Source organism: Lepidothrix coronata, unplaced genomic scaffold (genome assembly GCF_001604755.1).
Source record: "Lepidothrix coronata isolate B3197 unplaced genomic scaffold, Lepidothrix_coronata-1.0 Scaffold44, whole genome shotgun sequence".
NCBI classification, from domain to species: domain Eukaryota; kingdom Metazoa; phylum Chordata; class Aves; order Passeriformes; family Pipridae; genus Lepidothrix; species Lepidothrix coronata.
In genome coordinates this window covers 4,966,827-5,036,689 of record NW_016690224.1, presented here as the reverse complement: position 1 = coordinate 5,036,689, position 69,863 = coordinate 4,966,827, and the positions used below count along the sequence as shown (strand labels likewise).

General features: G+C 46.2%; 3 protein-coding genes across 18 annotated transcripts in view; 1 reads left to right on the top strand and 2 right to left on the bottom strand.

Annotated features, from left to right (window-relative positions):
- LIMK2 (LIM domain kinase 2) overlaps window positions 1-27,482 on the top strand; it is a 31,372-nt gene extending 3,890 nt beyond the window's left edge. For 2 of the 6 annotated variants that reach the window (XM_017813995.1, XM_017813994.1), the window contains 14 exons: window positions 12,192-12,327; window positions 13,582-13,691; window positions 13,898-14,086; window positions 14,493-14,598; window positions 15,824-16,020; window positions 16,726-16,912; window positions 19,313-19,399; window positions 20,101-20,232; window positions 20,472-20,528; window positions 20,715-20,780; window positions 21,605-21,779; window positions 23,164-23,219; window positions 24,751-24,908; window positions 25,457-27,482. In XM_017813995.1, coding sequence (XP_017669484.1) covers window positions 12,192-12,327; window positions 13,582-13,691; window positions 13,898-14,086; window positions 14,493-14,598; window positions 15,824-16,020; window positions 16,726-16,912; window positions 19,313-19,399; window positions 20,101-20,232; window positions 20,472-20,528; window positions 20,715-20,780; window positions 21,605-21,779; window positions 23,164-23,219; window positions 24,751-24,908; window positions 25,457-25,613 — 1,813 coding nt within the window. In that variant the 3' untranslated portion in view covers window positions 25,614-27,482. Of the gene's footprint in view, window positions 1-4,928; window positions 5,658-6,683; window positions 7,292-11,044; window positions 11,247-12,191; window positions 12,328-13,581; window positions 13,692-13,897; window positions 14,087-14,492; window positions 14,599-15,823; window positions 16,021-16,725; window positions 16,913-19,312; window positions 19,400-20,100; window positions 20,233-20,471; window positions 20,529-20,714; window positions 20,781-21,604; window positions 21,780-23,163; window positions 23,220-24,750; window positions 24,909-25,456 lie in introns of those variants that run through there. The other 4 variants (XM_017813996.1, XM_017813998.1, XM_017813997.1 and 1 more) reach the window with 4 other exon arrangements.
- Window positions 27,483-29,251: 1,769 nt separating this feature from the next.
- On the bottom strand, window positions 29,252-37,376 carry PIK3IP1 (phosphoinositide-3-kinase interacting protein 1). Its single transcript, XM_017813946.1, has 6 exons — window positions 37,361-37,376; window positions 34,275-35,027; window positions 34,076-34,195; window positions 31,962-32,147; window positions 31,767-31,845; window positions 29,252-29,800 (listed from the first exon to the last, which is right to left on the bottom strand). Exons 1-6 carry the CDS (start codon window positions 37,374-37,376, stop codon window positions 29,599-29,601), a joined length of 1,356 nt encoding a protein of 451 aa, XP_017669435.1. The 3' UTR covers window positions 29,252-29,598.
- A 3,499-nt stretch (window positions 37,377-40,875) lies between these two features.
- Window positions 40,876-65,261, bottom strand: PATZ1 (POZ/BTB and AT hook containing zinc finger 1). Of its 11 annotated transcripts, none has more exons than XR_001874618.1 (9): window positions 63,973-65,261; window positions 61,526-61,589; window positions 58,206-58,277; window positions 55,673-55,844; window positions 49,859-49,996; window positions 47,203-48,052; window positions 46,853-46,932; window positions 45,267-45,482; window positions 40,876-43,146 (listed from the first exon to the last, which is right to left on the bottom strand). XR_001874618.1 is itself a non-coding variant. In XM_017813989.1 (7 exons), exons 1-7 carry the CDS (start codon window positions 65,259-65,261, stop codon window positions 46,921-46,923), a joined length of 2,130 nt encoding a protein of 709 aa, XP_017669478.1. In that variant the 3' UTR covers window positions 46,538-46,920. The 11 variants fall into 11 exon arrangements, 6 of the variants coding, with proteins under 6 accessions (XP_017669478.1, XP_017669482.1, XP_017669477.1 ...); XR_001874619.1 differs by having other exon boundaries at window positions 47,670-48,052; XR_001874616.1 differs by having other exon boundaries at window positions 46,853-48,052.
- Window positions 65,262-69,863: the final 4,602 nt, after the last annotated feature.

Sequence of the window (69,863 nt, the reverse complement as noted above, 5' to 3'; positions counted from 1 at the left end):
TTTGGTGGTTGGTTCTGGGTTGGTTTGTTTCCTGCAAGTGAAGACACCAACTTTCCTCCTGAGCTGTGTAATAACCGTTTGCATTTTCTGAGGCACCTCTTGTGCTCTGTGCTTTTGCTGAGCTCTGGCACCCGGCTCGGCTGCTGTGCTGAAAGAACAGCTGGAATCTGCAGCAAAGGAAGCTGCCCTTCCCTTTTTCCTACTTCCAGGAGAGGACTGTGAGCAAAAAGAAGTTTCCAGTTTGCCCTGTGTTCCTCCTTTTCTTCTCTTGTCCCCAGACCATGCTGAGCAGCAGTCTCGTGCTTGATATCCCAAAGCCAAACTTTAGAAAGGCTCTGAGGGAAGGAGCCTTTGGCAGCTGGGAGCTGTGAGTTCCGGCAGCCCTTGTGGAGTGTTTTTTACAGTCTTCCTGTGGATTAGCTGACTCCCTGGCCTGGCACATAATTTCTCTAATGCTGATTGGCACCGCTCCAGGCTCGTTAGCTCTGTTTATTCTTGGTCAGGCTTGGCTCTGGTAGGAGCTGACGTACATCCATGTCTCTGAGGATTTAAGTTTTTGTCACTTCCCTCCTTCCTCCAACTGCCTGTGCAGGAGCTTTGTCTCTGGAACCTGCGTTTTCTCTGCTGTGGCTTGAGGGACGAGCAAATCCCTGTTCGTGTATCTGGGATATTTTAAACTGTTCCTTGGCCAGCTGGTCCTTAGGCTTGGATCCGCTGGGTTGGATCTGGCTGAGGACGTTTCTTAGACGTTTGTGTCACGATGTCTGTTGTGAATTAACTCTGAATGTACTTTTGTGCCTCTGAACTCTGTTGAGACAGCTCACACTTTCAGAGGTCACTGCTTTTCACGGTTCAACTGGATTTGGAAATTGCATTGCATTGCACAGAACTTCAAACATTACAGCAAGAAAGGGAAGGAGAGAAGTGGCAAAGTACCTTTTTCCTAGGGCTGGATCACTGTTACCTCAGGGGATTATTGGAAGAGCTTTTTTTGGCCCAGAGCTTGCTGGTTTTATTGTTTTCAGTCCCAACTTTTTTCCATATTACGAAATAGAAGGTAATACCCTGAATTATACCTTTGAATAAAGTGTTATTACCAGTTTTTATTTTTGGTGGTTTGTGTTGTTTTTGTTTTCCCACTGTCAATGACAAATGAAATTAAAGACAATTCCCACTTTCTGTAGGGATATTGCATATTTGAATTGGAGTAGGATGGGATGAGAAGACCCAGGTGTGGCTGCGTGGCTTTATCTTTAAGGATACAGTATTTGTTAAAAATCCAGTTTTGATTATTTGAAAACCACAGATTCAGATCCAACCTGTAGACTACATGCAGATGGAAAATGCTTTTGAATACATATGAAGAAAATAATTGGAAATGGTGGTTAGAATTCCTACTGTAGCAGGGTGCTTAAGAACTTTTTTAGGAAGGAAGAGAGCTGAGGTTCAGTTCCTTCCTAACCATGAAATAACAGAGGATGTATATTACCGTGGTCTATAAAATAAATCTAATTTAAGTAGCCAAGCAACACAGACTTGCAGCAGAAATCTCAACCAAAAGCCAAACCCTGAAAAACTGTTCACAGTATATATATCTTCAACAAAAGTAACAGAAGGTGATGAATTAATGATGATTTTACAGTTACAGATTTAAAAATATACCAGTTAGTTTATACCAAAACCAGCTAATTAAAAGCTGAAACATCATCAGGAGTTTGAAGAGCAGAAAAGCTCATCTTCCTTTTTTTTTTTTTTTTTCCCCAGAAGAGGAAAGGAAAGTAGAAAAATTTGTATGAATCCAAAATTTTTCAGTACTAGCTCTAAAGCACTGGAGATGATGGTGAGCAGAAATTAGTAATCTAGTTTGAACAAATATTTCCTTTTTGCTTAATACATCAGATTTTTATGGATATGCAATGCAATGTGACTTCAGGAAAAATTCTCATGGCTTTCTGTTTCCTTATGACATAATTTGTGACTACCTTAAAAGTATAAACAACTGTGTGGCCAAAAGGTGTAAGTTTTTGGTATCTGACTAAATATATATTAAGTATTTTTATGCTGGTCACATTTAAGTGATTGTAAGCAGTAAATTGACTTTGCTGTAGAAGATTTTGGCTGAAATGAAATAGCCTTGAAATAGTTAAGAAATTGTTTTAAGTTTAAATTATTGTTTAAATGAAATCTAAAGTAATAAACCAAAATTTGTTTAAGTCACAACAAAAACTACCTTATTACCTGGAGTTAAATTAGTTCCCTGACAGGCTGTTTAGGGTTCAGGTGCTTGCACTCTTTTTGGATGTGTTGCTCCATTTCAGTCCCTGTTAACCTTTATTGGGGCAGGAGACTAAAACACAAGGACTGTTGTAACCACCAGAGGGTTGTTCTCTCTGAATGGATACTTTGAAAAAATGGAGCAGTGTTGGCAGAGTGCAGGAGAACTCCTGGCTCTGTCTCCTGCTGGTATTCTTTAGTGAATTTGAAACCAATCCTCCTTTTGACCATTTCTCGGTAGTGGAACAAGGTTAAAAGTAGATTCTTCCCAGAATCCCTCGTCTCTGCAGTGTGACAATTGTCCATGGTCGGAAAACAGCCCTGGATTAGCTCCCTGTGCATCCAGGGGATGCCCTAAACTCCAGGCTGCTGAGCAGAAAGAGAATCACTATTAATGTGCCAGCTCTGGTGATTTGATTGTCTTACACAGATGCAGTTCTCCTATACTGAATGCCATTTTTTTCTATACTAACTACTATGTTTTGTGTGTTACAGAAATATTTGTTTGCTCAGCAAAACTTAGTAAACCACTTTGATTCTTTTTACTTTTGGGGGCAGGGGAAGGTAAGCCAGGCAAACTTGTGTTAAGACTGTATATAGTTAAACCTGGTTTAGGGGTGCAGGATAAACTAGATGACTTCTGAGGGTATTTTTCTAAATCTGTGTTCTGTTTTAGTATATCCTCTAACCATGAACTTACATTGAAGCAAGTAATTTCTGTGGCTTAGGAATGATCAAGAAATTGGTCAGTTAATCTCCAGTCACTGTAGGGTCTGGTCTCCCATACTGTTTACTAGCACTTAATTATCCTCAGTATTAAAACCTTTGGCACAATCTTCAGAAATTCCCTGTGTTGCAATTTAAATCAATTTTTTTCTAGACATGGTCACAGAAAACAAGCTTTTCCCCCTGCTTCTGTTATCCACATAACCTTTTCCAGAAAGCAGCAATCGTGTCTCCCATCAGTCCCTCCCAGACAGAAGAAACCCCGGACTTACTTTTTTCTCCAGACTGTATTTTCTGGACTTTAGATCACTTCTCTTGGTTCAAATTGGCACAGGCCTTCATTTTCCAAAAGCAGCTTCCTGCCCTAAAGACAAATGGATGGACATGAATGCACAAATGTAGAAATGTGGACACGTGAAGATGTAAGCAAAGGTATATATTAAATTAATTTAAATTATGGGGATGTTTGGGGCTTTGAATCTTCCTTTAACCTTTCAGCTGTAAGCACAGGACAGGTTTGTACACAGAGCAGCTGAATTTGAGAGCAGGGCAAAGATCAGTAGTAACAAAGGCAGCTGAATTAAGGTAGAAGCAGGAAGAAAAGAATCTCCTCCTCTTCCCTGTCTTCTCCAGTTTCTGGCAGTTACAGAAAGCTAATGACAGGGCCTCAGAGGTGAGAGCTCTCCACTAATCCTGCAGACTCCTGGGAATGCTGCTTTGGTGGTGTCTTCATCAGCATTGAAATTCGCCAGCTCACTATCAGATTCAGGGAGAAATAGTTGCCTCTTAGTGCACAAATCACCAGGACTGTTGAAGAGTTCACAGATTCAAAAGAACAATGAAGCACTTTGCAGGTGGCCTCATTCCTCAGGGGAATCTATCAGCTGCGGGACATTGATGACCACCCTTTATGTTTAAGGAGGAATGGGGCATTCCAATCCAAACTTTCTTTTAGTTTTCTCGGCAGCTTGTCCTTTAGGGCACTGTTATCAGAGCATTATCACATCAAGGTAACTGGAATTACTCACACAGCCCAGACTGTGGTAGGCTTTCCACAGGAGTGAGAGGGGATCCTTCCCCCAGGAGTTCAGCATTCTGCACGGACCCAGGAGTGAGGATGCAGTGGTGGAAGTGCTGGTGTTACTGCCATTTGTGCAGAAGTCACCGCTCCCCAAGCCATATATAACCTATGAGGTACCAGTAGGTTGAATTTCTTTGGTTTGCTTCTCAGCCCACACACATTCAGGAGATCTGCAGCCATTGGGTGAGTGTGGTGCAGGTAAAAATCCTGTCTCCACCCTAATGTTGTGTTTAGTGATGTGAGGCACCCAGAAGCCTCACTGTGTTGTTCTGAAGTGGTGCTGGTGCTTAGAAGTAACGCAGCGATGGAGGTGGGCTTCGCTTCGCTGTTTGTTTAATTTACTCAGGATCCCTGGGCAGGAGCTCTGGGAGGTACGTGCAGATCCAAACGAGATTGGTTTCAGGAGCTGACTCTGTCTTTCAACACCAGCAAAGCACGTGTTACATGTAAGTGCCTTGGAATTGCAGTGAGGTGTTGGGATTGTACTGAAGTATTTGGAATGCCTCCAAACTGCGCCCATGCTGAGAGAAAGGCTGGCTGCAGACTGCTCTTCCCCGGTCCCACACATATCCAAGTGCCTGTCTGTGCCAGGATAAATTTGTGTGTCTTAGGGCTGGTGGATGTGCTGAGCAATACATCTGTTTGCAGACATGCAGGAGCTGTGTGGTAAAGAGGGTGTTGAGAGCTTCAGCCCAACCCCAGCTCAGTTAAGATATACCTGCTGTATCACAGTAGCTGTGTGATGCACTTCCGTGGGGATAAATCTAATGCCTGCGACTCAGTTGATGATAAATATCGTGTAAGTCATTGTCGAGGTTTTTCATGTGTTCTTTTTTATTTATTACAGCCCTTCTGGCAAAAGTTACTGCACAATTCTAAACCATAATGAGGAAAACAACTCCCTCCCGTGATTGCAACCTGTTTGTAGTGGAAATGCTGTCAGCGTTTGCGAGAGAGAAAATGCTGATATCTGACTTCACCTGGTGAAAAAGAAATTTGCTTCGGTGCATTGTGGCCCCCCAGAAATGACATAGAAAAAGTCCTCCCTCCTCACCACCTGTTTATCAGCATTTTTGAAGTACAGTCATTCTGGCAGGAATTCAGATCTAGAATGTAGGAACACATTAACACCTTTTCCAGAGCCCTTTTATCAGAGACATTGTGTTCTCAAATAGGTCATAGAGACAACAGAAAAGGCAAGAAGTAACAAGAGAATTCTGTGTAGCCAAAAGTAACTTACTGGCTGCTGCTGCTGGGGCTTGCTGCAAAAGTAAAATCATTTTGATAAGATGTTTCCTGTTTAAATAGACATTTGACTATGTGTCCTTTGGCTTTAAGGAAGTCTTAAACAAAATCCTTTCCTAGTTGCTTAGCTGTCTGGGTGGTTTTTATCACTTTGAAGTTGGCTTTATCTGCTGGCTTCATTCACAGACTAGCTGGCTGCTTATCACATCTGTGGATCAAATCTTCAAAGGTTTTGTCTGAAGAGTTGGGATTTATGAGGTCACGTGGAATCCCCCTTGGAGGGCGTTCAGCCCATGGCAGCAGAATTGCGGGGCAAAGCTTTTGTCTGTAGGTGAGGCGGGCGGGGAGGGCTCGGCAGGCGCTGGGGGTCTGTGCGCGGTGGGGAGGTGCCGGTGGCCGGGGAAGCGCTGGATTGCGAGCGCTGGCCCCTTTTCAGCACGCAACATATAGAGAATGTGGGAGACCAGAGCGCATTCCTAGACACAGACTCACCGTGTTGCTGCTTCCAGTCGAGCTGTGTGAAATGTCAGAAGGAATTAGACCCGTGCTGGAACTGCCGAGCACATCGGGCTCTGCAGCACTAGGCTTCACTGCGCTTTTACAGCCGGGCTTACAAACTGCACTCGGGGGGGGAAATGGGGACGCTTTTTTCCCTTCCGAAAGGTGCCTGCTTATTAAAAGTTAAAAAAAAGGGGGGGAGGGGGGAATAAAAAAATAATAATAATAAAAAAAAAGCTGCCTGGCTTTCTGCTTACTTCAACAGTGAGCAGCAGCTGTCAAATCTGCAGCCAAGCCTGCCTTGTTCCAGCCCCAAGCGTCCCTGGAACAATGTGCCAGCTGAAACGAGCATCTCCAGGAAAAGCACATTGGAGTGCTCTTGCCGCTGGAACTGAGCACGGTTTGCAGGCTCTGTTCAGGCATGCCAGGCTTTGCTGACTGTACAGAAAGGGGCAGGCTCGGTGCAGCAGCACATGTTTGGTGCATTTCTGAGTGTCTTGCGAGCAGCTTTAGCTGATTAGGTCACTAGAGATCATGCTTGGCTTCAGACGAGCACAATGATACAACTGTATGTGCTGCGAGCGGGAGAGAGTGCTCTGTGCTGATTTATACCTCAGCTTCCAGTCAGGAGACGAAGATTAGGTTAAAGGATTGGGATGATTTCTGCTAAAACAGTGTTGGAAAGGAAGCTATTTTTCTTTGGCTGCAGCACACTGTGAGTTACCTCCTGCAGGAGGGTGAAGGCATTGTAGGTGCTGTGAAGGCAGTACAACCCCACTCACTGTGCGGGGTTTTAGAATGTTTATAGTAAACGTTAATTTGATGTGTTTGGAGATGCGGCTCGTTGTCTTCCTTGACTTCTCCGTCAGAATGTGCCGCTGCTGCAAAGAGAAGCTTCACGTGTTTGTGCTTGTATCCTGTGGCCAAAGCCGCTCTCTTTCAGCACTGAATACGCAGCCCCTCTTTGGGTCAGAGCTCCACCCCTGTGAAGGAGCAGAGCCTGTTGAGGCTCTGGAGCCGCCGCTGTCCGCCTGCCATGGCTCCTCCTCCCCTCCCACCCTTGGGTGGAACCAGGGAAGGGAAAACTTGACAATAGTTAGCAGGCAGCAGAGCTCGCAGGAACCACTGCAGCAGCATGTCCAACTAGCCCGGTTAGCAGGGATTCTGTCCTTCCCGAGGTGCTGCTGCTGTGGAGCGCGGGAGGAGATGGTTATAGCCATGGGAGCCAGGAAAAGTCTGAAAAGGAATGAGCAGCCGAGAGACCTGGCATTCCTTGGGCAGCTTCAAAGAGAGGTGAAGTATCTGAATCAGCGCAAGAGTAAATGAGCCCTGGCTGCTGCCATGTTGGCAGAACAGAGCTGTTCAGAGGCAGTTGGACGAGTTTGTGGCTGAGCCGGTTTATCCAGTGTTGAAGATGGGAAGTTACTTGTCTGCCCCAGCTTACTTCGCTCCCAAGGATCCCTTTCGGTAAGTGTTGCCCAGGATTAGCGCTGGACCCTCCAGAGTGTTGTTTTCCCTCCTGTGATGGAATCCTAAAGCGTCAGTGTGTGAAGAACGAGGTCAGTGCTTGTGTGCCGGGAGCAGCGGCCTCAAACTGGGATCCTGTGTGGCTTTGAGGAGGCAACAGGGGAGATTCTTGCTGCCAACCCCTTCCCAGCTCTCGGCTGGAGGGAGCGGCTCCAGAGTGTGTGCAGCCCAGGCAGGCTCCCCCCCAGGGAGCACGAGATGTGCCACTGTGCCCAGTGCCCCGTGCTTTGCTCACTGGCACAGGAATGAGATTACTGTGGCTGCTGCTGCTTCTCTTCCAAAGCTCCTTGTGCCTGGGCACAGCACAGGGTGAGCTGAGGTGCTGCTGTGGGAGTGCAGGAAGGTGATGTAACCTGCAGCGAGGCAGCACATAATCCTGTTTGAGAAAAGAAATCAGGTACTTCTCGGGTAACTAGGGATGAGCAGCATACTTCCCTTAGGTGGAAAGGGTTCTTCTGGGATATTTTGGTTTATTCAATTTTTATTTGTTCTAGGTCCAGTTGAACAAATGAGGCTCAAGAAAGGTGATAGCTCCAGAATAAGGCTTTGATTGCGTTGCATCTCCGTGGTGAGAACAGTTAGTGGGGCTGAACGCAGCCGGGCTGGTGACTGATGTGCTGATGAGGTGGATGGATGAGGAAAAGCACAGCTTGCACTTTCATTGTGTTCCTCCTATCCCCTCTGCTCGGATTTGCTTGTTATTGATCCTGTTCTGCAAACACTTTTGTGCTGATTTGGGAGTAAGGAGCCTTTTGTTGAAGCGGTCTAGGACAGGAGTAAATATTGGTGTGCGTTTGCTGAGCTTCTTTAGGCAACTTTCTGAAACAGCATCTGCTTTCAGAAGAGGGAAAGTGAGCAGACATTCATTATTTGTAATATGTGTAGGGTATTGTGCTAAGCCATAGATACACCTTCTCCTAAGTGTGTGGAAATGGTTTTGCATAGTCAGAGCTTAAACACTCTGTCTTCTAGTATTCTGTTTTCTAGTATCCGTTCTTCCCTGTCTGGTGTCTCTTACGTGGGCAGTGTACACACTCCTGCTGAGCCCGGGTGAGCCTTTGGGTCAGCTGCAGGCTGGGGCTGTGCTTTATCCTGCAGCTTTCTGTCTGTGTGACTGTGCTCCCCCAGCTCTGCTGGCAGGATTGGAACCAGGGCTCTCCCGAGCCTGTGTAGCGTTAACTGATCCGGCCTGACAGTGAGTGTGAGGGGGGCATTTTGTTAATGAGCCCTTCTCAAAGGGATCTGTCTCTTCAGTGCCAGGGAAGTCTTTGCTTCCATGAGGGTATTGGCTTTCATCTAGCTGTAAAAGAGATGCCACATCAGTTGAAACCAGGCTGGTTACCTGTTGTGACCTGATCCTCCTGCCACCCCCCCAAAACCGAGAGTCCGTCCAGCAGCGATTTGTGAACTCTTTCTGCACCTGCTGTGCTGCAGATCACCACGACTCAGCACTGCACCCAAATGCTCCCTGGGGTTCCTGGGGGATGGCTGTGGGAGGCAGATTAATTTATTTTGTATAGCCAAGGCTGGGAAGTGAAGAATCATAATGTCTGGTCTGTATAATGAGAGCAGGGTTCTGTGGCTCTGAAAATGGTGGCTGGGCAACAAGAGGAAACACGTCAGGTATGGCTGGTACCAGTCCTCCATGAAACTTGATTGCCATGGTTTGTTACTCTGTAATGAGAATAGCAAATCATCGAGGAAAAGATTAGTGGTTTCTAATCTATAAAAGATTAGCATGGAGGAGCATGAAATCTTCCTTTCTTTTGGTCATGGTGACTGGCAAAGGGTAGCTTGCTAAATACTTGCAGCAGTAGTTGTGTTCCTGTCTCAGCTGATGTGACCCCTGCTGCAATGCCACAGCTCTAGTGAGGAGGGAAAGGAAGAAGTTGTATCTCCTGTGATAAAATTCTGACATGATAACATTCAACAATCTCTTCAGTGAGAACTGTGTGGAACAACCATGTGATGCTTTTATCATTTGGGCCGAGGCACTGAAACCATACCTGTGCTGTCAGCCAGTGTCCCACACCTGTCAAACCTAAAGCCTGTCCTAGGTTCCAGAATGCATGGTAAGTAACAAAGGTGCTGCTTGGCATTGGGGGCTGCAGCCTTGTCCTGTTGCTGGCAGAGATTAAGGAAGCAGCCAGTTAGGCCCATTCCCAGCATCCAGCCTCTCTGGGACTCTGTTCCTCTTGCCTCATTGCCCAGGGTGGGGTTCTGAGCCTTAAGCTGCAAACTTGTCCTGCCCAGATTTGTTTAATTACATAGCAAAGAACTGACTGCTTGTTGGCTCCACCTCCTCACCTTCGTTTTGCTATGGGTGTGTTTCACATTAGATACCAGTGCTTATTTCCGGATGGAAGCAAAAAAACCCAAGTGCTGTGAGGTTGAATCAAACCATGGAGAAGTAGAAGAGAGGTAAAGGAAAGACAAACGCACATAATCCCCTGGAGCCCACCTAAACAGAGTTGAAGTTGTGTTGCTTTTGCAGAAATTTTAGATTTTCTTAGGGAGAAAAAGGGGTGGTTGAAGGTGAAATTGAAGAGGGGCAAGGAAGGGAAAGTGTTGTGCCTAAAAACAAATAAATAACTAACCCACCTGGTTGGAGAGAACTTAGACAGAAAGCCAGGTGTTGAAGTCCTGGTGGAGCAGTCTCCAGCATTGCTGTCTGCATCCTAAGTGCAGGTCTGGTCACAGCTCCCTGTTGGAAGATGTAATCACTCGTGGAGCACACACTGGTACAGGCATGCATGCAGAAGTTGGATAAGTCTGAGGGATCCGATTTGCCAGTGCTGAGCCAGATGTTCCTGCCACAAGACGATAGAAATCTTTGCTGTTAGTCTCCACTTGCTCTTTTCTCCCTCCCACTCACCCCCTTGCTCATTCAGCGAAGGGTATTTACTGCAGCTGAAGCCAAAGGCCGGTGGTTGGAGGCAGAATGCACTGCCATGCCCTCTGGGTGTCCTGCATACCATGAGCAGGGTGTAACCACGGCAGTGCCCCCAGGCTGGGGCTGCAGTGATGGATGTACCACCTACAGCAGCCTTGACTTACTGCTCCCTCTGCTCCAGACAAAATTGGCAGGGCCTGTTGCACGTGCTGGAGTTCTTTCCCATCACTTGGAGGGGGGTCAGGATTTGATGCTCCTCAGCTGGGAGAACAAACACTGTATAAGCCAAATATGTTAGAAGGAGCAATCTTCCTGAGGGTAGGGTACGGCACTAAGTACTTCATGAGGTGTTTTCCCCTAAAACCAAAGGCTGCTTATGAGCAGCCTTACCCAGTTGCTTTGCAGTCTCTTGAGATGGAGCAAATAACTCTCTCAGTGTTGGAGCACAACCAGCTTCACATATCATCACGCTCATTACAACTGGTGGAGTTTACAAGGAATGTCTTTGGCACAAATAAGCTTTTGGGAAGCTTGTGAGAGGTGAAGTCAACAGTAGCTCTCATCTTAGCCTGGGAGCATGTAAAAAGTGCACCTCCAGTGCCACCAGTGACTCGAGTGCACTGGGTGCTGAGGGAGGATCCCCACCGACCCAAACCCCCACCCCAGGGTAGTAACTTACCCCAACAGGTGTTGGGGTAAGAGGCAAAAGAAACTCTTCCACCTTTGGGGAAATGACGACATTGATCCTCGAGGTGTTTCTCTGAACTGGTTATTGGTGACTAACCCGCCTGGGATCCGGCTCATGAATGGCCAACACCAGACTTATTTTCCTTTTAAAGTCTGAGAACGTGCTGCCCAGGGCTAATGAATAATCTTTGGTGATGCAACTGCTGTCTGTGCCTTATCTCTGCATTGTGTCACACCTCCCTGCTGCTGAAGAGGCAGGATTACTGTGTGTTCAGGAAGCCTGAACATCTGAGTTCTGCTTGTGATTGCTAAAGGGTATCTGCAGTAGAATTGCTGCATCTTTTTCCTTGTTTCTTTTTTTCTTTTTTTTGCTTTTTTTTGTGGGGGGAGGGAGAGTTGTTTGTTTGTTTGTTGAGGAAAAGTAGATAGAGGATTAATAATGGTTGCTTGGAAATAGGAGCTGACACTGATATGTGAAGGATTTTGAGACTCCGTGAAATTAGAGAAACAGTTTTGTTTAGGATTTTTTTCCATTGATTGCCTGTGGTGTTTATTTTCTCATGCACTATGATCAGAAGGGAGCAGTTGGTGGGGAGAGGTGGAGGACTTTTCTCAGAGTTAACTGGTGGGTGCAGTGAGTGTGTGGAGCTCAAGGGACAAAGTGCTTTGAAAACTCTCCCTCAAATGCAGAGTGCTGCAGTTTACCTTTTGGGAGAGGTCTGCTTACAGAAGAATGGAAAAGCTTTCGACAAAGGTTGGTGCAAAACTGGCTTTGTGTTGCGTAGGGAAGTGGATCCTGCCTCTCTGTGCCCCTTCCTAAACTGGCTGAGGAGACAAGTGCTCTGGCACAAGATTGTTGATGCTACAGAAACACCAAGTAGGAACACAGCAAAGCTGTCTCTGTGCTGGGCAACGCTGTGGCTGGAAACTTGCATCCAGGGAAAGAGAGATCAGAGGAGCAAAATATAAAGCAGAATTTATAAACTTACTGGTGTGTTTTAATGTGTGGGATTTGTTTTACACTTTGGAAGCTTCTTTTCCTTTGTACTGGTGGATTCCACCTCTCCTTACAAACTTCAGGTTTGGGTGTAATTTTCAGCTGAAAGAGCATTGAGAAACAGTAGAGTTTAGTGCATCCATAGCTAGAAGAGCTGCTGGTGAGCTGCTGCTGAATGTCTGTGTTCTCCACCAGGACAGGACCTCTTTTGTTGATTTGTGACTCATTGCCAAGTGGAACTTTGTTCCTTTGTTTTCTTCAAGGTGCTCTGAATGTCAGGATCCCCTCACTAACTGGTACTACGAGAAGGATGGGAAGCTGTACTGTCACAAAGACTACTGGGGGAAGTTTGGGGAATCTTGCCATGGCTGCTCTCTGCTGATGACTGGACCTGTGATGGTAAGGACAGAAGGATTCCTGCCTGAACTCCTCAAACTTAGTTAGGTGTTGTCCTAGGTATAAAGATAACCAAATAAACTGAAGGTAACAGTCTCCTTGCTTCTCTAATCAAAGAATAGCAATGGAGCCTGTGTGTGCATCTTCTAGATAAAGATTAATTTTGAATGGGGGAGCTGTGAGGATCTGAAGCATATGAACAAAGAAAGTAAAGTGCTGAAATGCACAGGCCTGAGAAGCAGAAAAGTGATTTGGGGGACATGTGTTCAGTTGCTGTAGCACAGTGAATACCTCAGTGTTTGCACAGGGTGATTTTCCACTGCACTGTGGAATCAAACCTCTCAGCTCAGGATAAGCAGCAGGTTCTGGTTTTGGGGAATGTTGCAATCCAAGTCCCACCTGGGCTGCAGCCAGAGTGGTTTTTCAGGCTGATGGTGTCTTGAAATAGTGTTAGCCCCAATTACTTTGGGGCTTGAAGTTGCTTTTGAAGCATTGAACTCTGCCTGCACAATAGGGGGCTCACCTAAATGTTCCCCTCCTGCCACAACCTTGCAAATATTTAACCTATAAAACTGTCAGGAATGAAACATGACCGTTATTTTTCTAGGGCCTAAATAAAAGCAATGTGGTACTTAGTGATACCATTGCTACCTCAAAGGGAAGCACTGAGGAATGTGCAGACAATTTCTCATTGCCTGCAGAAGTCTTTGCAGAATACTGTCAATAAGGGAACTTCTCATAAGGAAAACAGAAAAACAGATCAATGAGTAAAAATATTCTTTAAAGGTATTTTTTGTCTCAGTCTCAGTTTGCTCTTTCTCTGTCAGCTGGCTGGTAAAGCATCTGAATTTGTGCATTGCCTGTCTGCCAAAAAAAAAAGCCCTTTCAGCTTTATTAATTCAGGCGTAACATTAGTTATCTTGCCAAGAGCAACTGAACAGGAAGGTTTAATACCTTGTTTACTAGTCTCCAGCAGACTATCAACTATTTTTGATAGCTGAGCAGCTGCCAAATATAGCAGAGGTCCCTGGGACACAAGCTTTGCTCTGCTTGCTGACATGTTTGTTTTGGAGTTCTGCAAACAAGGTGCCAAAGATGAGGTTCAGGAAAGACAGAATGGACTAATAAAACTCTCCAGTAAAAACCTGCTACTTGACTTTGAGCTGTGAATGATCTTGTTAATTAGAGAGGAAAGCAGGAGCTGCATCTGCTGATGGATTTTGGCCGTGCTTAAGTTACTCCCTCTTCTGTCTGTAGGTGGCTGGCGAATACAAGTATCACCCCGAGTGCTTCGCTTGTATGAGCTGCAAAGTGATCATCGAGGATGGGGACACTTATGCACTGGTGCAACATTCCACTCTCTACTGGTAAGAGGAGCTGCTCCCCGCTGTGTGTAAGCCCTGTTCAGCCAAATGCTACTCTAAGGAATGCCAGGAAGCTGCCTTTTGAGGGAGGGAAGAAGGAATGGTGTAAGCACTAAAAGCTGTGGCTTGTGGTCAGTGAGAGGACTTAGGTGTGAGTTTGGCAGGGAGGGACAGGACACTGCCATGATGACTTTCTTTGCTTTTTTCAGTGGAAAATGCCATAACCAGATCGTGCTGACACCCATGATAGAAAAGCACTCCACGGAGTCCCTGCGGGAGCAGCTGCCCTACACGCTGACCCTCATCTCCATGCCCGCGGCCACGGATGGCAAGAGGGGCTTCTCCGTGTCTGTAGAGGGGGGCTGCTCCAGCTATGCCACTGGTGTCCAGGTGAAAGAGTGAGTATGCCCAGGCTGTGTGCAATGTACGTGCAGGGGGAGCTGGTACAGATCCTGCAGCACTGCTGTCCTGAGGGGATCTCGGCGTCGCAGGGACGTCTGTCACCTGTGTTCAGTCTCCATTTCAGTCTCTTTCATCCACCTTAACTGATAATTTTATCTCTCAGTGCTGTCTCCTTCACTGGATACAAGACATTTGGAGGATTGTAATGGACTAACAATTTTGCCATTGGTCATGGAGAGCTCTCTCCAAACCAGTTCAGACCTAAGCACTCGGTCTCGTGGGAGCTCCCTGTGCTGGTAGATTAGCATTGTTTTATTGCAAAACGCCAATATGAAGGGAAGCTTTTTTTTTATAATTTTGGCTAACCTGAGTTCTCACACACACTGTAATTCCCCTGTTTAGAGTTAACAGGATGCACATCAGCCCAGATGTCCGAAATGCCATCCACCCTGCTGATCGTATCCTGGAGATCAACGGAGCTCCCATTCGCACCTTACAGGTGGAGGAGGTGGGTGGAGTTCTGTCCTGAAGCCTCCTTCTCCTCTGCCTTCCTACACCTTCTCTGTTTCCTGACACTGTTCTCCCGCCCTACACACAGTGTGTACAGCCCTACCACTCATGCTGACAGTAGGAATAAACATGAGGATAAGCTTTGCCTTCCAGCTGGAGAGGAAAATGTAACAGATGGAAACGCAATTAGGATGCAGGAATGATTTTGTGGGATTCAAATGTAAAGGGAGGCAGTAAGAAAAGTCCAGGGCTGTGAGAGAGGACAGAGAGGCTGTCAAGACTTTCCCATGTACTGCTAGTGAAGTGCACTCTTCTGAGCCTTTGAGAGGCAACTGCTAATTGACAAGGGCCCAGCAGATCATAGGGGGAAGTTTTTGTTGGTGCTGAAGAGAACACAAGGAGCACAAAACATCTCACAGATAAATCTCTGTGTAGCTTTTTCAAAGCTGTTTTTTACAGCACTGTTCGAGGTGGAAACCTGTGTGGTTTTTGAACACTTATCAGAAAAAGAAAATCATTTGATAGAGTCATAGAATACCAGGTTGGAAGAGACCTCGAGGATCATCTGGTCCAATCTTTCTTGGCAAAAGGACAGTCTAGAGAGGATGGCTCAGCACCCTGTCCAGCTGAAACATAAAAGTGTCCAATGTTGTGGAATTCACCACTTCCCTGGGGAGATTATTCCAAGGGCTGATTGTTCTCTTTGGGAAAAACTGTCCTTTTGTGTCTAATTGGAATCTCCCCAGGATTAACTTGTACCAGTTACCCCTTGTATTTTCCACGTAACTCCTTGTAAAAAGGGAGTCTCCATCTTCTTTGTAGCCACTCTTTAAATACTGGAACATGGCGATAAGGTCTCCCCTCAGCCTTCTTTTCTCAAGGCTGAACAAACCCCATTCTCTCAGCCTTTTCTCACGTGGCAGCGTCACAGCCCTTTGATTATCTTTGTGGCCCTTCTTTGGACCCTTTCCAGCCTGTCCACATCTTTTCTGTGTAGGTTACTTGTAGCTGACCAGAAAGAATTGGGCAGCATAAGGAGCTTCTGTGCTGCTGGTCTGATTTGTCTGGCAGACAGCTGTGGTGCACACAACTAAACCACAACTATGGAGTGACCTCACTGAACTCGCTCCTGATTCCTGAGGGGCACTCTCTGTGTCTCCTCTGTCTCCTGTTGTTTGTGTTCCTCCTGTCTGCTGCAGTGCTGTCCTTTGGTTTGACTTCAGGTGGAGGAACTGATTCGCAAGACCAGCCAGACCCTTCAGCTGCTGATCGAGCACGACCCCGTCTCGCAGCGCCTGGACAGGCTTCGCCTGGACTCCCGCCTGCCCACCCACATAAAGCCACCCATCTCCCCACGCTCCCTCTCTCCACTGGACATCAAGGAGAACCTGGAAGGAACGCTCCGACGGCGCTCCCTCAGGTGAAGACTTGGAAGCACTGCCTCTGGCCTGGCTTGGATTTGCCCTGTGCTCCCTGGCTGGGCACCTCTGTGCCCAGGCCCTGGGACTGCCATGACTGTGGGGACATGGCTTATCTCTGTTGGACAGTGGGATAAATCATTGGAGAAGCCATGGGGAGCTTTGGATTCTGCTGTTGATGTGTACTCTCTCCATTCCCTTTCAGGATGACAAACTTTCCTTCATAGAAGTAAGGAGCTCTACTGTTAACAGAGAAAAGCTACTAAGTTTCACAGTTAGAAAACGTCAAGTTCAGATTTTTACCAGCCTTAAATGGCTGGGGAAGGATATGTCCTTAAGGGGAATCTGACTGAGACCTTGTCTTCCTTGAGTAGGGCACTCAGATGCTCATTTAGTCATTTACAAGTGTTTTAATCTTTGTTTAGAGATAGCAAGTGCTGTATCTTCACAGCTTCCTTCCTCTTTTCCCAGAGCTCCATCTCTGACTGCCAGTGCAGGAGGTGTGTTGTTGTCAGGCAGCTCTGACTCGGAGTCTGCTCTGGGTTCATAAAGACCTTCCACAGTGCTGGGAGAGCACCTGGCTTTGGGGATATTAAGAGCACTGAAGAACACGTAGAAACTGGTCCCTTAGGAGCGAATGATGGGATGTGTTGGACCAGACATTCCCCAGCAGCTTCCCTGATCCTTCTGTCTTCTTTGTTTTCTAGGCGAAGTAACAGCATCTCCAAGTCTCCTGGCCCCAGCTCTCCAAAGGAGCCGCTCCTGCTGAGCCGTGACATCAGTCGTTCTGAATCCCTGCGCTCCTCTTCCAGCTGCTCCCAGCAAATCTTCCGGCCCTGTGACCTGATTCATGGCGAAGTTCTAGGAAAAGGATTTTTTGGACAGGCTATCAAGGTGAGGAGGTCCCCAGACATTCATCATTTACTTTGATTACGCCAATGCCTGCCTGTCTCAGGATCCTTCACCACTGTCTCAGTGTGTTTGCCTTGCTGAGAGTGATTGGTCTTGGATCTTCCCTAGTTTGCTCTGAGACCCATTTCTGTTTCATTCCCTGAGTGTCTCTGGCTGCAGATGGTTTTGACTGTCTCCTCTGAGTGTCAACCTTGGCCACATATGCTCATCTCCTGAGTTAGATTTAGTTCTCCAGAGTGCCTGTGTCACAGCAGCTGCCTGGGTGAGGGGGACAGAATGGGTGACAGGCTACACCTCTTCTTACAAGCATCTTCCTTATGCAGAGGTGCATTCAGCTCCCCTGAGCATTTCTTACCCACCCTCAGTGTGGCAGGCTTGGGCTTTGCCAGGCTGATGTCATGACCATCTCTGAACTCACAGCAGAGCCTACATATCTTGTCAGTGTGAGAGTAGTGGTCAGGTCTTGCATGACTCTCACAGCTAAATTCTCCATCAATAGCAGTTCTCTTGCATTTAAGCTCTGGGGTCTTGACAGGGGGTGCTCCAGCAATTCCTGTCCCAACATGCCTGGCACCAGGGGGCAGCTTCCTCTGCCTTGTTAAGGTGCTGTGAGCTCCTCAGGACTGAGACTGCACACACCATGATATGGGACTTCTCTCCTTACATGCACAAGGGTATAACCTTGAGGTGTCCAGCCACCATGTGCATCTCATGCTTCCACGGGAGGTGATGTGCCAGTTCTACAATCCCACTGCTTTTGATCCATACTAATGAGCATATTTCTCTTCTCCTCTGCTCATAGAGAAATAACAGGTGCGGGTAAGTGGAACCTTTGCTCTGTCGCATGTTTTTGTCACCTGTGTCCCCACAGTTACTGGCACAAAGGCATTTCTTTTCTGCTCAAATTGCCCCATGGCCATCCTGTTCAGGTGCATGCTCTGGGAGTTAAAACTGCCCCCCTGGAGGTTCGTGATGACACTTGTTTCAGTTTTGCTGGTATGTCAGCTTAAGAATTCCACTTAGCCTTGTCTTTGTCTCTTCACTGCCCTTTTTCTTTGGGTTTTAGATGTCTCTGGCTTTTGTGTCCCTGGCTGAAATGTGTGGTGTTCCCTGGCTCGCTGCCTGTGTATGGATGCTTGATTTCAGATGGGAGCAGAAGAATATTGTACTCTTGCTTCTGTTGTGTTATTCTATGTTATTCCACACTCACATTCCACCTATACCAGCCTTGTTATATTCCATGGTTCCAAACAGAATTAGTGTTTGCAAGAGCTCATAAGCTTCCTAAATGCTGCAACAGGGTCTTGTGTTCTGGATTGCAGTTCTGGAGGTTTTCTGAAAGGCTTTTTATTTTAAAGGGTAGGAGGCAAAAAAAAGTGACACTTTTCTTAAGCTTCAGATTGGCTGGGTTTGATGCAGCAAGTACTGTAGCTGGTCAAATAGGTCCCTCCTGTTCCAGAAACAAGGTGGTTGTTTAGTTCCCTGGAGATCTTAGGGAGACAGAGCTGTCCAAGTTAAGCAACTGAAGGGGAGAGGATGTCCAGGAGAATGTGCTCATTGGAATTTGGACCCTTTCTACTCACTCAGGCACCTCATGCAAGCAAGGCTGAGCTGGTTAAAAACCCTCTAGAACACAGCAACATGCCAGGAACTAACTGGAGACAGGCAAACGGTTCTCGAGGAACTGGAAATGCTTTCCATGTCAAGAACCAGGAAACTTTTTACCTTATTAGTATGGTGGATCTTCTTGTGTTTGCCACCATCTGGGGACATTCCTTGTAGGCAGCAGGACACTGCTCCCGAGGAGCAAGGTAAAATAACTGCTTCCTGCCTGAACAGCCTGTGCATCCCAGTTCTGCTTGCACTTGGATGAGTTTGAGATTCCCCATAAAACCAAAGCATGTGTAAGGTAGTTTTGGGTTCTTTGGTTTGGTATCTGATGCAAGCGAACGTTGATTCCTGTGCTGATACAGAATGGAGTTGTTGGGGTCTGTGTACAAGACGTGAGCACCACGGTGGGCAAATGCTTCCCAAAGGGAACTTGAGGATTGCACCAGTGTGGAACTGGTGCCTCCAGAGGCTTTGGCAGCCTGTGTGCATGCTCAGCACTGTGCTACCCAGAAGAGGCTTCAGCTCTGGTTCTTGGCATGATCCTCTGCCAGCTTTAGGTAGTTTCTCTTTCACAAACAGAATCTGCTGAATTCCAAAAGGAGAAATTTCATGCAGGTTTGAGCAGATCCCTGGCCTCTGAATTTTCTCCCACCTGTGTTCCTCCTCTCTGGATGGAGGGGAATGTTACCTTCTCTTTCAGAAGAGTTGCAGGAGCATTGGAATTGTGTATGCTTGAACCTTGCCTGTAGTTGTGGGTTTTCTTTCCACCAGGTGACTCACAAAGCAACGGGAAAGGTGATGGTGATGAAGGAGCTGATTCGCTGTGATGAGGAAACGCAGAAGACTTTCTTGACAGAGGTAGGAGCAAGACTTCAAAAAGGCTTCTGAGCCTGTAGTGTGGTGGAACTCTCTTCCATCTTCTTCTGAGAGAGAGAATCAAGGTGCTGAGGTGGGAGACACTGCAGGGGGAAAAGCTGCCATGAGCTGAATGTTTGCTGCAGTGAAGTGACTCACACTGAGCAATAGACGTGGCTTCAGCTCCCAGTTCATTAATTTTTCAGTGATAAAAAGCAGCTGAAGTCTGAGGCAAATTGAGCTGTGCAGTACATAAAGGATTTATCCCTTGAGCCTTGTGCATAAATAAAAGCATCAGGGCCAATATCTATAAGATATTTAAGACTCTCACTGTATTTAAGCTAAACTATCTTCTTGGTGGTGCCTATGATGTTTTTCAAAGTCAGATTTATCTTAAAGGCAGCTCCCTAAGCACCTGACACTGCCCTGACACCTGCAGTACAGAGCTGAGAGCTGCCCTGGAGAGCTCCTGGCTCTGAAAAGTTAGCCCAACTCAAGGGTGGTCTCCTTAATGATTAAGATCAGGTTAAATGCACAGTGTGAAAATGAAGAGGCAACACTTAACTGACTGCCTTGAGGTTGGGGTTTGAGTGTTCTCTGTGATCTCTGGAGGGGACCTTCAGCACTGGAGAGCTTGTCACCACAGAACAACCTGTTGGGACTTGTTCCATTCACTCTTTGGGGTGGGATGTCTCTGCCTCCAGGTGAAAGTGATGCGCAGCCTGGACCATCCCAACGTGCTCAAGTTCATTGGGGTGCTGTACAAGGACAAGAAGCTGAACCTGCTCACCGAGTACATCGAGGGGGGCACACTGAAGGACTTCCTCCGCAGTGCAGTGAGTTGGGATTCCTGGGAGAGCTGTACTCCGTGAGCCTGACTGGGGGGTTGGTTATACTGGGCTGATCTGCTTGTGGTAAAACTGCTTCTTAGCTGTGGGTGGGCCTGAGGCAGGAAAGCTGTTCTTTCCGGGGCTGTATGGTGTCTGTGACTGCTGTAAGAGCCCCTGGTGTGGAGGCATTGCTGTCACCAGCTGGCTGGTAAGATAGTACTGACCACTGAGGACTTATCTTTCAGGACCCATTTCCCTGGCAGCAGAAGGTCAGCTTTGCCAAAGGGATTGCCTCTGGAATGGTGAGTTGGGCTGTTCCTTTGTCACAGAGCAAACCTCCGGGGTCAGGGTGAGCAGCTTCAGCAGGGTGGTGTATGAGGGGCTGTGGACCTTGCCTGACCACTAGCATCAGGTTCTTGAGTCTGTAAAGGTGAGGGGACGTGCCAACCTGGGAACCCCTAACACCAGCTTTTCTCCCTCTGTTCCAGGCTTACTTGCACTCCATGTGCATCATTCACAGAGACCTGAATTCACACAATTGCCTGATCAAGTTGGTGAGCTACACCTCTGTTCCCACAGCTTGCTGCTCCTCTCCTTGGCATCTTCCTCCCTTAGTTTTCTCTGCTTGATGCTTCCTCTTTTGTCAGGGTGGAACTGGTTTCAGAGAGGCTTCTAGTGCCCTAAACAAGGGAGCTTCATCTTGACACAGGGTTCTCCAGACTGATCTGGATTTCACTGTTTCTGTGTTCTGTTCTCTTACCCCCTTTCCCCTGGTAGCAGCTCCTGTAACAGTCATCAGAGATAGTACAGCTCTGTTCCTTATCTCCACTATGAGATGTTCTCTACAGCTGCTTCTGTTCTTTTAACCACTTGATGACTTTTTTATTGGCACTCAGGATTCAGACAAGTGGGGGGGTGTGCACATGTGTGTGCTCTCTCTTTTTGAAATGCTGGGTCACAGGAGTTTTATGTGGCTTCATTCCCTCAAACCTTGCCCTTGTTCACTTGGCTGGGATAGGAGATTAGCATGTGGGTGAAAAAAACAACCGAAGGTGAAAGCCAAAGTTAATTCTTGGCCAGGTAGAAGAGGAAGCTCTGAAAGGAAAGGTCCAGGTTTGCCCTGGCAAGTGTAGCCAAATTGAAGGGATAAGTGTTAATGACTACAGGGGAAATAAAGCAATGAAGGGGGGAAATGATGGGTTGGGATCGTGAATTGGGTATCTTACACCTGTCTACACATCTTGTATGTTCATCTGGCTGCAGGAGAGCTGGAATAGCTGCCCTTACAGTGTAGTTGGAAGCGAACAGGAATTGCAGCCTCTTTGCTCCCGATAGGAGCTGAGTGTAATCAGTGGGCTGTACTCAATCCCTTGTGCAGGATAAGACGGTGGTGGTGGCCGACTTCGGTCTGTCTCGGCTGATTGTGGAGGAAAGGAAAAAGCCCACTCTGGAGAAACCCTCGGCCAAGAAGCGAACCCTGCGCAAGAGCGACAGGAAGAAGCGCTACACGGTGGTGGGGAACCCGTACTGGATGGCCCCAGAGATGCTCAATGGTAAGATCCCAGAGCAGGAGCAGGTGAGGAGACAGCTGTGACAGGGTACAGGGATGACAGGATTACTGAAAGCTTCCGGCCCCAGTAACAATCAAACCTATTAGAGCCTGTGATTTTAGGCCTGCTAATGTGGAAGCTTATTTATACACACAGGTGCTGTAGCTGCAGTACCTGACCTGGTAAACCTTTGTGCCAGCCCAGGTAATGTTTCTGGCTTGACAACAGGATTCTTCAGGAGGGCAACGGATGTAAGCTTCCTATAATCCAGATAACAGAGAAAACAAAAGAGGCCTGAGATAAGACTGAACCTGAGATCAGTTGCTGTTACAGCCTCATGTTTTGGAACTGCCCTGGAAACAGGGCATCGTTAAACTCCAGGATGAGGCTGTTGTGTAGATCCAGGGAGAAACCATCTGCTGTCAGGTTTGCAGAAGCCTCAGGATTGAGGTGGGAGTTGTCCAAGTGCAGGGAAATCAGGGGTTTAGCACACAGCCCTCAGCTGCATTAAAGTTGAGCAGTGACCCTTAGGAAAAGCTGCTCCTGCAGGAGTGGAGGTGAGGGAATGCAATGGACACAATTTCCTCCTGACGAGCAGGTCTGTCTGATCAGGCTGGGCAGTTTGGCTGGCTGGGGTATCAGCACTGTCCAGCATAGTCCAGCAGGGAAGGGACGACTGGGCTCTTCTCCCTCAGCTCAGTTCTTTTCCCTGTTGCTTTGTTCTGCGCTGTTCTGTTCACCTTCTCTCAAGGCCTGAGAGCCTTGGAGAGCCCGGGAGTCTGGGGCTGTTTCTCAGAGCCTGTCTCAGTCCTGGCATTTGTCAGGAGAACAGCAAGAGCATAGTCTGACATCACCTCTGTTTACCAGATACTGGCTTGGGCGGGGTGTGTCTGTAAGCAGAGCATGGCAGGCTGGAGCCTGCCTGCTTTCCCGGGATCAAAGTGCTGCCGGTGTGTAATTTATTATCCCTGCAGTCACTGCAGAGGCACTCGCTGCCTGCTGCGGAAGCTGAGCACTGACTGTGCACTGTGGAGATGCATTAGAACAGCAGTCAAGGGGAATGGACAAAAGCTTCCCACAGTTATCCTTAGCATTTGCTCAGAGCTGATACACAGGTCTGTACAACACACTTCCCCCTGTTGTCCTGTAATTCCCCAGGATAAGAAAGAAGCAGGGTTAAAATCTGCGATGGCAGTGTATGGGAAGGTGCAGTTGGTATGTACATATCTTGGGGTGACTCACCCTGCTCAGAGTTAAGCCTTTGCTTTGTCACCTATTTTAGGGCCCTCCAGGGAATAGGCTTAGATAAACTTTGCACTGGCAGCTCCTGGAATAGCTGGATGGGCAACTGTCTCTTACAGAGCTGACTGTCTTATGTTTCCTGCAGGACAGAGCTACGATGAGATGGTGGACATCTTTTCATTTGGGATTGTTCTCTGTGAGGTAAGACAAAGATGTGACATGGCATTTTTCATGGCCCTTTTCCCCACTGCCATCTCCTTGCACACATGGTATCAGCGAGGTCTCTGTGTTCTGAGTGTGCAGTCTGTGACCTCACAGCACATTATCAGTGAATTAGACTGGGAGAACAAGTGTATCCTGCCTCTGTTTCCTCAAGGGAGAGAACTGTCTTGTAGTTTTTTGGTCCCAGTTTCTTCCTGGACTGAAAGAAGTGTAGAGGTTCCTCCTGGACTGAGAGAAGCTGTAAAAAAGTCATCAAGTTCTGACTGAGCCCTGGTATCCATTTGAAAGTATTCCCCAGAACTGTGATACTTTTTTTCTTTTTCTACTGCCTCATTGAGAGAACAATCATCTGCATAATCTCAGCAAATTCAGAGCCTCCACTGGGGATGGCATTTCACTTCAAAGGAAGGGAAGCAGAAACCTCTTTGCAGGTCGATTAATGAAGCTGCCCCCTGAAGTCTGTGGGCTTAGTTTATCTCTGAGCCAATGCACATTTTGACTGTTCCATCAGGTTTTCTGTCTGCAGAACAATAAGCACCACTTGAAAGCCACGAGGTATTTTCAATTTAAAAGGTGTGTATGGCAGTGGAAATACAGATGAAAGGCAGGGTGTTATGTGTGACGCAGCAGTTACAGGAACACCAGGGGATGCCAGCACAGTTTCATCTTCAGCGTTTGGATGAAGGGGACAAAGCAATGTCTGTGCATAAATCTTTGTGGCCTCATCTGGAGCTCTGTTTACACTGGGCCCTCCTCTCAGAGAATGTTGTGGTTGTGAGTGATAGATTTAGGAACTTGAAAAATCTGTATGTGGGATTAAAACAATTGTTTCATTCAGGAAAAAAAAAGACAAATAAAGGGGTAGGAGCACATGAACGTTTTCTTTGTCCCCAAAACAACAATGCTAAAAAAAAAAAAAAAAGCCCTACACTCAGATAAGGAAATAACCCTGCCAAAACACATACTGGGTGTGCCACTGTCTCGTTACAGGATGTGGTTGCCCTGCTGTGAGTTATTGGCATAGAAAAGCCTGAGTGGGTATAAATAACACCCTTTTTGTGATAGCGGATGAGGCTTTAAACCTAATGCTCTGTCCATGTGAAAGTTTGTATTGACACTGACCTTGTGAGTCCAGATCACCCCAGAGCTCTGCTCTGGGCTCCTTCCCTCTAGTACACTGTGAATGCCCTCGTGCTGGAGGTGGTGAGTTCTGGGGGGTGGAATGGTGGTGCAGGGTCTGTTGATCACCTGCAGTCATGAGGGGCTGCATCATCTCCAGCAGTGAGACTCCCTGGAGGGGCACATCATCCTGTGTCTTCTGGCAGAGAGACCCTGGGCAGAAGGAGAAGGGGTCTGGGCCTCCAGTGGCTCCATTGGAAAGGAGGAACAATGTTTCTGTTCTTTCCCTTCCACCATAATAGTTTGAAGGAGCCCCTGCTTGATGCTGAAGTTCTCTGTTAACACTCTGGACCTGTTGCAGTACTGAAGTGCTTCTCTCATTTTTCCCTAGATCATAGGCCAGGTTTATGCTGACCCAGACTGTCTCCCACGCACACTGGATTTTGGCCTTAATGTCAAGCTGTTCTGGGAGAAGTTTGTTCCTGCTGACTGTCCTCCAGCCTTTTTCCCTCTGGCTGCTATTTGCTGCAGACTGGAGCCAGAGAGCAGGTAGGTTTGGGGTCTGGAGGGCTCCTCCTCCTTGTAAGCCTGCAGGATTGCGTCTGTATCCCCATGGTGGAAAGGTTGCTCTGCACAGAGGGCAGTTCCAACCTTCTGTGGGAATGCTCAAAGGCATCCGTGTGTGGAGAGAATTAAGACTCATCAGTTTGGCAGACAGGCCACTGTATATGGTGGAGATCTCTCAAACAATTCCAAGACAGAGAGCACAGAGGAGGAGCAGTGATTGTTTGGGGCTCCTCAGGTACCAAAAGTAGGGGCAGGCCTTGGCAGCAGGGTGAATACTTCAATTGATTTCAGTTGTGAAACTTGTAGATTCAGAACAGTGTTGATGCCAAGTGGGTTCCAAAGAGCCAGAGCCTGATCACTGGCTGTAAAAATGGGGCTTTGCAGTCTTGGAAGCCGAATGGGGAGGGAATCATGTCCCTGCACACAGCTTAGTACATGGCAGAGTGGTCTGGAAGGACAACGGGCTCAGCCTTTCCAGATGCTGTTATTCTTCCTCTTCCCCACTCACATTTCCTCACTGCTGCTTCTAGGCCCCCTTTTTCCAAGCTGGAAGATTCCTTTGAAGCTCTCTCTCTCTACCTTGGAGAACTTGCCATCCCCCTTCCCTCTGAGCTGGAGGAGCTGGACCACAATGTGAGTGTGCAGTATGGACTGAACCGGGACAAGCTACCTGAGAACACCACCTAGTCCGCTCTTCCTGCTGCCTGCATCACTTCCATTGGAGCTGGGATGAGTGTCAGGGAGGGAGATGCACTTCAGCCACTTCCAGGGCATTAACGGGGCACCACGCTGTGCATTTGCTGCATTGCCTCTCTCTCCCCACCCAGTGCCCCTCCTCTTGGACATCCTGATTCACTGTGGATTTCTGGCGTGTTTCAGAAGCAAAAAGGGCTGTTTCCTGCCAACTGCACCTAGGAAAGCTGCTCAACACTATTTTTCTGGCTTGAGAAATGTTTCTCTGGCCTTTTCAGGCTTCTTTACTGTGGTGCCTTAGAACTTGGCTGCAAGCTGTGAAGCCACCCTGGCCTGTCTGCCAGGGGTGGAATTGCTATAGGAGACTCTCCTGGGTAAGGACCAGCACTTCTGGAACTGCTTCTCCCACTGACTGCCCTGCTCAGAAAGCTGGGAAAATTGGACATCCAGCAAAATGCCCCACCAGGACAGCACATGTGTGTATGTTTGTGCATGTGTTTCCCAGAACAACTCACTGAGATGCTGACCTCCCATGTGCATCAGGGAGAGAGTGAAAAGCCCCAGGAACTGGGCAGCTCTCCTGAAATACCTTGTCTCTGGGGAAGCATGTATGAATTTTTGTTTTGGTTTTGTGGTTTTCTTCCCTGTCTCAGAATACCTCCAAAAGCCTGCCTAGAAACACTAAGACTGAGCTCTGCTTGCCCCTCCTGATGGTGAATGAGGCTGGCAGCAAATGAGCCACTGGGGCATCTTCAGACCCCACGCCTGCAGTGATTTTGCCCGCCCCAAACTTTAACCCAGGTGAAGGTGTTTGAACCTGAACATGTAGAACCGCACTAGGCACTGGCTGGGGACATTCCTGGAGTGCTGAAGCTGCTTGAGCTCCCGGCCTGTGGACGTGAGTGACAGAAAGGGCGGCAGAAGGTGCTCGTCCGAAAGCCAAAGGTTTGAAGTGGCTCAGACCTTGTGCATGGACAACAGCAACGGGGGACTTGCCCAAGGTTACTTAAAGGATGGACTCGTCATGAACAGAGAAGTGCTGGAGAATGTCCCATCCTCCCTGGAGTGGCAGCTGGAGAACAAGTAATTCAGTTGCCATTACCTCATCCTTTCCTGCAGACTGTGCAAGTTGCTCCCTTTGAAGGTCCTTCTTGCAGCTGCTGCTGCAGCACCTGAACTGATTCTCCAAGCAGAAACTTTCCTCAGGGTCATTCCCTGCTTTGGGGGAGAAAAAAGGGCTTGGAGTCATTGGGAGGTAGGTGGGGGTGTATTTTCTTCCAGTACTTCTCTTCCTCCCTTAGTGGGAGAGGAAATAAAGCTACCGCTGCGGTAGCTCATGTGGTTGGCAGAACTGAACCGAAAGCTGGATCAAGTCCTGCTCTTAACTGGATTTCTAGTGTGCTCCTTTTTCCCCCCTCCTCCCTTCAGCATTGAATGGTGGGGAATGAGTGTTAGTCTTTGCTGTTACTTTGATTTTCTCCCCCTACCCATGAGTTTAAAGTATTATGTAAAAAAACATGGGACCAGCCATCACATGACAACAGATGTGCAAGGGGGGGTGTTTTTAGTCTATGTAGTGGTGTTTTAGAAACACTGGGGACTCCCTGTGCTGTGAGTCAGTGGAGGAGCCTCACTAAACTGGGTCCAGTGGATTCAGCATTATTAATAGGATTTGCCCTTTCATTCCCCCTCCCAGGCTGGTTTGTGAGGGGACTCCTGAAGGGGAGAGTCCTGGGTGATGTGTGGGTGGGGTTTATGAACTGTGATTTGCACAGCTCCACGCTCTAAATTAAAAAGCAGTAAGTGAATGCTGTAAGAACGAGATTTTGTGGTCTTTGTGTTCAATAAAGCCGGAAGCTGTAACTTTCTCGGGTTTCATTTGTAGTCACAACATGGCAACATCAAAACTGCCCAGGTGAGGTACCATCTCAAACACCCAAGAACTGCAGAGTCACAGTGCAAGGGCTCTGTAGGACTATTTACCTGGAGAAGTTGTTCAGTTCTGTTCATTGGTTGGTTGGTTTTTAAGGGTGGACAGGAGTCAGCAGAACATGGAGCCTCCTTATGTTTTCCTTTTCTAGTGCAGGGATAAAAATACAGCCTGTTCTTGGAAACATCTTATTCTGAAATATGTAGTCCAAGGGGCATTTGTTAAGACAACAACTGAACAAAAATGCTCTGTCAGTGCCTCCTGGAACGCACTGTGCTCCGTCTCCATCGTGCTTCCCAAGGGAAGGAGCTGCTGCTGAGCAGCACCAAAGCAGAACTGACCCGTGTCAGTCAGGAAGGGGCTGTAACCACGAGTGTCTTCCCACGGGCCAGGCTGCTGAGTCACCAGCTGCTTTTCAGGAACAGTGTCCCAGTCCAAAGACCAGCTGCTGGCAGCAAGGAGACAAGCTCCATGCCCCGTGTCTGCTGGTGAGGGAAGGCACTGCTTGTAGGGATTTACTTTTGGGCCTGGCAAACTGAAGTGGCATCTTCCTTTCTCCTCAGCTCAATCTGCAACAAGCCGAAGGGTGCTGCTCTGGCAGGGGAATGCAGAGATGAGCCACAGTCCACACAGGTCTACAGAGCATTTTTCTTTTAAGCTTTAATACAAGGTAGCACAGTCTGCACCTTCTCATAATGAGGTATTTAAAACATTTTACAAAGAAATGGTATTCAAAGGCATTTAAAAATAAAACATTTCCCTTTTCTGAATCAAACATTAACACTAAAACCCCTGCTGCCAAGTGCTGCTCCCTGTTAGGCCCACAGCTATAAAGCAGATGGCTAGAAAACTTACTTGAATGGCTTGAATCCCCTGAGGTGGGGACGGGTGTTTCCCTGAACTGGCCTTGCCTTGGTGCCACTTGGGAGACACTGCAGCAACCATCCCTTCCAACCCCCCTGAAATGCTAATAAAAGTTGTTACAAAACCTCTCTAATAGGGCCACGCTCTGTAAGTAGTCTTGCTGCACAAGCTGAGTGTGTGTGGCAGAGGCTGGGCCAGGAGCCACGCCATGACTTCAGGATCTTACAAAACAACTGCCCTGTCCTGCCCTTGGAGCCAGAGCTGCTGCATTGTGATCTGGGTGACCACAGCTTGGCCACTCTGTTCAGCACTGGCTCTGTAGGAAGCCAAGGGAATTCCAGAGAGGATGTTATCTATCCTCAGTGTTTAACCTGTTTTAAGTAACTGAAGGGCAGTTCGTTTTCTTCACAACTATCTACTGCTGGCCCTTGGTCTCCTGATCTGTATAAGTGAGCAGGAGGCACGTACAGACCACCTGGACACCTACAACTGTGGCTGTGCATGTAGCACCACAGGGGAATGGAGATGTGGCCTCAGCCCTGGAAGACCTGGATTTGTCAAGAGCTAGAGGAGAGCTTTTCCAAACTGACACTGGGGCTAAACACACTGCTCCTGGCCAAAGACATCCCTCAAATAAACTCTTCCTTGGAAAAAAAAACCTGATCCAGTAGCAGGATTCTGGACAGTGTTTCCAGCTCTCAGCTACTAAAGCAAAAAGGCAGGAACTATAATCAGAGTGTAATTATGTAGCTAAGTCTGACATGAAGCTCCCCTCAGTCCCTGCAGTACTGCTCCCTCCTGGGGTTCCAGGCTGAAACTTAAGAAACAGTGCACACCATTAAATAGGAAAGGAACAGAAAAAGAGGAAGCCAAGACCACACTCTGGGCTATGGGATCTCTGGCCAGTCGTGAGCCTGGCTCATCATCCCCCCCAGCTCCTTGGCACACCATGGAGATAGGTGGGAGGAAGCAGCAGGGTCCACCACACCAGTCCCCAGGCAGTCCTGCACTGAATGGTGCCCCTCCAACAGATGGTGATGAATAGCCCATTGCTCTGCTCCTCTGCGTCACCCTCAGCCGGCGTTCATCGAAAAGAAAACAAAACAGAAATGAACACACGCACCCCCTGCACTCACAGTGGGAAGCTGGAGGCTTTGCTCAGCCTGCATGTCCTGCCCGAGCCACTCAGGCACCAGGAGTCCCCGCCTGCCCCATGAGGGGGCCGCTGCCCGTGTCCTCCACGGGGGTCTGGGTGGTGTGCACCACGATGGTGTTCTCCTCCACCAGCTCGCAGGCGGGGTTGGTGAAGGCGGACAGGGGCAGCGTGATGCGCTGCATCTCCCGCTCGTAAACCTTCTGCTCGTGCTTCTCCTTCAGGTCTTTCCCCCTACATTAAAATAAAAAAAAAAGCATGCATGAGGTGAGTGCCACTGCCTGGAAGCAGAGTCTCAGTAAAGGTGATAAAGAGCAGAGTCCCCTCTTCTCTACTGTAAGATAAACAGCTCTTTCAGCTACTAAAAAAGTGCCAGATATATTCCCTACTGTAAGCAGAGGACCCCAGCTGAGCATCTTTAAAAAACAAGCAGCCAAGTGAAGTCTGTCCCTCCCTCCAACTGGCTTATTCACTGACATTGCTGCTGCTAAATGATGACTGTAAAGCCAGGCCTCCCCTCCAAACCACGGAGCTGCCATATGTTTCCTCATCCCTTACAGTCCCCCAGCACTGCCTGGTGCAGGCCCAGGGGAGCAGTGAGACAGTGCAGAGCCCACTGCTGTAGAGAAGGGCTTCTGTAACCTGCTTCATCTGAAACAAATACTGGAGGTGGTGACAGCTTCTGCTTTTTGTTGCAGCAAATTAAGCTGTCCCTGAAAGTATTAAAGCTGACTTCAGAGCTGGCCCTGCCTTCTGCTGCTGCAGCTAAAGCCTAACTCCACAACCAGCTCCCAAACCTACCTCAGCCTCCTGCCTGTTGCTAAGGGAAGGAACACCTCTGTAATTTGTGCTGAGGAAGAGCAGCCTTACTTTAAAAATGGATTTGGCATTAATAGCATGTTGTCTCCAGAAAAGCTCTGTATACCCAAAGCTACTAAACCCATTAAAGGTTTCTCACCACACCTACCCAAACCTGCCAGCTTGCACATGCAATTTTGAGATCAAGGCAAGGAGGGAGACAGTAAACCTGCACTGCAGCCCTGCTGTAAGCAATCTGTGGCTGGAGAAGCAAAGCTGCATTTGGACAAAGTCCAACATTGGTCTCCTGCTTCTTCCCGCCAAGGAGGGCGGCGAGGTGGGACAGGCACAGAGGGAGCTCCTCCCGGGGCTCGTGATCCCAGCCAGGCAGAGCTGCTGGGGTTTCCTGTCAGCATTTTGGCTGCTTTTCAAAGCTGCCTACGAGTGTGCAGCAGCAGCTGCCGTCCCTGCCAGCACACAAGACAGCATTCTCTGACGTGACACCTCAAATCAGATTCCTCGACAAGCAGCGCTCTGTGTTTTGCCCCTTATGTAACACTCCTCCCTCTGTTTTTTTTCTGTCGGCATTTATTATAAACACTTACATAAGGACATGTCCCAGCTTGGGAAAGGGCTCCTTCTGCTTGGTTGTGTCAGACTGCTGTCAAACAGCCAAAACACAGAACCAACCCTCCCAGAGGAGGGAGCCTGGGCCCTCGCCTGCTGCAGCGACAATCACTGCTATTTGTTAATCCTGCCCTCTCTCTTACAACTAAGCTGCTGCTGCCACTTCCCTCAAAGGCTGCTGAGCTACAGAAACATTTTCATCCAACACGGTGGATGAAAAAACAGTAACTGAAGTATGAATGAAAACTGATCTTAAAGTACACAGGAGCTTTGGTAAAATGAACTTTGACCAAAAAGAAGTGCTAGTTGGTATTCAGCTTCATAGGATACAATGCATGAGCGGCAAAAAAAATTGCCAACTGTTTTTCTTCTAAAGCTAGACTAGAGAAAACAGGGAAACAGGTGGCCTGCTAGAAGGATTGTTCTTTTTCTGATCACAGAGGGCACCTGGGATCTGCTCTCTCCAGCTCTTGCATAAATTCCAGCTCCCCACAACACATCTGAGGAAGCCACATCAAGGCACATATGCACACACAAAAAAGCAAAGAATATAGAGGGCAATTTGAAACTTTAAATGGGACAGAACACCACACTGATGGGTGAAATGGAGAATGGGATTGACTCTTCAATAGTTCTTTCCTTAGTGGCACAAACAAAACTCTTGCTCAATGTTCCACAACCAAACATACGCTTCTGGCTCTTTTTCTTGGGATCTGATTAGGTCTGCAGGTGCTCAGACACTCCTGCTTCAGGACAAATAAGAACAGCCACTCACCTCTTATAGATGTATCCCAGGACAATGCCAGCTCCGATGGCAATGATTATCACCATCATGATCAGCCCCAGCACATACCCTGCAAAAAGAAAAAAAAAGAGACAAAATTAGAGGCAGTACCTTTTAGAGCTTCAAAACAAATCCATCCTGCCAGAACTACAAGAATGGATCCAGCACATGATCCTGGGCTCATACCTAGTGTCCCTAAGTCCTTCTTTTCTTTGGAGTTCATCTGCACTCTCTGACTGATCCCAATGACGGGCTGCACTGCGGCTGCCTCGCTCCGGGAGGGCAACGTATCAGCTGGTTCAAACACCTGCTCATCCTCCTGAGAAGCACCAACCTCTGCTGTAGGGACTGGGGCTGTGGCAGCTGTAGCGTCTGTTGAGAGGAAAAAAATATATATACAACATACCAAGCACTGATGAGTACTTCAAAACAACGTGTTTGTTCCCTCTTAAGTTATTGCCAGAAATTCTCCCAAAGTAGACAAGAAATGTACTCTCCTCCCCCCACTTTCCTTTGACATGAAACCATTTAACTAAGAGTCCAAGGCACCACCACAGATGAGAGAGAAATCAGACAGCAGAACGAAACCCAGGTTCAGGGCACGAGTCCAGAGGATGCACAATGACTTCATTTAATGTATAGATCGATACACAGGCTGCAGCTTCAATCATGCTGAACAGACGTGAACAAGATTATAAGAATCTCCATCCCAGATCTCCCAGGAGCCTATTTATCTCTCTTCTGCCTCAGTCTTCCTGACACAGGAAAGTCTGAGAGAAGGAGACTCCAGCTGGTGTGAAAACTACGTGGGGATATTCTTCTCCCCCAGCCCCTCTTTGCAGCGGAGTAGCAAACTCCTTTAGTATGTTGGACAGGCTAAGTCAGAGCAGCCCTCCAGGCAGCACAGCCACTGATGAGTGTGAGGACAGCAAGTTCCTGCTCTGCCAGAGCCCAAAGGCACCCAAGGATGGACACTCAGAGCACAGGACCCTTCCCAGCCCTGTTTTTTATCACTGCTGGTTTTTATCAACAGCATTGAAAGATTTTCAAGGTAGCACCTTCTTTCATGATACAGTTCAAATGGAAGCTATAGCACACCAGAAGCTGTGATAGTGTAGAGTAGGTATCTATTACCTGCTCTACAGGAAAACCCCTACTTTTTGGAAATGCTGTGCACAGTATACATCCACGCCTGAAAACTCTCTCCACCTGGATCTTGCCCCACAGCTGGCAATAACTCCCTGTGGATTTTCTCTCTGCAGCCATTTTGAGGCCTCAGTGGAATGTGAAATGGAAGTACAGAAGGGGGATTAGAGACAGGAAAGCAGAGTCTCCTGCACTGCACAGTAACTTCAGGTACGGTCAGCCAGGGAAGCTGAACTAAAGGGAGCTGTTGGGACACAGAAAGGTGCCGAGGCACAAAAATAGTCAAACCCATTAGACACACAAATTGCCAAAAGGGCAGGTAACTCTCCTGATCCCAAAGCTGCAGGACTGTTTTGAGTAAGGCTCTTTGCAGCAGAACATTTGTTTTGCTCCATCTTTAGGGAAAAGCATGCAAAAAAAGAGAAAAGTGAAGAAAAGGGGAGGGTGTTCATGTGTGGGAAAAGTATCTACACACGAGGACAGCAATCTCAAGGGACAGTGAGTGCGTAAATCCTGCAGGACTCAGAAATCAGTAAACAGTTCAAAAAGCCCCAAGTGGCTGCTCTGGCGTCAGTCAACACTGACATCTCCTCTCCCTGAATCAGGCTTCAGCTATGGTTCTTTTGGTAAACTGTTCCCACTGTGACTATCCAGGAGGAATCCAGTGTTTGGGGTTTTCCATTTCTTCGTGTCCTCCCTTAAAATTCTTATTTTTTCCAAGTTCTTTCCCCCACCTGTATTCAAATTCCCACCAGGAATCGTTTAGCAGCAGGAAGCTTCTTTAGTCAGCTGTAACATGCCCCAGAGTAAGACTCTCCCAACACCTCTGCAGTTCTTAGATGCCCTTTTGCAACACAGCTAAAGAGCCCTATGGTGATTAGTGAAATATGGAGGAGTGGGGGCTTTCCACAGGCCTTTTCTGGCACTAATGGAAAAGCTGTAGGGGCGGAGCAAGGCACAGCTGGGAGGCAGATGTGCACACACGGGGGAAGGCTGGAGGGGAGCCCTGGGTACGCCGCGTTCCCGAGGGAGGTGCTGGCGTAGCCCGGGGTTGTTTGTGCGCAGGGGGGACCCCACCCTGGCGACGAACCCAGCCCCCCGCGGCAGGGGCTGCCCGGGCAGGGCAGGGGGGGGCCGGCGGGGGCCGCTCTTACCTGAGCACGGGGCGATGTCGCAGGGTCTCCGCTCGGGGTCTCCGGCAGCGTTTCGGACGAAGCACCAGGGCGCGGCGGCGCCGTCCGGGTTCCTGCAGCTGTTGTGGTCCTCGCTGACTGCTGGGGGGCAGCGGGGCCGTCAGCGCGGCCGCCTCACCCCCGGGACCCCCCTGTCCGCCTCCCCCGGGCCCGGACCCACCTGCCGGCAGCGCGGGGCTCCGCACGCTCAGCCAGTTGAGGCACGGGGCGCCGCCGGAGGCCACTCGGCGGGTGCCGCGGTAGGACGCACCGTTGCCGCGGAGGCACTCTGCGGAGAGACCAGCCGAGCCGAGCCGTGCGGGGGGCCGGCCACCGCCGCCCCCAGCCCGGCCCCCGCCTCCCCCACGGGGGTCTTCCCCCTTCCCCAGCCCGGCCTTTGTCCCCCACAAAGGGCCGCCGCTCACACTCACCCTCGGCGCCGCGGGCGGCCGGCGGCAGCGGCAGCAGCAGCAGCGAGCCCAGCAGCAGCGCAGCGCCCAGCGCCCGCCGCGGGGCCCCGGGCAGCATCCTCGGAGCCGCCGCCAGCCCGGCCGCGCAGCTCGGCGAGCCCTGCTCCGGCGCTCCCCAGTAAACAACCGCCGGGCTGCGCTTCCCCCCCCGCCCCGCAGCCGCCGCCGGGTCCTAACGCTGCCGCCGCCGCCGCCCGCCCCCGGGAGGGGAAGGGGCGGCCGCCGCGGGGCAGGGCTCGGGCCGGCCGGCAACCTGCAGCCGCTCCCCCGCGGCCGCACAGGGTCCTCGCCCGGCACCGAGCGCTGCGGTGGGTGCTCGGCACCACGGGGCTGCTGGGCTCGGCAGGGACGCGGGGAAGCGCTGCCGAGGCGCAGCTCCGCGTCCCTCGGCTCGTCTATGACAGTCGCAGGAAAGTCTTGGGCCAGAAGAGACTTCCCACACGGAACTACGCTTGAACCGCTGCCTGTGGCAGGGAAAGTGTTTGTCTTAAGGCACTTAAAACTGGTCTCTACCCTACACACTGCACCTCCACCTTAAAGGTTTACATTCTCACTTCTGCTAATCCATTGCTTTCCTTTGACTCCACATCCCCTAAGAGCTGTGCTTGCTTATAGAAAAAGCAAGATAAACAGCATTAAAATGCCTTAGAGCAGTTCTACTGCAGGCAGCCAGCCACTGTGATAAAGCCTCTCTGCAGACATTTCAAATGGGTTACAATAGATACTTCTGTTCCTGAACACACCAGTGACTGTACACAAGCATCTGGAGTCCTCAGCAATGCTTCTATTTTACACCAGTGAAAAACAAGCCACTGAATACTTGGTCCTGTTTGACAATGAGCTCGCAAAGGCAGCCTGGGCCAACTGATGGGTTTGTAGCCAAGGCACAGGCCTGCAGCACAAGGTGCTATTTCTGGCTTTCCCACAGAGTTTCTCCTGACCTTGGCCAATCTGCCTGCTTGCCTCACTTCTTTGCGCTTTCCCTTCCTTTCTGTTACATGAGGTACAATCAAACCTCCCTTCTCAGAAGAGGACAGGGAAGTTCCTTTCTTTTAAAGTGCTTTGAACTCATATGGAAAACACTGAACACATAAAAAGTATTTCTATGCCAGGAAGGTGCATGTTGTATTCAGTGTTTTATGAATCACTCTTTGGAGCAGTGGCCTTTCCCTTCCACTCCCAGATGTTTCCATCCTGGCAGGGCTCTCTCAGGCTGCTATAGGTACTTGTGTGACGAGCTGGCTCAAGGTGCTGATCCAACCCAACTTTTTCCCCCTTTTTCACCAGGTCACGAACACTTTAACCTCTTTACAACCAGGTTACCTGCTGCATCCAGTCCCCAAGGGAGCCACAAAAACACATACATACCAGCATGACAGATGGGTAGATGAGGAAAACTACTACTGAGTATGAGACCATAGGCCTCAGCACACTCGTGTGTGATTCATGCTTTAACAATATGACTTACCACTACAGAAAATTTAGTTTAATAATGTCGGATTAAAAAACCTCAGCCAGGTTGCAGAAAACCAATAAACCAAAACCCAACTGTGTGTGTCAGTCCTGACTGCCATCCCCAGCTAAGATTCCTCCTTTGTGGCATTATGCTCATTGTCTGCACAGACACCCCGTTACTGCATTCCTGGTGCTCTCCAGTTACTCTCTGTGAAGGCAAGGCTAACTGGAGTCAGCAAGAATTGTTAATAGGGGCTATTGAATCAAGCCTTCTGTTTGTAATAGCTCTTCATCACAGATTTTACGGGACAGATTCCATTCAGCAGAAACTGCAGGGCCACATATGCATCCAGAGGCACTGCCTGTCCAAAACAGTTTGCAGAGGGCTGCCAACCTGCACAATTAATTTCTTTTTGCTCACTTCATGAGACTAACTAATGCTTCCATTCCATCTAGCACAGAAAGCACCTCCTCCTGTACATACTGATCCAGGAACTGCACTAATCTCTGTGGAAACAAATCTCAGACCTTCCCTGCTCTCCTGCTATGTAACAAGATAAATTTGCACTTCTCATTACGCCCAGCCAAGTTCCAGAAAACAATTTGAGTTTCTAGTCCACAGAAGGACAATGGGGAATCTGGGAGAAATGCAAAAACCTTCACATTAATGGTAAAGATCAAAGTCTTTTCCACGACTGACTTCTAAGCATAATTTTTTCTTTCATCTCTAGCTTTCTCCAGGATGAGGAAAGATTTATGCCTGGCAGTTTCATAGAGTTAAGTTTAATAGGATGCCAGGTGGCAGCTGTCAAAGGCAGACTCAATTGCTCTTTCTGCTGCTTGGGAATGGGTTTGCTTTTCTTGCTACACTTTTAGAGATTAAATGTGACATTATTTCCCAGGACTTGATTTTAAACTACCCAAACTACAAGTAATCTAATAGCTGTGCAGCTACATTCTCACACAGTTTACATGTAGAATTCTGTAGGTGTATCCACATACATGTATCACAGCACATGCCCACATCCACAAACATCCATCCTCCCTAAACTCAGTGTGAACCAGTTTCAGCTGTGAGCTGGTACCTTTTTGCTGTTTACTTTATACAGGTTCCAGAATGAACAATGTCTGCTTTCTCTCTCTCCTGTCTGTCAGCTGCTCTTTCTTGTTTGTTTGTTCTACTTTTTCACCTGTGGAAAAATTCAAAGTGTATTGAGACTTTTCTTAAAGAAAAAAAAGAAAAATAAAATGAATCTCACATATAGCCCAACATGCTGTGCCAAGGGAGGCAGCCACAGAGGTACAGCTCTGGAATGACTCTGCAAGAACCCATCAAACCCACCTCCTTCTCTGGCCATAGCCAAGTGCCTTCAGATCTTCCTGGGCAAAAGTTCATCTAACCTCCTATGCAAGAACTAACATGCTTTATTACTTAATCTTACCAAATAAGACACTGGGGAGAGTAGGCAAAATGAGTTTTCTAATCTGAGTAGTCTTTCCTAGCCAAATTAACAAGGAATGCTTAAAATGGAAAAAGTTGACCACTGCCCTCCTTGTAACAGAACATATGTCATGTTCCCATAAGCTCCCCTTTCTTATTCCTAGGCAACCAAAATAATTGTTCCAATTTTTCCTCAAAACTTGTTTTTCTAAACCATTTTCCACTTCCTTCATAAATGGCAATGCTCAAGAATAAAGTACATCCTGAGACCTCGCCTACCGTGAAGAGATTTTTAGAGCAATTTGTGCTTAAAGCATCAATTGTCACTAAACACTATTTCAACTCCAACAAAAGCAGGGGTTTTTATTCCTTTGTTGCCTCTGTCTTGGTCATGAAAATGACAGTGGGTCTCACCTGTAAAAAGCCTTCTGTAAGCAATGATGTAGGAGTTGTAAACAAATATGTTTCATTTCTAACCTAGAAACAATTTGAATTTAAGAAAAAAGCATCAGGGCTGCAACAAAAGGATCAGATGTCGAGTTTATGAAACTGAGCCGACTATAACCAAAAATCAAGACAGAGACAGTGACTACAAAGGAGTCGGCGTGGAGGGGCAGGAATATCCAATGGCACTGTTGCATGGCCCTGCTGACACGCTCAAGGAGAGGCTTTCCCTCCCCCTTCAGTCTGACAGCATGAGCTATTGCTCAGTAAATGCCAGCCACAGCCTCCAAGGACTAACAAGGAAGTCTGCAGAAGCAAAACAACCATATGCGATATTTGAACTGGTTCAGACTGGTTCAGGGTTTGCTCCACTAACTCCGAGTGCTTTCTCAGATGTGCTTTCTGTGTGGGCTGTCCTAAAAGGACAGAGGCCTCGGGAGGGCATTGTGGGGCCTATTGTTTACTGGGGAGAAGCACCGAAGCTCCCCTTTGCCATCATTAAGAGATTAGCACTAAACACTCGCTGACTTCAGAAATTCACACACCCCCCTCTCCAACAGCAACATTTCTTTGTCCTTTTTGTCACAAACTGCCCAGTGCCTTTCCACAGCTCTTCTCAGTGGGTTTGAAGGGCCCAAGTGCCCACAGACATTGTGTTCACACTGGCCCACTGTGGCAGCTGTGAAGGACTCCCCGTGGATCACGGCCCTCAGCTCTTTTCCCAGCTGCAGTGTCCCGATCCCGGTGCCTGGATCACAGACACGGCTCTACCTGCCATCCAACGGGGGTGTCTCCTAGCAGGATACCATAAAACCGTAGCAATGATTTTAGGAATTAGGTACAGCTGTCTAACCGTGTTTCAGTCCCCAGTTGCACTGGGTTTTGCTGGGTTTTGTTTGTTTGATTGGTTTGGTTTTTCTCCCAGATGCAGGCTGTTATTGACAAAAAACAGAGACCGCATTTTTAAGGGTGGAGGAAGGGAAGCTATTTTGAAAGATACTGTGATCTACTCAGAGAACACATAGGTCTGAGCCAAGAACAGGAGCCTTGGTCTAAATTCTTTAACTGATCTTTGCTTGACCTTAGGCAAGCTTCTGCTTTGGTTTCTCATGTTAATACTACTTATGTCACAGAGGCAGAAATGATTAAATGTCTGCAAAGTCCTTGAAAGCCTCAGACACGCAATACCTACCTTATGAAATGGTATTCTATGAAATGGTATCCATCCAGAAGATGGATATGGATGCAAGGATCTGAGATGTTCTCAAGTTCTACATGTGTAGTCCTGACTTAGATGAAAACTACAAACAAGCTTTAATGCAGGAAGAAAAATGTGTTGTTTAGTTGTTTTTTAAGGTATAAAAGTAACTTTGTAGCTTTCTTGTTTCTCAATCCACTGCTGTGCCCAGCAGTACCTGGCAAAGCTAAGCAGTCTGATAAACCAACATTCACTCTTGTTAGAAAATGCCTTTCTAAAAATAATGGTTTATCTTGCACATGAGAAACATAAAAACAGAGCACCAAAACATCTGGAGATTTGAGTCAAAAGGAATAAAGATTTCTGTTCTGATATCTATTCAAATTAACCTCCAGTGAATTGGATTATTAAATATATTTATACCAACGTTTCCCTTACCATGGAGTCCGATTCCACAGTCAAACAGAGGTGATAGCTCAAAAATCTTATGTTTAAACTTCAATAATCATGGAATATTATCAAAGTAGGAGTTAGATTCCATTGTGGAAAGCATGAGGTTAGAGTTGCACTTAAATATGCAAAACTCCCAGTTCCTGTAGAAAATACACCATGTCCAAATAGCACAGGCACTCATAAGCAAGTGATCCATATTCCAAGCCAACAGAAAGGCAGTAAGATTATAAACTTGCACACATAAAAAACCCCCAAACACATGTTTTCTTATCTCTCTGGGGTTTAGGGACAAGGACTGGAGTCATAATGGAAGAGCAGAAGCAGAGACTCATTTTGTAATGGCTCTCCTTTGTAACTCAACACGTGAGCAGAGAAGCAGAGACCAAACCTTGCAGCAAAGCTATTATTTCTTCCTCATAAGGAGCAGGATTCACAGACATTTACAATGCAGAGCTCTCACCTCTGGATTTTGTTTTCTTAGGTGACCTGAAAGCAGATAAAACCATTGGCACACAGGTACTGTGAGACCTCCCTCCACAGGTGTTTGCCTGAAGGCTGCTGGAGGAGTTATTTTGGGAAGTTGCCCTTTCTTTCCTGTGTGGAAAGGCAAACCTCTGTATTTTCTCTGGGTCACACACATGCCATAGGCATGCAGAGATAGCCTTTTTCATGACTGACATATGCACGTGGACTGTTTTACATCTATTTACAAAAGCAAATGCTCTGTTCCCTAAGTATGTTTACAGAACAGGGGAAAATTCTGTTGTTATTTTGGTCTTTTTGGTTTCTCTTTTAGAAAGTCAGAGCTCCAGCTGGCAAAAACATAAGGAGGTAAAAAGCCAGGAAGGAACAAAGGCTTAGTAAAGTTTCACCTAATACTTGCACACTTATTTCTTTAGATTATAATGGTGTGGAGTTAGAACACTGTGCACTGGACAATGCCCCAGCACCTGAGATAGGCAGGCCAGAAGCAAAAATATATTTATATATCCTGTCTTGGTTTTATTTCACTGCCATTCAGTGAGGACAATACTGAATTTCACAGATACTTGTTACTCCATCCACTTATGCTGAAACAAGAAATCTCATTGCACAGTGTCAGAAAGAGGATTTTCTAGTCAAAATAAGGCCATCCTGGTAACACAGTGTTGCAATTATGGATTTTCACAGAGAGCTGGGGAGATGTGCAAAGGCAGGAACTGTCTCTGAAGAGAGGAAGATTTTGAGATACGAGAAGTACAGCCCATCTCTCTGTGCACTCGTGGTCTCTACTCTCCGTCTCCAGGAAATGAATGCATGCAGCCTGCAGAGTTTAATTCTCTTTTGGTTTATTACTATTTAAAAATCAGGTTTTGTATCCCCTTCTACAGAGGCTTCACCTTCCAACAGAACATACAAAAAATACACACAATAGAAAAAAAAAAGATAGGTAGGTAAGTTGCTTTATACAAACAGGTCCCTAAGAACCCAAAAAGGCTAAAACAGGCTCGGTTTCAATAGAAGCAGGCCCATAAATAGGCAAGAGACTTCATTCAAGTAGGGAAAGAGTCATCCATCCTCACCTAAGATCCTTTCTTGCTCACACTGAAGACAATGGGAGGATTCCCAACAACTTCAGTAGAAGCAGGATTGGGATTCATCAGAGCCAATGGCAAACTTTTCTGCTCCTTCCCTTCCAAGGCACTGTCTCTTCCCTATGGCGTGCAGCCAGGGAAAAATGCCAGTTTTCCTGGCTCATCCCACACTCATGTTTCAGTTGTTCACTCTACAGGACATCTGAGAACAGCCTTTTATTTTCTCCCTCTGGTATTTGCACTAATTGCAGCAAACTTTCAGATTACAACAGTACCGAAGAGCAACTGTGAGCCCAAGAGCAAGGCCTGGTTGATTCCCCCAGAGCCAGCAGTCAGTCTGACAGCTTTGCAGAGGGTATGGAAAAATTGCCTGGAGAAGGCACCAGTTTGTGGACGCAGCAGCCAAAAAGCTGTTAGCAAGCATGAGACTGATTTATTGTAAAGTCACTTACCCAAGGTCACTGTGTGACTGCAGGATGCTCAAGAGCAATTCTGGCTGCCAGTGGCTGTAGGTTCCACATGGAAACCAGGAGGTGGGAGGGGGTCACTGGAACATCAGTGAAGGTACCAGTTACCTCCTTCCTTCAGCACATCTCAGCTCAGAGCACCTCCAGGTCTCCAAAATTGTAGTACCAGGAAAAGCTTCATTCACATTAACCCTGAGAGCAGATCGATAGTGCCAGGCAGCCTTTAAATGAATTTAAATATCTCACCTTTCAGGGAAAATGTAGCCAGATGTTTGTTTAACTTTGCATTACACCTGAAGTCAGTGAGGCCAAACATTTGTAGCAGAGTTCAGCACCACGACTGTGCAGCACAATTTGGCATGTCAATCAAATACTGGCACGTCCTTATCCCAGGGTTATCATCATCTCATTTTACAGACAGGAACCAAACACAGGAAGAGGCTGGAGATGACACAGGGTGTTAATTCTTTACAAACAGGCAGTCACTGCCCACTACACAGAGCTCACAACTGTGGTTTTCCACTAACATTCCAAAACCATTCCAGCCATCACCACAACCCCTCACAGCCAGGGCTCCTGCTCCTGCTCTGCATCACTCTGCAGTTATGTCACATCACTATTTTTAAGTGGTTGGGTTTTTTTTCTTTTTAGCCAAATAGTTCCCTGGTTTGTTTTAGAGCTCACAGTTATTTGCAGAGCTGGGCACATCCGGGTAGGTACCACACTGGCACAGGGATGTGAGGAGGGTGAGGGTGTCAGGGGAGCAGGCAGGAGGACACCATTCCAGTGTGGTGCTGCTGACTGTGGCAGTACCTGTGGCTCATCCCAGGAGCATCCCTGCTCCGTGCCTGCCTCCCTCCCTCCGGGTCCAGGCCCAGTGCTCCAGACACGCCGCCTTCTTACAGGGACAGGGAGCTGCAGCACACTGGGCTGGAAGCCAAATCTGTTCCCAAAGGCTCACTCACAACAGCTGAAGGATCTTGTTTTGAAAAGGATGTTCAGGATAAAGAACCGTGACTCTCTCAGGAGACACTGGAATCTTCCAGAATCTGTTTTAAGTTTTCCTATTGTTTTTTTTTTTTTCCCTCTTTGCTCATTTGTTTTGTCTCTCAGAGTGGAACTGAGAGCATAAGCTCAGAGATTCACTGTGAGCTTATGTTCTGTTCATTAAACCTCAGGTATTGTGCCCAGGCAAAAGGTGAACAGTACAAAGCTGGCTTGATTTACATTTGGATATTGATAATGCTGTTAAGGTATGATAATGCTGAAAAAGTCAGCACATTCCATGGGATTGTTTGGCACTTGCTCTCAGAGTTTCTGCCACGCTGAACAATTGAAAATATCTGATTGTTTTTGTGGGTGGTAAAGAAAAGCCTTTTCTTGTTTTCTGTCCTGTTTCATGACTTAGAATTTTGGTGGCTGTTTTTTTACTTTGTCCATTTATCTCTCATGAAACCCAAAGAGAGCTCTTGCTCTCTGTTCATTCTTCCAACACTGAAGTCTGGAGTTCCTTTGAAGTTTACTTTGGCATCTACTTCCTCAAGCAAGCACCTTAAAAAAAATTAAAGCTGAAAGTGGTACCCCACTCCCGACTCAAGACATAAGTTCAGATACTGATTTCTAGGAACAAAGATTTAGTGAAAAAACAAGACACTAAAGTTACAACAGAGCCTACAAAATCTAGGTTAGCTTTCATACTAGCAATTCATTAGTTGAGTTAGATAGACATTCAGTTACACAGCTCTTCTATTCAAGTCATTCCTTACTGCTGACAGCAGTTGAGGGAGGAACAATAATTTCAGGGAATACATGGGAAATAACAAATATTCCCTAAGTCACTGGCACTCAAACAGGTCTAAAATTGTGACTGGGCATTTACAATTATTCAAAAGATTGGTAGGAAGACCAACTCCACACCATCTTGGCTTTAAAAAACAAACAAATCATCCCCCCAACATATAATACTTTGCCCTACTATAAGGCACTGGATTGAGAGAAGGAAAAATCTGTGTTCAATTTCTGGTTCTGCTATCAATTCCCCACAAAAATCCCTCAGGATTGAGAGCTCACATGCACCACATTACCATGCACCAGGTGAGCCCCACCAGTGAGTCTGTCTGCACACATTTAAGACATGACAAATGCAAGGTCATGTCACCCCATTTAATTTAGTGTGGAACAAATTCCTATTAAATTGCTTTATCTTGCATTTGTTGTGGATTAACATACATAAAGATCAAATCAGGCAACAAAAGAAGCCTGATAAATCTGCGGCCCTACATTTAATACAACACTTAAGCATGCAAGTGGTTTTTAGTCCTTCATCTTTCTTTCACTCACTCACCTATAAGCATCTATTCCTTTCTTATCTGTCTTTAATGTTTAGATCATGAATGACTGAAGATGTTTTCATCATACCTAATACACAAGACTCTGAGCCTCAGATGAAAGGTTATGGGACTCCTATAATACAAAGACTCTGATGATCCAAATTTGTATGAACTGAAGTTTCCTTCTTGGCAGAAACATGCACCGACTCAAACATGGGACTGCAGTCCCACCAAAGGGGATGACAAGGAAAGGAGGGTGGCCCAAAATCAGAACTATCACCTATACACTGATATGCCAATTAAAAATAAAATCTAATAGCAACAAGTGAGGCTGCAGCTCAGGGCATCTAATGTACTTACTTCCCTTTGAACTCTGAACTTGTGAGCTGGGTTTTCTGTTTGGATCTGTCTCATGTTCTGTGAGAAACAGACATTTCCAAAAGTACAGAATAGAGAGGATTTGCATGTAGATTACTTTACTGTCCAGAATGGAACAGTATGCCCCCAAAGAAGCAAAAATACTGAAAACACACCACTGCTGAAGATCTGCCCAAACTCCGGCTGCCATTAAGCCTGCACCAGCCTCTTGTGCTGGTACAAATCTCTCCCATTTACACCAGGATGATCTAGAACTGTCATTTCAGGATTGTAAACTTCCTGCCTAATTGTTTCCCTGTCCCCTAGACTGAGAAGTAAGTAGTTTTCATTCAGTGTATTCATGACACCTTAGTAAGCATTTTCTTTGACAAGCAGAATGCACAGTTAGTGTTTTAGAAGGCTTCAGTTTTTCAACATGGATTTTTAATATTTTAGAAGGCTTCAGTTTTTCAACATGGATTTTTAATATTTTAGAAGGCTTCAGTTTTAGTTCAAGGCTTTTCATTGGTTTCACCAGGTCAAATTCTGTAGCATTCAAAATTAAATTGATAGACATGGCCAAAATTCAACCCACTACTAACACTAAAGTCAGTGGAGCTAAATGTAGGATGAAAATATCCTATACTCTGGATTTGGCTTTTGGAATTGAATTTTTTTAATTTAGTGCACCCTCTTTAAGTGCACATGGGAACATCAGGGACACAAACTTCTCTCTTTCAGCACCCAGCCTCAGTTCAACAGAAACTTCACTTTGTGGCTTAAATACGAGCTATCAGTGAAAGAGTGACTGCAGTTGCATCTGCTAATCCCCATGAATTGTTATGCTGACTGGAAAGCCTGCTCCAGCCTGACTTCCTTGGCAGCTTACAAGGTTGTCTCAGCACTGTTTAGATTTGTAAGGTATTTTAAAATGTTTTGTCACTTTTCTGAAATGTTCTGTTTCTACCTCTCAACTAATCTTACCAGTACAGCAACAGCAATTCCATGAAGCTTTAGTCTGAAGGTGGGTTTGTTTGCTTGCTTGCTTGCTTTTTTTCCTTTTACATGAGACTCATACCTATTCCAGGGATTCTGGGAGAAGATGACTGGAGAAGAACATGTCCTTCAGTCTCCCAACACAGATTAATAGCAAAACATCAAGTCCACTGCAACATGCTCTCAATTTAGAAAGTGCTGGTGCTATAAAGAGAAAGCCATTGATTATTCATCCTGGGTTTATAACACTCGAGAGCAAGTACAAAAAAGTAGCTTCTAACAAGAGAATCTGGAACTTCTAACTCTGTAGAATTTAGAAGGTCATTCCAAAATCCATATACTTACAAAAGGCTCTATAATCCAAACATAAAACCAAAATGGGAATGTGTCTTATTTCAGTTCTGCATTAGCTGCAGGGTTTGGATCAGGAGCACCTGGGCAAGGCAAGCTGTGGTGCAATAGCAGTTTGTGGCTCCATCCCATTTAACACAGGCACATCTCCTGCAGCAGATGTGGATCCTGGTCTGAGGGATCTGCCCTGCTCCAGCACTGTATTAATGATGGAGACAGGCACTGTTTCCTGGGATGCAAGTTTAGTGTGGGGCTTGGGCTCTTCAGAATGGCCTTTCTAGAGACATTCAGAACACAAAGCAGTTTACCAAAGCACTGCTTAAACCTTCACTCATTAACCCTCTCTACAACTGTGATGTAGAGAAAACTCTTCACAGATAGGAAATTTAGGAATAAATTCAGGGAACTCTTCTATGTAACCTTGAGCATCAACAGCAGAACCATAATTAAAACTCAGAGTATTCCTAACTCCTAACCCTGTGTTAAACAACATTTATACCTGGGTTTGGTACATAAAACCTTGACAAGTAACATGGGAGGAAAGGGAGGGTCAAGAAAGGACATTATTTCTGCACAAGTGGTATTTTCAGATTAAATGGAACCTGTAACAGCCTAAAGCCCAGCTTCTTTGCATTTTGTAATCAATTCTTTTTCAGAGATATGCTGTTTGCAATTCCCACCTCTTATACTAGAAACCCTTCTTCTTTGGAAAAGAAAGGAGTAAGACTGGCTTTTGCAAACCTGACTAGAGGCAGATCAGGAGAGCACGACTGTGGCCAAAAAGCCCAGCTCAGAATACAGCACAGTGTAGAGTGGGATTAACATCTTACTTACTGGCTCTCACTTGCACACCTTTTGGACAGGTGGCTGAATTGCTCAAAAACCAGACAAAACGAGGGGATGCAAAGTAACATACTAACTTCTTTAATAGAGTCCAATCCAATTAAACCAAAATCACTCTGTGAACCCCTGGGTTTATTCACACTAAACAAGTCAGTGGTACATAGTGTCAACCCGATAGCTGATCGTGTTCATACCCTAGGTCCCCACATGAAAAATGAGCACCAGTCAACCAGACTGCAATGGTATTTTTCCTTCCTTTTTTTTTTTTTTCTTTTTTTTTCTTTTCATACAAACTATTCCTTTCATAGACTTAAAACAACCAACTAGCCAAGTTATTAATTATGGTACATCTAAAAAAAAAAATAAAAATTAATACTAACCCTAATGTGACTGCTGCTTTACGAGTGCTCTGCGTATCGCCTTAGACTGGCTTTTCAGTAGCAATTCACTACAACAGGTCCTAAAATAATAATAATAAAGAATTAAAAACCTGACAGCAAGTTTAATGGTCAAAAGTAATGAAAACAACCTGTTCTGAAAGGTGATTTTTCTCAGCAGTTCAGTCCTGCTGCAGCACTCACAGCCTCACAAAGGCAGAAGGGGTTCGAATTCTCTCACCTCCTTTAAACTTTTTTCTGGTTTTAAAAGGACAACTGCATTGTAACCTGCTAGGAACCACGGGGCATTTTACTTAATGTTATTCAATAGTGGGTCTGTTTTTAAAACTTACTGTTTTTCTGGGGTAGTTTAGGGAGGGTGGGGAATAGAGAGAGAACAAAACCATAGCTCCCTGTAGCTGTAGCTCCCCAGGTGCCTCGGTCACTAGGACTGTCTCGTTCTCACACCAGTGCTGGCAACTTCTCATTATTCCAGAAGAACATGGAGAAACACCAGCAGCAGCCTCTAAAGCTCCATTTAGTGTTTTGGGTCATGTCTCCTATTCAAGGCCACCATCTTCTGTAATTTATCAGCTAAGAAGCATCTTCTCCCTCTCCCCGGTGGAAGTTTAAAGGTGGGGGTTGGGCATGAGACAAAGAGGGAAGCTAAAATGAATAAAAAATTCTCAGCTATAGAACCCAATTCCATTATTTCCTCTTTCATTCACAGCATCTTATCACTATAGCCAGACTGCTGCTTTGCTTTGCTAAGATCACACTGATCTCATTTCCCCTCTGGCCCCATCGGTTGCTGGTCGACCTCTGGATCCACCAGGGATGATGCAAATGCTGACTGGACGATCTGAAACCCAAAGGACTCCAGGAGAGACATGTTCTGTTGGGGTGAGAAGGGGGATCCCAGAGCAGGACCCAGGTCCCCCAAGGGGCCACCCAGGGCCCTGACGTGAACTTTCTGTATGTGTTTGTTCAGATAAGACTTGGATCTGAAAAAGCTGCCGCACTCAGGGCACGGGTATTTCTTCTCCCCTTCCGTCTCCATTTTGTTTTTGCTCACTGCCAGCTCACACGAGAAGGACCCGTTGGTGCTCTGTTTCTCAGGAGTCTTGAGGTCACTGGTGTCAGAGAGGTCTCCGTATGAATCAGAACTCTCAATCGGGTCCGAATGGGAACATTTCTGGCCTTCTACGGGAAAAGAAAAGAGAGAAGTTTTCAGAATCTTATGCCCCAAACAGAGTATTCAGCATATTTAGATTGTGTTGGTTACCACCTGATCACATTCATGCTGTCATGACAGAATGTTACACACTTAAAATCCAATCCCTCACATTTTCCAGCCCCTGAGCACAGGTCCTCTTTCCAGACCATCAGGCTGCCCCCAGAGCAACAGCTGGGGTGTCATTAGGGCTTTGTCATGATACTGGATGCAAACATAACGGGTCTTTTGTTTATACCACATTTCTTGAATCTCAGAGATGTCTCACAGTGTTTACACCTCAGATACTACGAAAGGATGGGCCTAATGATGACTTTTTAACTGTGCAATTCACTCACACACTTCTGAAATACTGTTGATACTTTGGGGCAGAGCCTAGAGAAACTTCACAAAGTATCACAGGCTGCAGCAGGATGGGAAGAAACCTGGAAATACTCAGCAACAGCAGTGAGCTCCTGCAGTTTGAGTGCAGTTACACTTAGTCTCAAGGAACTCTTTTTCACAAGTGCAACACTGTTGAAAGTGAACTTCACAATCTGAAATTGCTCCACCTTTAAATGCTGTAGTGTGAAACAGGAGAAATGTTAGGGACACTGTTTTAAAGTTATTTGGATACCTATCCCAGCAAAAGCCATTGGTATGTTTGGAGTGTTCCCCATTCTCCTCTGGCACTATGCCAGGGAAGTTTGGCCACACTTTTTGCTCAGTGCATGTGAATGAGCGTGAGAAACCCAGACATACTCACTGAGCAAGTCTCTGAATACAAATAAGCTGTACCTACTATTAACTCTAAAAGACCAAAGAACCACTTGGCACAACCCAAAAGACAGATTTGCTCTGGACTCAGCATTACAAACCAAACAGGATATGCATGAAATCAGTACACCACTGAGCTGGAGTAAATCTCTTGTTAAGTCAGCACACCACCCAAAACCAAAGGGCTACTGTAGTAACTCTATAACACTTCAACAGAAAAAATTGCACACGTGAAGCTTTCTAAGGGCACAGACTTTGTTTGACCCAGCCTGCTGTGTTCTCCTGGGCAAGAAAAAAAGGTAACAACCATGGGTTTAAAGCAAAACATCTTCTGATGTTTCAGCTTCACCAGAAATACTGACAGCTCAAACCAAAAAGGCAAAAAGCTATTCTACACAGATAAACACACAGCTTTACTTATTCAGAAGTTAAATACTCTTAAGCTATGCTTACAATAATATTTTTTCCCCCAGAAGTTAAATACAGGGTAAAACCAAACAAACAAGTACCAGTACTATTATCACCCTCTCCCCTCCAATAACAACTTTTAGAAGTGCAAGTTTAGCTATAGAAAGTTGCATGGCCCCTCATTATCTTGAGGATGAATCTTTATGAACTGCATTCTGCAGCTCCCCCTTCCTTCACCAGAAACCTGGTTTGACTGACACGAGATTCCAGTGGAGTGGGACTAAGGAACTGGCCCATGATCTGCACCCTCAGGCAAAATTCAGACACTGCTCCACAGGAGAGGCTCAAGATGAACACACGTGGCTTTTTCAATCTCCAAAATCAAAGAAGCTGCCAAAAATTCCTATGCTTTTCTGTGTCCATCTCCTTCCCCCAGCCTTGTTAGATCAGCTATCCAAGGGCAGGTATCACATCCTACATGATGCTGTGGAATTCCTCTGCATCTCCCTAAGCTTGTCTCCAGTATTTCCCTGTCCTTCCTCCCTCCCAGCCCAACGCCCCACCACACACAGCTCTGCCCAGAGCAGCAAGTGCAGAGCAGAGTCTCTTGCCTTTGATGCCATAGGTCCTGACGCAGTGGAACGCTGCTCCCCCATTCGGGATGGACTCCTGGTGCCTGGAGACCTGGGGAAGGGGAACACCGTGGTGGGTTTTAACATGGACCTTTAAGTAGGAGGCAGAGGAGAAACCTAAACAAGATAAAAGGAGATGAGATCCTGCCACCAGCAAAGACACACATCTGCCTTCCCTGATCTTTAATCTTTTACTCCTGCTCCCTATTCCAAAGCTGCCCTTACACCAGCTAATTCCCTAGGACATGCTCAGGTAGGATCCTGTCATCAGGCAGTAATGAATTGCAAACTTTTCGTCAGACTGTGTTTGCTTTTTGTTAGTCATGACGAAAGCACGGCCTCCTTCAAAACAAATTCTGTGGAACCCAACTGAGCAGATGATAAGGAACTTTCTGGAAAAAAGGCAGAAGAGACATCATAGAAAAAGGCACCCATGCCTCTTCACCATTTTTGTGCTGTTTTATTTATTTTAATTAAAAATGCCTTTATCATCTGATAACACTTTGGAAAATAGTTCTAATTAGTTGATTTTATGCTGTTAAGATTCAAAGGAATGCCATTTAGCAACACCCCTCGTTGGTATTTAGTGTGCTTTCCCCTCAGGTTTCTGGCATTTATAGTGACTTCTAGAAGGCAGAAAGCTAAAACTACTGAGTTTTTGAGGTATACAGTTTTGTTCTATAGTAATTTTTAGAACACATTTCCTGCATTCAGCTCATCCTGAGTATTTTGTCTACAGTAAACAAAAAATATTAAAAATAAATTTCACTATTTCTATCAGCTCTGATCCATAAGCCCAAACCACTGAAATTAAAAACATATATTTCAAACAATTGATTTCTGAACAAAACAGGTTTTTTACATCTGTGCATGTGCTTTTTAAAATGGTTTTTGAAGTCTCACATGTCCTTTTCCTTTAATGCAATAAATTACCTCACATATACTTTGGAATGCTTTTAAATTCAATCTTCATAAGATCTGCAATTATTACTAGTACATTTGGACCATATATGAGACACAAGGAGGACAGAATTTTAAAGATTTCCTACACAGGTAAACCTCCCAACAACCAGCTTAATTTTCTGTTAGATTTTGAACAGAATATTATGGCACTTTCATGTCAGAAACATTTTCCTTTAACAACCGAACACAAGACAAGGTTCACTGTCACAGGCCCAGAGTTCCAGGTTCCCTTTATGGAGAGGGAAAACCCAAGTCCTAGATTTTTTTTAAACCAATCCAGCATTTACAGCACAAGCCCCTGTAAGAGAACTTTCATACCAATCACTTAAAAGATGAATAGTTATTCTACTGTAAAGCCATTTTATAGTGATATAACTGTATTTACATTTGATGATATATAATAATACATTAGGAAAGATGGAAACCCCATCCTGCACACATCTCTGGGGTGGATTTTCTGACAGCAGCTGTTAGTTTCAGGTGCTGAATTTAATCATGAATGTGGCTTTACACTAGATTTTCCCATGCCTAGCCAACAGAATATCCCTCTACCCAGACTCTTCCTTACAAGCCAGGATCAAAGAGTATCCAGGACCTGCAAAGCGAGACAGAACTCCACAGCAGCCTGCTGAAGGGGGAAAGGGCAGGCTGCTGGGAATGAACAAGAGGTAGTTACTGTGGACCCCTGAGTTGAAGATAAAAGCACAGAAAAGTAGATACATCACAATTCAAGACACCAAGAACATACGACTCTGGACACACAGTAGAGCAGAATGAGCCAGGGCAAGGCATCCAGGGAATCAGGGGAAGGGAATAATGCAAGACCTGCCCTCAGACACGAAACGCTGCACTGAAACCTCACTGGGCAACAAGAGAATGTATTTTTTATAAATAACAAGAATTTTCTGTAGATATGGAAAGAACCAGTGTTTGACTGGCAGAGAAAAGGGTACAGACATAATAGTGACACTTCCATCTACGAGGTGCTTCCCTTATTTCCTACATGCCCAATAACCACAGGCATGCTGAGATCAGCCTCTTTTATGTAGCAATGCACTAAAATCTCCCTGCCAACCATTAAAAAAGGGCTACACACAGGTATTCAGTGGCTTTCCAAACCAGGACTGACACAGGAGAATCTGAAGCTGTAATCTCTGCTACACAATATTATTTCTGAACTCTGCAATTCTATTTGTAGAGCACATTGTTTTATATAATGGAAACTGCTGCAAAGTGTGTTAGCTCCCCTTTATGCACTTGGCAGATGAACATGTGAGTCATCAACTTCCATCAAAGCCCTAAGAATGCCAACTGCTTCATGGGAAACTGTTTAAAGGGAGATTTGGGGGAGTTTGTTTTTATCCTAATTTTTTCCTGAAGCACTTAGCACTGGCCTTTTTTTCCTCCACCAGACTAATTAGGAATGCCTGTCCTAGAAAGATGGGGGTTCATGGACAAAAATTCCTTACTTTTAAAAGTCTCTTTCAGTACAAAGTCAGACTTGTGCAGAGGATAAAGTGGCAGTATTTTTCTGAGAAGGAATGTAATTATTGTTTTACCCTACACATCTCTCTGCTTTGAGAAGCAGATTATTTCTTCATACCAGAAGGAAAACATGCATAGAGAGGAAATTATCTGCTTTATATAAATGGGACCTATCCCTTCATCTCCCACATAACATCTATATGGAGATAAATTAGAGAAATAATTGCAGGATGCTCCCTGTTCAAAAATTTTAATTTGGATTTAGTTGGAACATGCAGAGAATCTCTTGCTTTAATGGACTTTGTGTCCTCCATGAAAAGTGCAAGAATTCATCTTATAGTAAAAATAAATTGCATCCCACTTGTGATTGGAATATCTACCCTTCTCCTCACTCATTTGATTTCTGTGAACAAACAGTGTGTCTGTGTCTGAAACAGAAACCCCAAACTTCTGAGTTGCACCTGTTATTACAAAGTACCAGCTCAAGACTTGCCAAAGTCATCAATCTCTTGAATTTGTCCACACAAGCAAATAAAGTTCCTAAGGATGGTAATAGAAGTTTATGCAACAAGACAACAGAAGCAGGTCTTTTTTATTTAACCTGATTAAAGAGAATTTGTCTTAAAAAGTGAGGCTTGAGGATTAGTTTTTTATAAGCATATTTTAGACAAATTCTTAAAAAAAACCAAACCAAAAGAAAAAGAACCCCCAAAAGCAAACAAAACAACCAAAATTCCAGGAAAAAAAAAAAAAAACACAAAAAAACCCAAAACAAACAAAAAAAAACCAAACACAAAAAAAACCAAAACCATTGTACTGTTTCCCTGATTTAAAAGATTTAATTGCTCCCATGATTATTCTAAGCATAAAGACCCTGAATAAGAAAATAACCTGCAAAAACCATCAAATCACAGCTGCTAATTTCTGGATATTAAACTGCCATGTTGTAAAAGAAATAGATATGATCAACAAATGGGCACACACGTGACATGGCAAACCATTGGCTGCTGCTTTCTGTCAGGTGCTGAGTTCCAGCCCCATCTCCTAAATCCATTACACCTTTAAAAGAACATGAGATGCTTAATTAAGTTCCACAGAAAAGCTTTCAGTCCAACTGAGGGATTCTAAGCTCTGTCATTAACACTGGGAATGTTCAGCTGGGTAAGAGTCATCTTTTTCATCCACTTTTTTTTTTTTTGTGTGGGCCAACATCCAAAATTCTCTCTACAAGTAGCCTGGGCTTGGAAAGCATTCTTGCTTGACAATTATTATATCCAGAAGTTGACATTTACTATATCCAGAACCAGCTAAGTTACAATTAAAAGATACACCAGCACATTAGGCAGGGGAAGAATAAACCAAGTGCCACTGCACAAGCACCGCAGGCACAGCACAACAGTCGGGTTAGTGCAGCTTCTGACTGTCCCAATGCCTACAAACAGGTGTTTCTGATCCAGAAACCTTCCACTAGACTCCATCTTGTCAGGCTCTACAGTTTTAAAAGATATCTAATTAAAACTATGAACATTATGATTTGATTCTAGAACACCTGGGATGAAAGATTCTGCTGTCACTGATCATAAATCTGTAATCAACATTTACAACGTAAAACAGTGAGTTCGTAACACAGTTATCTGACAAATCCAATCTGTGACTTCCCCTTCCTATGAATTTTAATATTGGGTAGAGATTTAACAGTAATTTACCACATTAATTACATTTTTCAAGTCCTGCTGTAAACTGAAATTCACAGTACCCAATTCTGACAACTCTGACAACTGCTGTGAAGTACACGAACTGTAAGAAAGGAGTTGCTTAAAGGTGACTGTACAACAGTCCTTCTGCAGAGAAGAGTATTTTTAAATTTCCACTGTACATTTAGACTTGTAAAATGTGAATACACCCCCTGGTCATTTCATTGTTTGAATGCCGGGTCTGTCTTTGTCACACTGGCTCCATTTCCAAAGAGCTGCAGTGACATCCAGTGGTAGTTACGCTGAAACTCAAGCTCACAAATCTTGGAAACAAGACAATTCCTCCCAACTCAGGGGAGTTTCTGTTTGGCACCACGCTCAGCTGAAGGAGAGCAGGACAGCACCTGGACCTTGAATAGGATCTCTCATTGTTACCACAAAAAGAATCGGGATAAGCTTAAGCAGTTTTTCAGAAGCCGAAAAGGAGGGCAAACTTCATTTCACACCATCTACTGGAGCTCCAGAACCTCAGGATTCTCATCCCAGATGCCTTTTCCACTCACACTGTTAATATCACTTTCAGGACCTAACACACTGTTCAACAAGTGCAAATACTTCCCTTTCAGTTTAATGTCTCTCATTACTCATCAACTCCAAAAGCTCCCTGTACAGTCCTCACATCAAACACAGAACAGCTTTATTCTCTCTCTCAGAAGATTTCACATCTCTTAAATTAGAAAAGGGAACACACATCAGAAAAAAAATGACTCATTGGAAAAAACAAGATTCCAAAACACAGCAGCAACCTCTTCCAGCCCTTACTAGCTGTGTGAGCCAACAGTGTATTTTGAAGTTGTATATTAATAATTCAAAAAAAAAAAGACACCAATAAGTCAAAATCATTTTTCCAGCTTGCCTTACATCCCACAAAATCTAAATTTCCAACTGTCTTCAACTGAAGAATACCATAAACAGACAGAAAAGCTTCAAAAGCTCTTAGTCATATGGTTTAGTTTTAGGTAGTCCTGCAAGGAGCAGGGAGTTGGATCCAATGATCTTTATGGGTCCCTTCCAACTCCAGATATTCTATGATACTATGAAAAGCTGTATTTGTACAAATAAAGGTAAAACACATTTCTAGTGCTCTTTACAAAATCTGTTTTAGAAATGTACATTAATACAAAGCAATTTCTTGGTTTAGGAGGGAGAAGCAGCTTGACTCTGCTGCACCAGGAGGTTGAGCAAGACTTGATAACAAAATGTAAATCTGTTTATGCTCAGTGTATGATTTTCAACTTGATGTGTATTTCAGAGATTCTTCTTCCAAACTGGTTGCAAGGACTCAAGTCTAACCAGGTATAGAAAAAGAAGACGTATGGTGAACAGCAGCAAGGCAACTTATCGTGGTTATTGTATAGGGATCTGGCTATTTAGCAATTAAAATTCTTAAAACTGTCTCGAAACAATTTGCTTCAGATTTAAACTGAGTTTCTTTAGGAACTCTCAGCCAGCCCTACAGCTGCAGCAGTCTCAGGGGATGGTCATACACATGGTAGAACCTCCTCCTGTTGCAGGCAGAGTCACTCAGCCTCACAGCTCCCCTCCAGTGCCACCCCAGCCCACTGAAAGGAAAGAATAGTTTCTTCATTACCTCGGTTACAGATAGTGCAGAAATTGCTTGGTCCTTCACTATGCTTCTTCAAGTGATCTGCCATATATGCTGCTCTCAAGTACTTCCCACACACCTGGCATGGGACTTTGTCTTCATGACAGGCCAGGTGTGAGCGCAGCCGGTCACGAGTGGCAAAGGAAGCATTACAAGTCTGCAGGTACAACGAGAACCATGTGACTCATCAGCTCTGCCAAAAGCACTGATATTGTTGAATATATTTAGTATTCTTTAGAGTAAATACCTTAGATCCTGAGCAAAGACACAAATGACATGATGCACAAGCCATTTTCCCCCACAAACAAAAAAATTCAGATCACCAACACATTGCACATGATGTGATGTTACTACTTGAAAGAATTAAGGAAACAGCTCTAACATATTACAGACAGTAAAACTTAAATCAAGATAGAGTTGTAAGGCTTTAGCTCCTCTCTGAGGATGAAGATACTAAAATTTTAAATAATATTTAACAACAGAAATAGCACAAACCACTTCATTCCATTTACAGTAATTTCTGCCATTTCACTGAGCCATCACTTTGGATCACTCTGGACCACTCAAAATGTCCTCTCTCATCTTCCTACATTCTGCTCTTTGATGTGATCAATCTGACTTCAGTACACAGAATCTTTTGGAGTATGAAGACATACAAACAAAGCATCAGAGAATCATCTGGGATGAGAATATGACAAGAGACAGTAGAAGAGTCATCCTGGTATCCACAGCAGCAGTGCAGACAAACTGTACAAGTGAGGCCTCAGAATTGAGCAGGTATCAAAATAACTGCAGGACACTGTAATCTGTTTATAACTTACCCCTGATCAAGGTATCATATTCTACTTACTACCATGTAACAAGCTTGATTTGGCACAATATCCATTCTACCCGCCCACTTCCCAGGTGAAATCCATATGATGAGTGAAGGCTCCCTCCCATTTTTATAATTCCAGGAATGGGCAGGCACGCAGGCTCTGTCCACAGCCTGCTGCAGCAGCCTGCCAGTTCTCAAGGGCTTGTTCTATCTCTAAGGTCTGAAGGGAAATAAATCACCAGCCATGGGCTGTACAGGGTATGGGAGACACAGTCTGGCCCACTTCACAAGTGTGAGAGCAGAAACCAAAGCAAACACACATCACAGTGACCAGAGCAAGGGGCAGCAGTGACAGCCAAGAGTGGACAGTGTTTTGTTTATACCACCTTTATATAAAATAACACAGTTTTAAGATGTATAACCAGAACCCCCTAAAAATAATATGGGGCTATTAAGTGACTTGGGAACTGGATATATTCTATCTTTTCAAGTATCTGTATGTAATTAAATCACTGTTCCGATAGAGATAGACTTGTTAAAGTAACAATCCTAGTAAAATTCCAAAATTGTAATGTCAAGTAAGTGAAACTGATAATACAGAAGAGGGTAACACATATAAATATATAAAATTCAGTTAATCAAGAGCTTAATCCAAAAAACATTGAAGGCAGCTGAAAAGTACCTATCAACTTCAACAGGCTTTACACTCATTTGATCCTGTGAGATGCTTCAGTGTGGCAAACTCCCAGGGAGCTGAGGCTGCTCTGTGGCAAGCACAAGACTTAACACCTCAGAGGATCAGGACTTAATGAAATTAAAAAGGCAACAGTAAAACTATCTGGATTTCTGTGACACAGTTTAACTAAGCTCACTAGACAAAGATTCATAAATTACAAGTTGTGTAGGATTAAGAGGCAAATTCTTGAACGTGAAAGGTTTCTCCTCCTTTGAAATCCCAGGACACAGCGCTGAGCAAAACAGGTGCAGCTTTCACTTACTGAAATGTTCTTAGAGCTAAACACTCTTTGAAGGCAGGATTGCAGCACTGATAGTAATCAATGTGTTGGATATCAGCTAAAGATATATAACTAGATAATCAGTGACAGCCAAGAGATCCATCATCAGTAAATCTAAAGCTACTGAGCTGCAGGAACGTCCACTCCTGAGCACTGGGGGGGCATAAGCTCATAAACAGATCAGAGACAGATCACACAAATACAGGGATGCCAGAAGTGAAACCACATCTGACCCAGAGTGAACTCAGCAAGTTGAAAGCTTAGGGAAAGGCCATATAATAATTTCTGTGATTGATTTCTCACTCTTGCTGCTGAGTTGTGCAAAGCTCACCTTTGGATAAGCTATAGAGAAAATATATCTGTGAAGAAGCTTAAAAAAAATAATTAAGTCCAGTGGAGAAAGCAAGAACCAGTTTAGCTGAATCATAACAATGGGAAACAGGACTAGGTTTAAAGAAAACCCCAAAGTTAATATTCAAATAGTTAATATTTATAAAAGGTATAGAGAAAAAAAAAGGTCTTATTTTACAAAGGATGTGAAGTGCTAAATGAGTGCTAAATATTTATCATTAATTGTTAATCATAGAAGAAAACTCTCCAGTGCTTTTCTATCAAACATTGCACAGGTATATAAATAGACCAAAAAAGAATATATAAAGTTTAAAAAACATTGTTTAAGAAATACCTCTTGAAGTTTCAACTTTTCTATGGATGTGGATGTCTCTGAGCTTATTCCATGGTGGCTGCCATTTTCCTGCTAATAGGCAGGAAGTAAGAGAAATTAGGACAGGAAGAAACTCATTCTGCATTGAAATCAATGGGAAAAGCACTGGACTTGGGATGCCAATTAAGCTGTGCTTTAATTTAACCTGCATTTTTCTTATTTATTCAGTGTGCCAGAACAAGCTGTCTCTTGTCTCTGAGAAGGAGCAAACTTCCGTTTTGTCCCCTTGTCCTTTGACATCCACAGATTTTCAGATCACCATTTCCTCCCAAACTGCAGCCTAACGTTCATCCCATTCACACGCCAGAGCCACAGCTTCCCCCTTCCCATGGAGTCAGCACTCTGAGCCATCCCACTGTGGCCACAGAACTGACTTACCCCTTCTCCTCTATCACAGCTCAAACTGTCAGATTGGGAAAAAAAAATTAAAAATAACCCAAAAAAATCACCAGTGCAACAATCCAGGGAAAAAAATCCAGAGTGCCATTTGCCTGGACACCAAAACAACTCCTTGGATCTGATTTCCCAGCTGCTTTGCCTCTGTGGAGACCTTCCCTAATCTGAGTCTATTTTAACAGTAATGAAACAGCTGGAGTCAGGTCTTTGGCATCAGGTGCTAGAGGTGCTGGAACTTAGGATGCTTGTGAAAGATCTGTGAAGCACAGATTTTAGGGGGCTGAGTACAGGATTACAAACTGAGCACTGAAAACTACAGCTGCTGCTGCAGTGATGCTCAGCTTTACAACTGTCCTGCTCCTCATACTTTCATTTTATTTATTCTGTAGTTGGGCTGATACCTTCTCACTTCTGTTTTGGTACTCCACGTGTACCATGATGCCACATCAACAAAACACAGACATCTATTGGTTTGCAAAGATACATGAGGGCTCAGGTATAGGGCTGGTGGATTTTGTTTAAATCAGAGCACAAATTCCAAAAATGCCATTGCAATAGAGGATTCTGGAATGCTCTTCTGTTTACTGACAGAGGAATTCTCTTTTTCAGTAAACATAAACAAAGCATGACAATAACAGGAATGTTCAGCGGGAACTCAACAGATTCAAAAAGGATGCTCAATGCTGTTCAGGCTGCTCTCATGGGGAGCTAATTTGCCAAATAAAATCCATGGAAAAAAGGAATGGAAAATGGGCAAACAACATGCCAATATTAAGCTATTTTCCTTCTTTGTGGCCAGATCCTGTGTTTAGATACACATACGGAACAGAAGCATAACTGGCTATGAGATAATCACAAGAACTTTATCAATTTATACCTCAGCTTTCATGTTTGAAACAAATGTTCAGTGTGACAGCACCCCCTCTGTGTTTGTACCATGTACAGCAGATCTGTGCATGTTTAAGAAGACTTTCTAAATCTGACAGCACATTACCAAGTAGTTTTTGCAAAGACACACAAGAGGTCGTTAACAAATTTTCTATACCTTAAGATTCATAAAAAATTAACTTTGCAGGGTTAAGCAGTCAAAAATCAAGAACAAACCAAGCCTGGAGGACAATCTCAGCTCTGCCCTGATGCTTGTAACCTGTAGCCTATGCCTTTTAACTGAGATGGACAATGCATGCAGTGTTATGGCACTTCAGACAACACATGATGAGAGAGACTGTTCTTAGAAACTGCTGTCACAAAATACATGTGTGCAAGGAGAAGGGGCTGAGCTTGGCTGTACAGTCTTAGCTTCCACATTTCTTTTCTTTCTAGCTCTTAGTGTCTCCTCTGATTCACACAGAGTTTATATTTAATACACTTCAATCAGAAACTATAAAAAAATTATCAGGCATCAGCTGGCAAAGGATAATTCACTTCTATCAGTGTTATTCATAAACTGTGTCCATTCAGTCATTTTGGTATCAACTGGCAAAAGACTGAGGAGTTTCTGTTCATGTTGGGACTAAACATTTATTTTTGTACTTGTGGACAAATACATGGTTATGGAAAAAATCTGTGGTCATCTTCATCCACCCAGACCCCTTGCTGTCCCCTGATTGGGAAGTCTTTTTATGAGTGGAATTTTCCAATTTGTATAAATCTATAAAGCCTAAATCATCTTAAGAAGCTTAAACCAATCTAAAGCTTTATATAGGACATACAGTTAAATCAATGTGATGGCTCTGTGGCCTGACTTTCAAAGGTGCTGGGCTTCCACAGATCATATGGATGTCAACAGAAACCTTCAGATGGCTCCAGCTATTTGGAGAACTGTTCACTAGATTATTAAAATTGCAAAATGTTTCAAAACTCTCACAATTTAAAGGAAACATAGGAGAGATGTATCAAAACGTGCAAAAATGCAGATTGGGAGGCAGCAGTCATGTAGGATTGACTGAGTTCAGAAAATGTGGGTGAATATTTTAGGAGAAAAAATCCTTGTCTTCAAAGAAAAAGAAAATAATCTTGCTCCAACTTCTTCAAATAAGTATTAAATAAATCTCTCTGCAGAAACCAAGCATGGAGACTCTTAGCCCAGGAAATGTTACAGAAATTTGCCCAACATCTATGTGAAGGCAGTGTATAATAGTGGAGCTGACTCTCAGCTTTGGTTTTAACTGATACTTCCATGCACCTTTTAAATCTCTCTATAAATCAATTACAAAATATATCCCTTCATTTGATCTTTCAAACCCTAACAAATAATTTATTAACTGCAAAAAACTATATACAGCATTGTGACCTTGCAATGACAAAGGATATTGTGATGCCGTTGTTTATATTCACCCTGGGATAAAAAACAGCTTCCAATTTTGCTCAGTGCAATGTTCTGAAGGCTATGTGAGCTAAAAAAATTGGTATCTTGACAAGTTATGATAATTATAATTTATTATTTTTATTTGAAATTATTCTAAAAAAATGTAGTCGGCATTGGAGCCTCCTGATGGCAACAACTGCAGTTAAAAAAAAGGGGAGGGGAGTGGAAGGAATCATCAGTGCCACTGACTCCAAGCCCAGGTGGCTGAGTAAGAGATCCAGGGTGAGACTGGGACAGAGCAAGAGGGAAGGGGAAGAAGGGGAAGGAAGCAGGAGGACCAAAGCTGTAGATGACACGAGGGGCTGGGATGGGATGGGACAGAAAAGGAGGGGATGGGACAGAAAAGGAGGGGATGGGAGGGATGTAAAGCAGCTGTCACTGGAACATTGTTCTTCACAAACATTTAACCCAACTCACGCACACATGGTATCTTTACTGGTACTTCAGAATTGTCTGCACACATAAATCCAATGCCAAAGATCACCCACACATCAGTCTAAACCCCTCTGGCTCCTACCTGACACTTGTGAGGTCTCTCTGAGGTATGCACCTGTTTGATGTGTCCATTCAAGTGGTCTGGCCTTAAAGGAAAATACACATAAGCACACTTAAAACAAATACTAAAAATAAACTTATAATTTTAACCAAAGAAAAAAAATCCCAGTGCTGGATCTATTACAAATATAGTGATATTTGACTTTCCAAGAACCAGATCACCAACAACTGGGATTCTACCTTGTTAGGTACCCTCTCCAACTTGCTAAAAAGGCAGCATTTTCTCAGGAAGAAATTATGACTGAATGATGAGAGAAAAAGGGAAATATGAGTTACAGTTTTTCAAGCCTGCATGTCCCCTTCCAAAATCCTATTTAGATCTTGACAATCAGGATGCTTTGATTTACAGCAGCTGAATATTTGAAAATCAGACCTTTTTGGTTTATGTCCCAAACATGGATATAAAAAGCCAACTTTAAGTATCTCTGTGCAAAAAGACTGACTCTAAACTCTGTTGCTGTAACACATTTTCCACCTTAAAGATGAAAAAATACTGTCCTAACTCACAACTTAGTGGGGAGACTGCATTGATACAAATAAAGTGCTCTGAAGGTCCCAACTAGAAGGTGCAATGGAAGAGCAAATTATTACTGAAAAAAGACTATTTTTCACAACCAGCAAAGCCTACTTTGAAGAAGAAAGGACTGAAGAGCCGCAGATTTTCCTGGTGGGAGTTTCTCCTAGTGGGAAGAAAGCTTTTCATTGTATGAGGCCAAAACTGCTTGGAAACAAGTTCCCCACCCTCTCCTCCCCCAGCTTCGCAGCTGCGCCAATGAGAGGACTCGGGATGGAATTCACGCACTGCAGGCAGAAAATAGGCTGAACTTTGCAGTGAGGCTCCTAAACCCGATGCTCCAGCGATGGGCTGGAGTGGTGTAACCGGACAGACTGGTTGGGGTCCTTCAGCCTACCCCCAGCCCAGCCACCTCACGTGCTGCGCTACCGAATAAAGGAAAGGAGACTAAAATTAGACATCACGCTTCCAGCCTCCTGTGGCTGCTCCTAAGACTGAGGACTGAAACCTAAAGTCTGTAGTTTCATTCATACTGCGATTTTACAAAGATATGCAAACACTTTTGTTGTTTACTTTTGTAACAGCGTTCCTGCCTGTTCACATTAACTTACTGGGAACAATGAGAGCTCAACACGTATCTCTCCCTTGATGACAAAAACGTTTCATACAGCAACAGCAGAAATCTCTGAGTGTCAATAAAAACAATAAAAATTGGTACACGATGCCAGGTAGCGCTATAATAAGAAAAATACTTTCACTTTGAGCCACGGATGAAATTTTCATTTTGTGACTCTCCGTCACTAAATCTGCAGTCCTTATGGCGATGCATCCCTAATTATTGCCAATTTAAAAAAAAAAGGGGGGGGGAGGGCTACATTTTCATCATTTATTTCAATAACAAAAAGTCCCTCTAACAAAAAGTCCCTCTATCAAAAAGAGAGCTAGCGGGGGCAGAATTCCACAATTTGCAGGGGCGCAATTCCACAATTTATATAGCCTAGTGGCCTTTTGATTTGTTTTCATATCTCGATTCCTTCCCTCCTGTTAGAGCAAGGCAACTGCTGTAGAAAACTGACTGCTGGTACAGAAGTAATAAGAGTGTATGCATCCCCCTCCCCCCCACTACTTCTAATCTCAAAGCGAGCAGCAAACTTCCAAAAGAGTTTCAAATTCATTAACTCAGACTATAAGATACCACTAACACAACTACGTGTACCAAACTACTCATTAAATTAGCTCCCACAAACAGCGACAACAGAAAATCAGCAACATTAAATGCACAGATCTTACGTATGTTGCAGGGCAGAAACAGGATCCCCTTCAGAAGGATGTAAACCCAAAGGACACAAAGATCATGTAATAAAAGATACTTGATGCTGCAGCCTTTGAAATCTCACCTCTTCCTTCACATTTGGGTGATAAAAAACATTACGAACTAAGAGAAATGAAGGGAAGTTAAGAAAAAGAAAATTTAAAATGGATACGAGAAAAATAATAATCTTGAGATGTATTATTTTGCACTTCAACAGCACCTTCAAACTACCTACAAATCAGTGGTCTCCAGACACTTCTGTGAGGCAGGTAATTATTTCAATACCCATTTCACAGAAGAGTCATTTGAGGGAGAGACTCATTTGCCCAAGGACACACTCACACCAAGTCTGGGATAAAGCTGGGCATGTTCCCCAGAAGCCAACTGACTCCCAGTTCTATGTCTTAATTACTTTTAAACCCTTTCAGGAGACTGCAGAATAGCGTCCCAGAGGAAATGATGGAAGTCCCACTTCTTGAGACATTTTAAAATGGAACGGTCAAACTATCCTAAGTACGCATCCCAAGGGACAGGAAAGACAACTTCCTAGGTCTCCGTTGGTGTCTGTGGTCCTTTCTCTTACCTGGAAAAGCCTTTTCCACAGCTCTGGCAGATGTAGGGCTTTCCCACAGAGCCATCGTGAGATCGAACATGATAGGACATCCTGTCTTTCCGCTTGAACCGCAAGCCACACACTGGACAAGAGTACGGCTTCTCGCCAGAGTGCGACAGCTTGTGCCGATTCAGGTGGTACACGTCCCGAAAAATCTTGCCACAGATCTCACAGGCCACCTGTTTCCTCGTCCTGCTTCTTTTCCGGGGTGCATCGGGGTCATCCTGACCAGGGACACCATTTTCACCCAGTCTGGGGGGTGGGATGTCTATGTAGCCCAGCTGTAAGCTCGTCACCCCATGTTGAGCCTCGTGCTGCCGAAGACGATTAGCATCCGTAAACACTTTCCCACAGAGGCCACAAGGCAGGATACCGGCCTCTCGCAGGCCCCCGGGGGTACCAAACATCATGGAGTCCAAGAGGTTGGCTTTGCGGGGACGCCCTCTGCCCCTCTTGGTGCCTAAAGTGGGGGCACTAGCAGCAACGTTCTGGAAGGGCGAGGCCAGCAGCGGTGGGGACAGAGGTCCTGCCACCATGGGCAGGCGGTCCACGCCCTGCAGCACGGGCAGGGAGGACTGAGCGGCGCTGAGTGCGGCCCGCGTGGCCTCGTCTTCGGGCATGCCGGCGATGCCGTTGCCATTGGGCGCCAAAGCGGCACCGTTGGTCATGTCAAGAGGGAAGCCGAGGTCGGCAGCCCCCGGACGGAACAGCATAATGTCAGGGCGCGCGGGGGGCACGAGGAGCTGCACGTTGGACTGCTTGATGACCTCCTGGCAGATGTCAATCACCGAGCGCATCAGCAGGAACTTGGCGGCCGTCATGAGCTCCGGGAAGCTCTCCAGCCGCACCACGATGCGCGACGTGTAGGCGAAGTCCAGGATGTCTCCGAACACCTTGGAGCTGATGGTGTGCATCTCCAGCTCCCGCCCGCCCCCGGGGGCGCCGCCGGTCGCCGCCGCAGCCCCGCCGGCCGCCGCCGCCTCCGCCGCGCTCCCGTCCGCGCCGCCGCCGCCGCCACCTGCCCCGTCGCCCAGCTGGGCGCTGAACACCGACTCGAAGTACTCGCTGCAAGCGGCCAGCACGGCGCGGTGCGCCGGGAAGCTCTCGTCGCCCACGCGGAGGAGCACGTCGCAGAAGCGGCCGCCGTTCTTGCGCTGCTGGTTGAGGCTGTGCAGCACGTCGGCGCTGTGCCGGCTCACCTGGTAGGTGTAGCAGCCCGACGAGGGGCCGCAGGCGGCGGCCTCGCTCACCCGCTCCATGGGGGCTGCGCCGCCCCGCCGGCGCCCGCAGGGGGCGCGCGCGCTCTCGGGCCGCGCGGCGGCGCGCGCCGCCTCCTCCTGCTCGTTCCCCGCCCCTGCCCGGGCCGGCGGCGGCGCGCGCGCGGCGCTCCCTGCACGGCGCGAGGGGCTCGCGCGGCGCGGGGGGGGCGAGACAAAAGGCTCGGGCGGCCGAGGCGCGCGCGCGGCCGCGCGAGCCCCGCCCGGGCCCGGCCGCCACGAGGCGCTGCGGCCGCGGGGCCGCCGCGGGAAGGGGCGCGCGCGGCGGCGGCGGCGGCGGCGGCCGGGAGGGACGGGGGGTCCGGCGGCGGCTCCGGGCTGCCGGCTCCGTCCGTCCCTGTGTGTTTGGAGCGGAGGAAAGATGGCAGCGGCTGCACTTCCTCTTGCACTTTCACCCCTGGGGGGAGGAGAAGGAGGGGGCGATACCACCCCCCCTACAAAAATCCAGCGGGGGCCCCCCGGCTCCTGCTCCCCGACCGAGCGCTGCCGCCGCCGGCTCCGGTCCGGGCCCCGCCCGCTTCGCCGCACCCTCACCACCGGCGCCGCAAACTTTCCTCTCTTCTTTGGACGAGAAGACCCCCACCCTATTCATAGAGACCCCCCCTGCCCCCCCGCTTCCTGCCCCCCTCCCTCCCCGCATCCGCCAATGCAAGAGCAGCCAGAGCCAGCAGGCCGGCCCCCACCCCGCCCGCCCGCGGGGGCTGGGGGCTGCAGTCTCCCCCTTCCCCAGCACCGATCCTCCAATGCCGAGCCGGCAGCGAGGCCCCCGCCCGCGGCACACGGGGGTGGCGGGGCTGCGCTCGCCCCCTCCCCCAAATATCCGGGCTGCAGCTCGCCCCCCAGGCCCCCCTCCCGCCGGGGAGAGGAGGAGGGGCCGGCGGGGGGGCTGCAGGCAACCTCCCCCCCTCCCCAGGCGCGAATCGTCCAATGCAAACCCTCCCGGAGCTGCAGAGGCGCAGAGCGGCCCCCACCTCCTCGGCTCGCCCGAGGAGAGCCGATCCCAGAGGGGCCAGGGGCTGCTGAGCAGGCTGGCCTCCCCCCGGTCTTTCATTGCATTTCTCACCCCCACCCCCCGTACCGCGATCAACTCTCAGCCTCGCTGGAAGAGCGAGGCGCCGGCATTGTGGGGGAGGGAAGGGGTACAGCGGGAATTCTTCCAGTGCAAAAATGCCCTCCCCTCGGGAGCTGTTGGGAGGGACGGTACCCGCGGGCCGGGGGCTGCGGGAGGCACGGGCACTTGGCAGCCCCGAGTGCCTCCATGTTGGGGACACTCCGCTGCCCCGCACGGCCCCGCGCTCCCGGGGTTCCCACGGCGCCCCACGCCCAGCGCGGCGGGGCTCCCGCTCCCGCGAGTTACCCTTCCCCGGGCCCGGGTTAAACACTCCGAGTGCACCGCCGAATTCACCGCCCCGGGTTGCCTGGACTGTCCTAGTGCTGAATCTTCTCCGTGGGCTCGAGGGCTCTATGAAAGAGCTGCTCTTCCAACATCATCATCATCATTACTCATTTACAGCTGAAATCTGCTTTCTGTCTCATTGAAGAATTTTTCCCCGAGTTTTGAAGAAGTATCTCCCCCATCCAACAAACACACACGTTCCCAAAACAGAGTTCTTTGTTTTGTTAAAGACAACGCTTGGGGGGGGAAGAAGCGTTCGAGGGCACTTTTTTGCATTTGTAACATCAAGCCTAATTAAGAATCCTTGGACCACCTATTCACACAGTCTAATATCGTCACTTAAACTATTCTGTGGAAAATACTGAACTTGGCACATGTGAGGGCATCACAAACTACAGTCTTCCAAAAGCTCAAACCCAGCACTTGAATTAAATAGTGGTGGAACTGAAAAAGCATTCTGGGTACTGATGTGCAAATGAGCGCACCAAGCTTCCAACTTCCAAAATATTACATTAACACTTAAGGCCACACAGTGCCCTCAGCCTGTGCTCCAGATTTCCCCTGCTTTTGATAGCAACTGTTTGTCCCCACTGTAGGCAGAATATTACCAGAAGCTTTTTATTACTGTACTATGTGTGCACACACCCTGATATGAATGTGTATTTTTAGAAATTTTGGGCTGAGCGGTAGCAATGCTGACAAACCCAGCTTAAATACACCACATTAAATAGATAACAGTGCTCATATTCTGTAAGTCTGTGTGCAGACACATGAGTAGTTCTCGCTGCAGTGAGGAAGATGATTATGTTTAACACACCAGCCAGGCTGCACACACACACACACACACACACACACACACACACACACACGGAGCACTTAAAGAATCTGGAATTTGCTTATCTTTCCTAGTGGCTTTGGGCAGTTGTGCTCCTTTCCCCCAGTGGTTTATTAATTTGCTTTCTTTTAGCCCCCAGCCTCCTAACATGGTTCCTGCTTCCTATTTCAGTTCCCTCCTCGCCTGTTCTTTGTCTCTCCTCCAGGCAGGGGGAGGGGGGGGTCCTGCCGCTCTCACTGCACTCTCCTCAGAACTTTCTCCAGTTGCCACGGAATGTTCTGGTTTCAGCTTCCAGCCCTCCTGTTTAAAAGGCACCATCCAACACAGCCTGCCTGTTTCTCTGGGTAGAAGCTAAAAAAACCCCAAAGCATCGCTGTTTCTTGGGAAGAGACCCACTCACACTTGCCACGAGGATGTCAGATCAGCACTCTGGGAGCTCATACTCAGGGTAGTTGCTGGATGCTCGTTGAGGGTGACCCCCAGCACCTTGCACTCCCAGGGAATCACAGCCTTTGCCTTGGCTCCTCAATGCTCTGCCATGGCAGAGTACTGACTCCTGTTAGCACTTTCAGCGTTATTACTCTGACCTCCTGCTCCCTATGGCTCCACCAACACATTTAAAGGACCACTCCTTACAGCATTTTCTGGTCCCAAACTCACCCCCATCTCAGAGTATGAGACTATCAAAGTAGCCATTCAACTCTAGTGTTTGTTATAACATAGCCAAATTTCTTCTGCAAATGAACAGTTTGTGCCACACTGAGACAAAATTTGGCTCATCACTATAAACAGACTTGTAGGGTGAAGTTCCCTAAGTTTAATGTGATGGCTAAATGGCATTTCTCCATATATAACTATATAGGCAGACAGGAATGATCACCTTTGAATTCGTTTACCATCACAACTGGCTAGCTACTCTTTGAAGACAAAGTTCCAGATGATGTTTAAGAAAGTATAAAATTTCAGTTCTACTGAAAAGTATATAGGATTTCTTCCCCTTTTCAGATTATTCCTAATCTATTTTCTCTGACTTCTGCGCTTGGATATGCTGAACTTCTTTTGAATTCATCTCCCTTTTAAATAAAGGCATTTTCCTCAGCTACTTTATTCAACTTCTCACTATTTCCTGTCTCACTTCTGCTCATGGGAATTCCTGAGCTGTCCCTAAATGCCTAAATGTTTTGCAGCTGCCTGGTGCCTGCTGAAGCACTTTGATTGGTATTTCAATAGTATTAATAATCCTCCTGTGCTCTGAACATGTGTGTACCATTTGGGACTGCACACTGTACACTGCTCGCTTCACTGCAGATCAGTTGCTACTGGCCTTACTCAGGAGTGCAGACCTCAAACTGCTGTGCAAATATAGGAGGGAACAAAAGACTGTTGCAGTCAAATCCATTCAAACATATTTGGGTATATGTTAATTAGAGCTGACTCATACCTATTTGTTCAACACTCTCAACTCATGAATCTGTGTAGGTCTTGTGGCTACTGAAATTTTTCAGAATAGTCCCATTATTATACTCTTTAAGAAGGTTAGTCACTATTTCACATGGATTATAATATTAGCAGAGACATTTGTGCATAGCACTTGTGCCAGCTAATCAGTCATATGAACCATTTCCTTTCTATGTGCGTTCCACAAAAATACACAACATTGTGTATTTCAAGGCACACTTGTGATTTCAGTGGGTAGCTATCAGTTTTTCTGAGCTTTCACTGGTATTTTAATTAACTGCTACTGATCTAACAAGCAATTAATTCAGCATTCATTACTTACTAGGTTGATGATTACTTAAATTTAGTTTTTAAAGCTTGCTCAGTTTTTTATTGGGAATCATCCCATGAGAGTGCCAACCCTAGCAGCAAGGATTCTCAGACTTGGAGACAGCACAGTGTCCTCTGTAACCCAGACGTGGGTTAGTGATTTGTCAGCTTTCTCCTCTAAAAGCAGACAAAACCTCTTGTTTAAAAATACCCAGCACCCTCACAAACCCAACAGCAATAGGGAGGTCTGTGATGCTGTGGAAAGTATGCAGAAAGAGTTACTTAAAAAAAGGAAAACTGCCCTGTTTGTTTTTCCTCCTTTTGATCACTCTCCTCACTGTACTCATGTGCTGTGTAGTCCGTCTGTTGCACGGCAGTCCACAACAAAGTCTGGGGAGCCGATGCTAAACTACAGAACTTTGTGTTGTTAAACTAATTTAACACAGTCTTGGAAGCCAACCTTTGATACTTAATCTCCCTTTTGTTCCCCTCATTTCTTCACTCTGCCCAGTTTAACTTGTTCTAGACTGCCTGGAACCAATGCAACCTGAGCTACTGAAAACAAGATTGCCACATTAGGGATCTG

Bases quoted from the DNA above. Each gene is read 5' to 3' on its own strand.
- PIK3IP1 (XM_017813946.1), bottom strand. The intron at 34,196-34,274 runs GTGGGTCCGGGC...GCTGCCCCCCAG, and splicing joins GAGCCCCGCGCTGCCGGCAG to CAGTCAGCGAGGACCACAAC. The intron at 32,148-34,075 runs GTAAGAGCGGCC...TCCTCTCAACAG, and splicing joins CGACATCGCCCCGTGCTCAG to ACGCTACAGCTGCCACAGCC.
- PATZ1 (XM_017813988.1), bottom strand. From the start codon at position 65,261: ATGGAGCGGGTGAGCGAGGCCGCCGCCTGCGGCCCCTCGTCGGGCTGC. The intron at 55,845-58,205 runs GTATTTCTTAAA...TTGTACCTGCAG, and splicing joins AAAAGTTGAAACTTCAAGAG to ACTTGTAATGCTTCCTTTGC. The intron at 48,053-49,858 runs GCAAGAGACTCT...CTTTTCCCGTAG, and splicing joins CAGGACCTATGGCATCAAAG to AAGGCCAGAAATGTTCCCAT.